Source organism: Panthera tigris, chromosome E2, assembly GCF_018350195.1.
Source record: "Panthera tigris isolate Pti1 chromosome E2, P.tigris_Pti1_mat1.1, whole genome shotgun sequence".
NCBI classification, from domain to species: domain Eukaryota; kingdom Metazoa; phylum Chordata; class Mammalia; order Carnivora; family Felidae; genus Panthera; species Panthera tigris.
In genome coordinates this window covers 3,998,789-4,067,784 of record NC_056674.1, presented here as the reverse complement: position 1 = coordinate 4,067,784, position 68,996 = coordinate 3,998,789, and the positions used below count along the sequence as shown (strand labels likewise).

The following is a 68,996-nucleotide window of genomic DNA, read 5'->3' as shown; positions in this document are numbered from 1 at the left end:
CTGAAGGAGGCTGAAAGTCACCATCTGTTAATCCAATCTGCATTACGGAGGAAAGGAAAATTGTCTCATGGGCTTGACTCTTCCTCTCCGGACCCCACTGAGGCTAATTCCTGAGGGTCTCCTGCGGGGCGGCCCCGTGACCTCAATAGGGAATCGAGGTTCTGGTTTGCCCATGACATTTCTTCTGGACCTAAGAAGCAGAGGCGGAATTTATAGGAAGGACCCTGCCTAAATCACATTATGCATGGGAAGTCTAGACAATCAGGCTTGGGAATTTGGTGGGAAGCCAAGAACAGACAGCAGAGAGCGTTCTTAAAGTCACATGTGTGACCGCAACCCGGCCGGGAAGCTGGGTCTACCAAGATCCCCGCTGGACACTCCCTTCTCTCATGCCGGACCAGTGACTGATGACCTCACCCTTCCCGCTGAACTCGACACTTCCCTCTGTCCTCGCCTCTTTCCTGCCTAATCAAAGTCCCAGGAGGAAGCAATTACCCATCCCATACCTTCCAGAGACTTCCATTAGACATCTGTGGCTCTCCAAGGCTCCTGCTCTGTGAAGGCCTGGGCCCCCTAGTCTTCTAAAAAGTCAGATACCAGCTCCCACCGCTGCACCCACCGTGGGGCACTGCCGCCGAAATAAGGTGGCTGTTTAGATACTGGGAGATCCCCAAATATCAGGCATTGTCTATAGTGTTTATAGATGCTGAAGTTCCGCAAAGAGCATTCTGGGATGCAGGGGCAGAAGACACGTGTCCTGAGATGGGAGACCAGGGATATCCCTTCACAGAGCAGGAGGCTTGGAGAGCCACAGATATCTAACTTCCTTCTTATTCAGGGTTGTTTTTAAAACAAAACAGGGGGCGCCTGGGTGGCTCAGTCGGTTGAGCGTCCGACTTCGGCTCAGGTCATGATCTCGTGGTCTGTGAGTTCAAACCCCGCGTCCGGCTCTGTGCTGACAGCTCGGAGCCTGCAGCCTGCTTCAAATTCTGTGTCTGCCCCTCCCCTGCTCACGCTCTGTCTCTCTCTCTCTCTCAAAAAGAAATAAACGTTAAAAATAAATAAATAAATAAATAAATAAATAAATAAATAAAAATGAAACGAAACAAAACAGCAATAGATATTCCATTTTGCCAAGCACTCTTTTTTGCATATATGGGATTGTCAGATGATTTTTTTTTCCTACCTGGCTCTGCTAATATGATAAATCTCATTAACAGTTTTGTGAATATTAGCCATTCTTCTTTTTCTCCGATAAACTCCATTTGGTCACAATGTATCTTTTTTTTTTTTTTTAATCTTTATTTATTTTTGAGAGACAGGGAGACAGAGCATGAGCAGGGAAAGAGCAGAGAGAGAAAGGGAGACTTAGAATGGGAAGCAGACTCCAGGCTCTGAGCTGTCACTAACCCAACGCAGGGCTCGAACTCACAAACTGTGAGATCATGACCTGCGCCAAAATCAAGAGTCAGACACTTAACCAACTGAGCCACCCAGGCTCCCCTAAATTTTTTTTAATGTTTATTTATTTTTTAGACAGACAGAACATGAGCAGGGGAGGGGCAGAAAGAGAGGGAGACATGGAATCTGAAGCAGCCTCCAGGCTCTGAGCTTTCAGTACAGAGCCTGATGTGGGGCTTGAACCCACAAGCCACGAGATCACAACCTGAGCTGAAGTCGGACACTTAACCAACTGAGCGACCCAAGCGCCCCACAATGTATCTTTTTCTTATATACTGCTGTAATCTGTTTGCTGGTTCAGGCTGGCACATTCCAAGAAAAAAAAAAAAAAAGCTTCATGGAAAAGGTTTATGAGTTCCAGCCCTGCACTGGGCTCTGTGCTGACAGCTCGGAGCCTGGAGCCTGCTTCGGATTCTCGGTCTCCTTCTCTCTCTGCTCCTGCCCCACTCGTGCTGTCTCTCTCTCTCTCTCTCAGAAAATAAATAAACATTACAAAAATAAATTTATTTTTTTATTTTTTATTTTTTTGAGTTCAGAATTTGTTTAAAAGTGTATTTATTGGGGCGCCTGGGTGGCTCAGTCGGTTGAGCCTCCGACTTCAGCTCAGGTCACAATCTCGTGATCTCGCGGTCCGTGAGTTCGAGCCCCGCGTCAGGCTCTGGGCTGATGGCTCAGAGCCTGGAGCCTGCTTGCGATTCTGTGTCTCCCCCTCTCTCTGCTCCTCCCCCATTCATGCTCTGTCTCTCTCTCTATCTCAAAAATAAATAAACGTTAAAAAAAAATTTTTTTTAATTAAAAAAAAAGTGTATTTATTTTGAGAGAGAGAGAGAGACAGAGAGACAGCAGGGGACAGGCAGAGAGAGAGGGAGAAAGAAAAAAATCCCAAGTAGGCTTTGCACTGTCAGGACAGAGCTTAAATTTTTTTTAAATAAATAAATTGCTAGAGGATCTCACAGAACTCAGGGGAACACTTAGGTTTAAATGCTATGAGGGGTGCCTGGCTCAGTTGGTTGAGTGTCTGACTTTGGCTTAGGTCGTGATCTCATGGTTCATGAGTTTGAGCCCCACATCGGGTCTGTGCTGTCAGCACAGAACCTGCTTCGGATCCTAGGTCCCTCTCTCTCTGCCCTTCCCCCACCTGTGTGCTCTCTCAAAAGTTAAAAAAAAATTTAATGATATGATAAGGGATATGAATTCACAGCTAGATGGGAGAGATGGCTAGGACCAGGTGTGGGGAAAGGTTTCCAGGCTACTCTCTCCCAGGGCCTCGTGTTCACCAACCCAGAAGCTCTCTGAATCTAGCCAGTTCTCCCTCGGGTTTTATGGAGGTTTCATGACATAGTCCTGGTTGACTAACTCCTGGCCATTGGCTGATTCCACCTCTGTGTCTCCCCTCCCCAGAAGCCAGGGAGAGTGAAAGTTCCAACCCTCTGAGCACTTAGTTGATCCTCCCAGAAGCCAGCCCCCACCCTTGGGTGGAGTCCAAAGAGTCACCTCCTTAACGTGACTTCTTAACAAAAGACACATTTATCATCCTTCTCACAGGAAATCCTGCGGGTGCGGGTTTCAAGAGCTGTGAACCAGAACCCATGAATCATGAGAAGTATATATTTGGTCATCTGAAGGACCAAGTACAGATTTATAGATCCCACCGCAATACTCAAACATTCCTTAAAAATATATATATATATCAGGAGGGGCGCCTGGGGGCTTAGTTGGTTAAGCGCCCAACTTCAGTTTAGGTCATGATCTCACACTCCGTGAGTTCGAGCCCCGCGTCGGGCTCTGTGCTGACAGCTCAGAGCCTGGAGCCTGCTTCAGATTCTGTGTCTCCCTCTCTCTCTGCACCTCTCCTGCTCATGCTCTGTCTCTCAAAAATAAATAAATGGTAAAAAATAAAATAAAATAAAACAAAAAGTCAGAGTACTTACTCTTCTATTTTTTTTTTTTTTCTGTTCCATTCTGAATGTTCCAGGGTGTTTCATTATTCTATTTGTCTGGCTTTGTGCCAAAACCACACTCACTCAATTACTTGGCATTGTAAGTAAGTCTTTTTTTTTTTTTTAATTTATTTTTTAAAGTAGTATCTACACCCAACATGGGCTCGAACTTAGGGCCCTGAGATCAAGAGTCACATTCTCAAGGCGCCTGGGTGGCTCAGTCAGTTGAGCATCCGACTTCAGCTCAGGTCATGATCTCACAGTTTGCAGGTTCAAGCCCCACATCGGGCTTACTGCTGTCAACACAGAGCCCACTCCAGATCCTCTGTCTCCCTCTCTCTCTCTGCTCCAACCCCACTCGTGCTGTCTCTCAAAAAAAGAAAGAACTTCTTAAAAAAAGATGTCCCATGTTCTAGCCACTGAGCCCGACAGGTACCCCTGTATTCCCATCGTCCTACAACATCACCAGATTTCCAGACACATCTCCAGAACCTTTCAGCAGCCCAAACTAAAACTCTGTATCCCTTAAACACTAACTCCCATTTCTCCCTGCCTCTAGCCCCTGGTGTTCTGTCCTTTAAAACACTAAGTTTTGGGGCACCTGGGTGGCTCGGTCAGGTAAGCATCCGACTTCAGCTCAGGTCATGATCTCATAATTCATGGGTTCAAGCCCCATGTCGGGCTCTGTGCTGACAACTCAGAGCCTGGAGCCTGCTTCTGATTCTGATAATGTGTGTGTGTCTTTCTCTTTCTGCCCCTCCCCTGCTCATGCTCTATCTGTCTGTCTGTCTGTCTGTCTGTCTCTCTCTCAAAATATGAATAAGCATTAAAAAAAATATTTAGGGTCACCTGAGTGGCTTAGTCAGTTCAGCGTCTGACTTCAGCTCAGGTCACAATCTCACAGTTTGTGAGTTTGAGCCCGTCATCAGGCTCACTGTTGTCAGCACAGAACCCCCTTTGGATCCTCTGTCTCCCTCTCTCTCTCTGACCCTCCCCCGCTTGCTCTCAAAATAAATAAAACATAAAAAAAAACTTATTACAAAATTTTTAATAAATTTTTTTTCTAAATAAGAAAAATCTTTAAACACCAAATTTTGGGGCAATTTATTACCCAGCAGTATGTGACTAATACAGAGATGTATAGAAATAGATGAATTTGGGGCACCTGGGTGGCTCAGACAGTTAAGCGGCCGACTTCGGCTCAGGTCATGATCTCGCGATCTGTGAGTTCAAGCCCCGCGTCGGGCTCTGTGCTGACAGCTCAGAGCCTGGAGCCTGCTTCAGATTCTGTGTCTCCCTCTCTCTGACCCTCCCCCATTCATGCTCTGTCTCTCTCTGTCTCAAAAATAAATAAACGTTAAAAAAAATAAAAAAAAATAGATGAATTTGAGAGGGAATACAGAAGGCAAAGTGACAGTGATGGGGTTTTGGAGTGTTGCGGGTTCAGAGCCCAGAGCCCAGAAAGAATTCTTGAAGACGTCTTCCGTGCAAAAATGGTGATGTTATTAAAGCACGGAGACAGGACCTGTGGGCAGAAAGAGCCACACCGGGGTTGTGCGGAATGACTGGTTATATACAATGGAGTTGGGGGAGGTAGAGTCAAGAGGAAGTTTCTGGGTTTTTTTTGTTTTTTTTTTTTAGTTTTTTAAGTTTATTTCTTTATTTTGAGACAGACAGCATGAGTGGGGGAGGGGGCAGGGAGAGAAGGAGAGAGAGAATCCCCAGGCTCTACACTGCCAGGGCAGAACCCGATGCTGGGCTTGAACTCAGGAAACCTCAAGATCATCACCTGATCTGAAACCAAGAAGTGGATGCTTAACTGACTGACTGATTCACCCAAGCACCCCACGAGTTTCTTGAAGGGATTTCCATATGCTAAAGAAGATTCACAGATGGTGAGTCTAGCGATTATCAAGGTAAGGTTGTTTTTCCCTCTAGCAAAGCATTAACTTTAAGACAGTAGGTAGTTCCTGGACATGAGGCTATTTGATAAGGTTGCCTTTTTCTTGTAATTCACTAAGGTATTTATAAACTGATGGAGATTCCTGTCCTGAAGGACTGTGATCTCTATCAGTTACCATTTGGTTTTCTTTCCTTTCCTTTGTCCTTGGGCAGTCAGGAGAGCCTGAGGAATATTGTGCAACTGGATGAAGGCTGCTGACATTCACTGCTGGTGTTTCTGGGAAGGACAAAATTTTGGAGGAAAGGTCGTCTGTTCATTTTAGATGTGTTCAGTTTGGAAAAAAAAAAAAAAAAAGGAGGCGCCTGGGTGGCTCAGTTGGTTAAGCGTCTGACTTCGGCTCAGGTCATGATCTCATGGTTCGTGAGTTTGAGCCCCGTGTTGGGTTCTGTGCTGGCATCTCAGAGCCTGCTTGGGATTCTCTCTCTCTCTCTCTCTCTCTCTCTCTCTCCCCCTGCCCCATCTCTCTCTGCCCCTCCCCCATGCTCTCTCCCTGTCTCTCTCTCAAAATAAATAAATACACTGAAAAAATTATTTTAAAAAGATTTATCTGCATATATGTTTCCCCAACTGAAGACTAGGTCCTCCCGGTATCCCTTACAGCTCTGCATGGCCAGGCACCTAAACTCCGTTCAATGGGATGTGTGCAGTTTCAGAATTATACCTTCAAAAAGAAGGAAGCATGAGAACCTGTCCCCCCTCCCCTCTTCCTGCTAGCTGTAATGCCGATGTAATGGTATGGTCTGGATCACGTGTTAGATCCCAGATAGAAGCGCTTGTTGAAGATGACTGACCAACAAGAGAGAATGACTCCTTGAGACCGTGGAGGCATCATGTCAACCTTGGATTGTGAACATCATGTCAACCTTGGAGAGAAATAAACCATCATCTTGTCTAGGCCTGCGTCGTCTAATATGGTAGCCATCAGCCACATGGGGCTATTGGACAGTGAAAGCGTGGCTGGTGTCACACACTGAAAATTTTGATATATTGGATTGAATAAAATATGCTGTTAAAAGGAACCCTTCCCTTTGACTTCATTGTAATGTGGCTACTAGAAAATTTAAAATTGCACATGTAGCTCACATTAATTTTTTATTGGTCATCGCTGGTTTAGGCCATTGATATTTTGCCTTTGTTATAGCAGCTGAATATCACTAGTAATGGGTCATGTACTCATTGGTGCCACTTGAAGTCACGTGTAGGGGGTCCCCTAGCAAGAGTAGGTCATGAGAAGAGCAGGGGCTCTGGAAGAGTTTTGAGGGACTCTAGTATTCAAAGGAGTATGAGCTTGCAAAAGAGTCAGAGAAGGAGCCCAGAGAAGCAATAGGAAAACCAGGAGAATGATGTGCCTTACAAGCTTAGAGAGCAGTGTTTCAGGTTGGAAGGAGGTACCAACTGCATCAGTTACTTGAGAGGTCAGAAAGATAAAAACTGGGGGACCTGGGTGGCTCAGTCAGTTGAGTGTCCAACATCAGCTCAGGTCATGATCTCACAGTTTGTGGGTTCGAGCCCCACCTTGGGCTCTGTGCTGACAGCTCAGAGCCTGGAGCCTGCTTTGGATTCTATGTCTCTGTCTCTCTCTGCCCCTCCCCCAGTCACAGTCCCTCCCCCCCCCCTCAAAAATAAATAAACATTAAAAAAAAGTTAAAAACTGAAAAGAACAAAAAGTTGTTCAGAGTGGTAGGGAACTATATTAGTTTGCTAGGCCACCACAAGAAAGTACGGTGGACTGGGTGATCCAGGAATTTATGGAAGTTACAGAAATAAACAGAAATTAATTTTCTCATAGTTGTGCAAGTTAGAAACCCCAGATCAAAGTATCATCAGGGTTGGCTTTTTTCTGAGGTCCCTCCCCTTGGCTTGTAGACTGCCATCTTTTCCCTGTGTCTTCACATGGTCACGGTGTGAATGCACTTAATTCCACTGAACTGTACAGTTAAAGATGGCTGAAGAGGTAAATGTTATGTTATATGTATTTTTACCACAATTAAAAATAACTATTATTTCTGAAAAAGTCAGTGAAAGAATCTACTCCCGAAACCATTGTTGCACTATAATGCTAACTTGGATGTAAGTTAAAAAATAAATAAATTATTAAAAATTAAAAAAAATTTTTAAGTCAGTGAAAGATTCTTTGAGTGGGAGATGCTGACCACCTAAAAAGAGGAAGAATAGTAATCACAATAGCCAAGGTATGAGAAGGACGTATTTAAAAATCAAAAAGCCGGGGCGCCTGGGTGGCGCAGTCGGTTAAGCGTCCGACTTCAGCCAGGTCACGATCTCGCGGTCCGGTCCGTGAGTTCGAGCCCCGCGTCAGGCTCTGGGCTGATGGCTCGGAGCCTGGAGCCTGTTTCCGATTCTGTGTCTCCCCCTCTCTCTGCCCCTCCCCCGTTCATGCTCTGTCTCCCTCTGTCCCAAAAATAAATAAAAAACGTTGAAAAAAAATAATAAAAATCAAAATCAAAAAGCCATGAAGGCTTGGCATGAGTTGAGAAGAACAGCTTTGCAATTGTTAGAGAAAGGTAGTCCCGGAAAGAGAGCCAAGTCTGTGGTTTTAGTAGAGGACATTGAGGGGCTTTCCAGAGGATGGTGAAGAACAACTTTGCAATTGTTAGAGGAAGGTAGTCCTGGAAAGAGAGTCAGGTGTGTGGTTTTAGTGTAGGACATTGAGGGGCTTTCCAGAGGATGGCTTCTATTATCTCTCAAATAAAGGGGGCAGATCGTAGGCTGCGAATGCATGGGGCTGGAGGCATAAAGCGTGTCAGAGATTGAAGAGGGTAAAAACATTACACTTGTCACCACGGAAATGACAATGAGTTGACCAGGTGATAGCAGTGGGACTGTGCGCAATGCCCAGAGCACGTGGAGTTGGGCCATCACGTATTCATGGTGGAACCACTCTGCCCTGTAACGTGACTTTCTCCAGTAACGCTCACTTGCTTTAGAGACAAGCTCAGGAAAACAAAACAGAACCTGACAGGTGGGCTTTTTCTTCTCCAAGACTGGGGCCTTACAAAGACAGAAGAGTGTGAGACAGCCAACACGGCAAGAGTATTATTGAAATGATGGACCGTGGAGTCGTATCCAAGGGAAAGAGAGGGTGTGCAGATGGGGGTTCCTATCAAGTTAAGAAAAGGTGATGGTGGGGTTGCTGAGAAAGTAAGGTGGCAGGTGGTTGATGTCAGAGGGATGTGGGAAAGTGAGAAGATGGTTGGGGTGGAGGGCACCATCAACGTTGCAGCTCTTAGTGTCTCCCAGATGGTTTCTCGTCATGGAGCAAATAGAAACATGATGATATTTTTGCAGCTCACGGAGCTAATTAGATAAGCCTGCCACAAACAGAGGCAGCCAGGCCACTCTGAGAGTCAAGGGAATCAATACCTCTAGCCCATCTATGACCTGTTCGTGGTACATCTGTGACTAGGAGGTCAGTAGATGACACAAAGGTGATAAGGCCAGAGAACAGCCTGGGGGGCGGGGCGGGGGGAGGGCGGGTAATTCATTTCAGGGAAGGTGAGAGAAGAAAGAATACCTAAAGAAGTGACTTTGGGGAGCCTGGCTGGCTCAGTTGGAAGAACATACAACTCTTTTTTTTTTTTTTAATGTTTATTTATTTTCGAGAGCGAGAGACAGAGCATGAGCAGGGGAGACGCACAGAAGAAAGGGAGACACATGTCCAAAGCAGGCTCCAGGCTCTAAGCTGTCAGCACAGAGCCCAATGTAGGGCTTGAGCTCACAGACTGTAAGATCATGACCTGAGCTTACAGGTCAGGCGCTTAACTGACTGAGCCACCCAGGCACCCCTTTTTAACATTTTTTTTTTTAATGTTTATTTACTTTTGAGAGAGAGAGAGACAGAGTGTGAACAGGGGAGAATCAGAGACAGAGAGGAAGACACAGAATCCAAAGCAGGCTCCAGGCTCTGAGCTCTCAGCTCAGAGCCCAACGCGGGACTCGAACGCACAAGCCGTGAGATCATGACCTGAGCCGAAGTCAGACGCTTAACTGATTGAGCCGCCCAGGCACCCCCAAGAGCATGCAACTCTTAATCTCAGGGTTGTGGGTTCAAGCCCCATGTTGGGCATTGTGCCTACTTAAGAGGAAGAGACAAGGAAAGAGAAGGAGAAGGAAACAGAATCCCAAGCAGGTTCAACGCTGTTAGCACAGAGTCAGACGTGGGGCTTGAACTCACGAACCGTGAGCTCATGACCTGAGCTGAAACCAAGAGTTGGACGCTTAACCAACTGAGCCACCCAGCTGCCCCTAAATCAAGGGTTTCTGAGGACTTGAGCAGGGAGGAGCTGGAGTAGGGTGGTGGTGACTGAGAGAGCCAGTATCTAAGATTCCCTCCTGTAGGGTCCAGGTCATGGGTTTCCATCATCTCAAGAAACCCCACCTCCCTGGGGAAAACTGAGATCTACTGCCTCAAGTTTGTCCCCATGTCCACAAGGCTCACTGCTGGAAAGACAGGACACCCAGCAGGGCAACTCCACTTTCAGCTGGTCTCCTTGATGGATGAAATCAACCCAGCCCTTGGTATCTAGAATGACCAATCCATGTATCCAGGTGGGCCCTAAAACCAATGGTAAATGTCCTAATACCCTGAGAAGAGAGGGGGGCAGATATTTGAGACAGACCAAAGAGGAGAAGACACACACACACACACACACACACACACAGAAGACAAGGTGACATAAAAGCAGGCGGTAGGGGTACCTGGGTGGCTCAGTCAGTTAAGCCACCAACTCTTGGTTTCTGCTCAGGCTATGACGGTTCATGAGTTCGAGCCCCTCATCGGGCTCTGTGCTGATGGCACAGAGCCTGCTTGGGATTTTTTCTCCCTCCCTCTCTCTCTGCTCCTACCTCTCTGCTCCTTGCTCTCTACATCTCTCTCAAAATAAAGACATAAACATTTAAAAAAAAAAACAAACCAGAGGGTAGATATTGGAGTGATGAGGCCACAGGACAAGGAAACCACAGTTCTAACAAGCTGGAAGAGGCAAGGCACTCATTTTCCCTTAGAGCTTTCAGAGTGAGTGAGGCCCGCTGATGACTCAGTTTCAGACCAAGATAATCATTCAATACCCCATGGATTCCACCGTGGCCAACTGCATGTATGACATAATGGTGATAATGTGTAAAAAGTGGGAAGGAGAAGATACATACACTGTATGTCTCATTAAGACACACACATGCCAGAGCATGGGAGATAAACCCCATGAAAACTGGGCAGCCTGTCACCTCAAGGAAGTTGCTGAGAATCCGGTAGTCTGAGGACAGTGGGAATATCCCATTCAGATGAAGTCACTACATCTAGAGAAAAATCCCCATTGGAGGAGGGCATTTGTGCTCACATAGGAGGCACTCATAAATCTTTGTTGATGAATGAGTGAGTTTCCAATGGACGTATAGAAATATCTGTGTGATGTTGATATAACAGAGCCCCTTAAAATCTTTGTAATTCCTGAGTGGTAGGAGATGAGAGGAGGATCTTTTTTATTCAATGTAAACCCCTTTCTTTTTAAAAAAAAATTTTTTTTAATGTTTATTTTATTATTTTTGAGACAGAGAGAGACAGAGCATGAACGGGGGAGGGGCAGAGAGAGAGGGAGACTCAGAATCGGAAACAGGCTCCAGGCTCTGAGCCATCAGCCCAGAGCCGACGCGGGGCTCGAACTCACGGACCGCGAGATCGTGACCTGGCTGAAGTCGGACGCTTAACCGACTGCGCCACCCAGGCGCCCCATGTAAACCCCTTTCAACCACACCTGAGTTTATGCTAATGAATGAGTCTTGGTGAGCCCCCAGCTGGGTGGCTCAGGATGGGGGCTGGATGCCTGAGAAACCAATCCTGGGATTGGATGGTTGGAATTTTCAGCGACCATCCTATATTATAGAACTTCCATAAATTATTTTTTTTTTATTTTTTTAATGTTTTTTTTTTTTTTTTTTGAGAGAGACAGAGTGTGAGTGGGGGATGGGCAGAGAGAGAGGGAGACACAGAATCCAAAGCAGGCTCCAGGCTCTGAGTTGTCAGCACTTGGGGCTTGAACCCATGAACTATGAGATCATGACGTGAGCTGATGTCAGATGCTTAACTGAGACACCCAGGCACCCCTCCTTTTTTTTTTTTAAGAGATGGGATTTTAATTTTTGTTATTTTTTAAAAAATATTTATTTATTTTTGAGACAGAGAGAGACAGAGCATGAACGGGGGAGGGTCAGAGAGAGGGAGACACAGAATCCAAAACAGGCTCCAGGCTCTGAGCTGTCAGCACAGAGCCCAACACGGGGCTTGAACTCATGGACTGCAAGATCATGACCTGAGCCAAAGTCAGACGCCAACCGACTGAGCCACCCAGGTGCCCCTTTATTTGTTATTTTTTAAGTTTATTTATTTATTTTGAAAGAGAGAGAGAGAGTGAATGTGAGCAGGGGAGGGGCAGAGAGAGAGAGAGAGAGAGAGAGAGAGAATCCCAAGTAGGCTCCGTGCTGTCAGAGCAGAGCCCAGTGTGGGGCTTTGACTGATGAATGGTGAGATCATGACCTGAGCTGAAATCAAGAGTCGGACACTTAATTGACTAGGCCACCCAGGTGCCCCCCCACCCCCCATAAAATTTCCTCAACAACGGGTTTCTTAGCTTCCTGGTTGGTAAACGCAGCAGGGTATGGGAAGTGGCATGCCCGCCATATTTTGCCCTATGTGTCTCCTATTTGGCTGTCCTTGAGTTGTATCCTTTGTTTTTTGTTTTGTTTTGTTTTAAAGCTTATTTATTTATTTTAACAAATTAAATTTTTTTTTAATGTTTATTTTTGAGACAGAGAGAGACAGAGCATGAACAGGGGAGGGGCAGAGAGAGAGGGAGTCACAGAATCCTAAAGAGGCTCCAGGCTCTGAGCTGTCAGCACAGAACCTGACGCGGGGCTCGAATTCACGGACCGTGAGATCATGACCTGAGCCGAAGTCTGACGCTTAACCGACCAAGCCACCCAGGTGCCCCTAAAACTTATTTATTTATTTTGAGAGAGAGAGGGCCCGTGTGTGCACGCAAGAGCCCATGCACAAGTGGGGGAGGGGCAGAGTGGGGGGTGGAGAGAGAATCCTAAGCAGGCTACTTAATGTCAGCACAGAGCCCGATGCAGGGGCTCGATCCCACCCCAGGAACCTTGAGATTATGACCTGAGCCAAGATCAAGACCCAGACGCTTACCGACTGAGCCACCCAGGCTCCCGAGATCCGTCCTTTGTAATAAATCAGTAATACTAAATAAAGAGCTTGCTTGAGTTCTGTGAGCCATTGTAGCAAATTATGGGCCCCCAAAAAGGGGTTGTAGGAACCCTTGATTTATAGTCAGTCGGTCACAAGTATGGCATGCCTGGGACTTGGACTGGAATCGGAAGGGAGGCAGGTATGGGGGGTCTTGTGGGACTGAGCCAGTACCTGTGGGTTCTGCATTACTTCCAGGTCATGAGGTACCTAGAATCAAATGGAATTAATTCCTTGGCCCCACAGGGGCACCTGGCTGGCTCAGTCGGTAAAGGGTACAACTCATGAGTTCGAGTCACGTGCTGGGTGTAGAGATTACTTAAAGATAAAATCTTTAGGGGCGCCTGGGTGGCTCAGTCGGTTAAGCGTCTGACTTTTGCTCAGGTCATGATCTCCTGGTTCGGTTCGAGCCCTGCATGGGGATCTGTGCTGACAGCTCAGAGCCTAAAGCCTGCTTTGCTTGTGTCTCCCTCTCTCTGCACCACCCCCGTCCGCTCGCATTCTGTCTCTCTCTCAAAAATAAATCAATATTTTTCTAATTAAAAAAAAAAGATAAAATCTTTAAAACAAATCATTGGACACTTGGTTTCAGAAGGGTTAGAGATTGGTCATCGGTATGAAAAAAAAAAACCCCATATATTTGGTGACAGATGCATCAGGAGTGAAAAGCAGCACATAATCTGTATCCAGGTGAACTCTTCCCAAAAAAACCTCTATTGCAGAGAAGGCTATTAAGCCATCTGGCAGATCAGATGACCTCACAGAGCTCAGCATCAGCCTCCCTGGTCCTGGCACAATGGAGTCATGAACAAAGTGGCCATGGAGGGCTAGGCATGGATTTGCCCCAGCAAAGCTCAGCCAGCTGTGGCACTGGTAACCCTCCCCCACCAACGTTGCACGCTTCCTAGGAAGACCAGCCAAATACCTGGTGGCCTGAGAATTACCTTGGACTCCTTCCATCATGAATGGAGCGATGACTTCTTCCTGCCTGGAATATTTAAATCTGGGTTGCTATTTGGTTGCCTTGCCTTATCCACTCCTGCCAACAGCCGCATCTATGTACCCGCTGAATGGCCCTATTCACCATCATGTTCACTGTCACACAATATTGCTTCTGATCAAGGAGCTCCGTTTATTAGGGAGTCGGTGGGTGGGTCCGTGCACCCGGTCACCCCTACCCAGCTAGCTTCACAGAACAGAGGTATGGCCTGTTTGGGGCTGGAATACAGCGCCAGGTTGGAGACAACATCCTCCAGGTGGAGGGAGGCTGTCCTACAGGATGGGTAAACACTCTGAACCAGGGGCGCCTCCATGATGCCAGATGACACACACCCAGGAGCCCTAAGGTATCACTTCTCAAGATCACACCCAGTGACTCATTCTTTAAACGTTGGCTTCCTCTTCCTGTCCAGCTGAACTCTGCTGTTTGGGGGAACTCTCTGTTTCCACCAGAGGACAACGTAGTGAATTGTGTGAGTGGAGGCCTCTCCTGAACTATTGGGGGGGACCTCAGGAGCGCCACTGTGGGATCAGGCAAAGATTGGGGCAGGGAGCAGGAAAGAGCTGCCTCTGCACGGGGGGGGGGGGGGGGGGGGGCAAGGAGATGTGTGAGTGGAGCCTGGGGACCACCCTGGAGGACCTCCAACTGGCACCGTGTCCTGACTCCTTAGGCAGGGCCTGATGCCAGGCTCACGGAGACCCCTTCCCCTATGCAGAGCACAGAAGGACAGAGAGGGTCTGTGCCTACCCCCTCCGCAGGGGCACAAAAGCGGGCATGCAAGCTCCACATCCCTCCCCCACCATCCCATGCGCCCCCCCCCCACTTCTGCCGCGCTCACGGCGTCCAGCGCGCCCCCCCCCAGTCCCTCCCACCTCCGTAGGGCACGCAGCCTGCTAGACAGGGCTCCCGGACCCCTCCCGACCACCCCACCCGGTCGCGACTCGCGCGGGCTGGGTCTCAAAGCCTCCTTGGTTGTCCGCCTGGAAGGCACCCAGCGGCAGCAGGGCCCCGTTAGCTCGGAGTCGCGCACCAACCGCAGCCACCACCCAGGCCCCGCCCAGGAGCAGCCGCGAGCAAGGCCGCGCCAGGGACGACTGCGGAGCGCGGTGAGTGAGCCGGGCCAGTAGGGAGGGTCCCAGGCGTCCCGGGCCCCGCCCCGCCCCTACCCCGGGCGGGCACCCCGACCTTCAGCTCCTGCTTGCTTCTGGACTCTGTGGCTCAGTTTCAGGGCCCCAGAGCCTCCCTGAGAAAGGACCCCGGGTCCCCTACTTGCGCCGGGCCTCGGGCACACCAGCTCCTCGGACCCCTCCCTTCTTGCGGGAATCATGAATCGGACGCCCCCAGCAGCATCCCTCTCCCTCCCCCCACCCCCCCCCCCCCAGCCCCCGGCCCGGTCCTCCTCGAGCTTCCCTGCCCCTCCCTCTCTCCGGGAGCCAGGAATGCAGGCCAAAAATATCTCTCAGCTCCAGACCTGGGAGGCTCGGCTTGCGAGCACATCTGAGCGGATGAAAACCCAGGAGTGTGAGCTTTGATTGCTTTTTGCGTCAGGAATCTGGGCCTCCAGCCTAGGCGTCATTTGGAACCTGGGAGTCCCGTGCTCCGACTCCCACCGCCCGAGATCCAGACATTTTGCTGTCAACATCCCTCCCCCCGCCCCCATCGACTGTGAGCTGGGACCCAGGAGTCCCGTCCACCAATGGGCGAGTCCCAGCTCAAATGAGGATTTGGGGACCCAGGAGTCGGGGACCTCAGCCCAGCTCTTAAAGCCTAGGGATCGGCTCTTTCAGGGACCCTGGCCCACAGACCCCATCAAACTGACAGGCCCGGTGCCCCCACCCACCGCGACCCAGATGTCCAAGATTGCATCCGGCCTGGAAGAGCCAGACTGCGGCAGGCGACGAGGGGAGGGGGCCGGAAGGGAGAGGGAGAATTGAGGGAGGTGATACCGGGGTGGGGACCTGGGCTGGGGGCTCCGTCCAAAACAGACGCCAAACAGACGGGTTGCCATGGCAACGGCCTTCCCGGGCCTCCCCTGGAGACTGCGCTAGGGCCGAGTCGGGGAGGGCAGCCCCCAGGAGCCCCCACACCGCCAGCTGTTGTATCTTCCTGTTTTGTCACCACGGCAACAGTGACCTCAGCCCTCCACCCCGCTCCCCGCCCCCCCCCCCCCCCCTCGCACTGGCGGGGCCGGAGAGCCCAGGTCCATTTTTCCCGGGGAGGGGCGTGGTCTTTTCTCGGCTCCGCCTCAGGGGCGGGCCTGGGATACCCCTGGCTCAGGGAGTCCCTTTCTCAGCCCTGGCCCCGCGCTCGCGCCGGGTCCCCGGCCCCGCCCCCGCCCCGGCCCCGCCCCCGCCCACCAACCCCACCCAGTTAGCAAACGCTTCCAGTCTGCAGCTGTCGCCTCTGTCTCAGCAGCAGCCGCCACAGCCCGAGAGGTGAGGCTGCGGGGACCCCCCCGGCGCGGACGCTGCGGTCAAGATTCCTGGGTGCAGAGGGAGGGAAGGGCTGGGGTTCCGAGTGTCTGAGTGTCTAGAAAGACTGGGTCATGGATCAGGACTCGGATTCTGGAGAGGACAGGGCTTCAGACCTGCACTCACATGTCATCTATCTGAGGGAGGAGGGGCTGGGGGCAGGACTCCTGGTCTGAGGGAGGAGGGGGCTGGGCGCCTGGACTCCCGGGTCTGAGGGATGAAGGGCTGGGGGCCTAGACTCCTGGGTCTGAGAGAGGAGGGGGCTGGGGGTCTGGACTTCTGGGTCTGAGGGAGGAGGAGCTGGGGGTCAGGACTCCTGGGTCTGAGAGCGGAGGGGGCTGGGGTTCAGGACTTCAGGGTCTGAGGGAGGAGGGGGCTGGGGGTCTGGACGCCTGGGTCTGAGGGAGGAGGGGCCTGGGGCCTGGACTCCTGGGTCTGAGCGGGGAGGGGCTGGGGTCTGAAATCCTGGGTCTGAGGGAGGAGGGGCCCGGGGTCTGGACTCCTGGGTCTGAGGGAGGAGTGGCCGGGGGTCTGGATTTCTGGGTCTGAGGGAGGAGGGGCCGGGGGTCTGGACTCCTGGGTCTGAGGGAGGCAGGGCTGGGGGTTTGGACTCCTGGGTCTGAGGGAGGAGGGGCTGGGGGTCTGGACTCCTGGGTCTGAGGAGGAGGGATGGGGACTCCTAAGTGCCCTGGTTGAAGGGGGCTAAAATCTAGCAAGAGGAGGTCCTCACGAGAGGAGGCGCTTGCAGCTGGGAGCTTGGGTTTGAGAAAGAGAGGGGTCTTCTCTGCTCCCCACCCCTCCATTCCGAAGACAGAATTCGAACTTCGGGCCAGACAGGCGGTGGGCCGAGGTCCAGCACCGTGCTCGCAAAGGCGAAGAGGAAGCTGGGAAGCTGGTGTCCTAGGCTGGGAGAAGCCAAGGCTGAGGCCAGAGGCCTTGGGTTGCTCAGAGTGGAGGCTGGGGTTCAGGGACGCGATTCTGTGCGGGTGATGGGGTGTGGTGTTTGGCGTGGAGGTGGAGAAAGCGTGGGGCGTGGCCGGGGGAGTCCTAAACTGCGCCCGGAAGGCCAAGGGGTGTTTCCTCTCCCTCCGCCTGTCTTCGGAGATGCATTCCTGAGTTCTGACCTCAGGCGGCGGCTGGAGGCGCGGAGGGTGGAGAAGGACCCCCCCCCCTCCCCTCCGGGTGGTCCCTGCACCACCCCCCTCCTTCCTTGGGGCACTTCTGGATTTGTGGCCCGCCCTGTTTCTCCTTCCCCGCTCGGGACCCGGCAGTACCCGCTTTCCAGGGCGCCCCAGCGCAGGCCAGCCCTGACTTCCTCCTAACGGGTTCCCGGAGGGCGTGGCGGGGAGCTGGAGGCGGCCGCCTCCCGCCCAGCACCTCCCAGGTGGCCCCGGAGGCCCAGCCCCCGCAGGGAGACCTGACTTCCGAGGGCCGGTGGGAGGTGTGGCTAGTAATCTCTGGACTGGATTCCAACAGTGCGGTTTCCAGCTTCGAGGTTGGGGTGGGGTGGGGGGGCGGGGTTCCCCTAGGCAAACCCGGGGGTCTCTTCTTGGGGTCCAGGCTCCCAGTCCATGCTCTAGGGACCCAGGACTCACATTTTGGAGGCCCCAGAAATTCAGGCTTCGGGCCTCCCTTCCTGGGACCTGGAGTCTGGACTCGCGCCCCACCCCCCTCCCCGGAATCCACAAGTGGGGCGGCGATCCCGGAGGCCGGCGCGGGGCGGAGGTCCCAGCACCGCCCCCTGGTCCCCGGCACATTCCAGATGGCTGGGCCGACTTGAAGCCCTTATAAGGCACGGAGACGCTGCGCCCGGCCAGGCCGCCCGCCCCCGCAGCCACCGCCCAGGGCCCTCCCGCCGGCCGGGCCCGCGACTTGCTTGGGCTGGGGCGAGGTTAAGATCACTCACACCCACGCCGGCCCGCGCGCGGGGCGTGCACTTTCACCGGGTTCCTTCCACTTCGCTTCTGCAGTTTGGGGACTTGGGGACGGGGCAGGGGCGGGGCTTCCCTGGGGTCACCGCCGGGACCTCTCCCGGCCCGAGGCCAAATCCCCGCCCTGGCTGGGAGGGCGCCGGGGCTGCGGAGGCTGGCGGCGCGTTCTGGGCGGGCTGGTCGCCTGGGTCCCGGGAGGGGCGGAGCGGGGGCTGGGTTGGGCGCGGACTCTCCCTCCCTCCCTCCAGTGCTCTGACTGGCCTTTTCCAGGTGTCTGACCTAATCCACCTCCAGAGCCGGATCTTTCTGCGTCTGGGTCCTCCGCAAAGACTGCTGGTGAGTGGGAGCCGGGACCCCCCGTGTCTGAGGGAGGAGGGGCTGGGGGCCCAGCCTCCTTGGGTCTGAGGGCAGAGGGGGCTTCCCGCCCAGACTTTTGTGTCAGAGGGAGGAGCATCTGGGGGCCTGGACTCCTGGGTCCGAGAGAAGGACCTGGGAGCTTGGTTTCCAAGGAACGAGACCCAGACACCTGCGTACCCGAGGGAGAAGTGTGCCCAGGAGCTGGGCTCCTGCGCCCTCGGGGCCTCTCCTAGGGACAGTTAGGTAAGGTTAAAGCCTGTTCTACTGCCTGACCCTGGAAGGAGGAAGTTTTATTTCCCTGTGGCTGAGAGAGGCCTTCTGAACTTTGTAGGGTGGAAGCTGAGAGACTAGAGGTTTTAGGACCTGGGGGAGGATTTGGACACCTGGTCTCCAGTAGGCTGGACCCTCTCTATTCCTGAGGGTCTGTAGGACAAGGAGACAGAAGGTTCTGGAGGGACAGAAGAAAGAAGTGGATTTCCCAAACCACAGGTGTCTGGTGTGCCCAAGGCTGAGGGCCCAGAGTCCTGGGGTCTGAAGCTGTGTAACAGGACGTGAGAGGTTTCCGTGGAAGGGGCTGGGTCGCGGCGAGCCAAGCTTCTTGGGCGCTCTGGGGAATTTGGAGGTTGGACTCCACGTGCGGGAGGGGCAGAGGGAGGCGGGAGGGGCAGAGGCAGGCGGGAGGGGCAGAGGCAGGCGGAAGCTCGGCGTCCCTGGGTGAAGTACTCCACACCCAAATCCCAGGTGGGATTCAGACTGAGGGCCCAGACTCTTGATCTCCGAGGTGAGAGGGCGTGTGTGCTCTGGAGATCTCAGGTCCAGTTCCAGAGACAGGTCGGGAGGGCAGAGGCTCTGATCACCCGTGATCACCTGTGAGTCCCAGAGAACGTTCTCACCCAGGGAGGCTGGAAATGCCTGCAGGGTGATAGAAGGAAGGTGGGCACTGGAGCCGGGGGAGTGGAGCCCTGGGTACCCAGAGGGAGGAGGTGGAGCCCAACTGAAGAGGTCAGAACCTCTTGTTCTGACGTGTGGTCGGGGAGGTTTTTGAGTGGCTGGGAGGCTGAGTCCCTGGGGGAAGGAGGGCAGTTTTGAGAGTCTGGGGTGGTTTCACGGTAGTTGGGTTGCAGAGAGAGGGAAGCAGAGACAGCGGCCCAGACTCCTGGGTTCTGCCACAGGATGTGGGAAACCCCAGTCAGGTCGGAGGAGGGGGCTGGCACTTGGGTGACCAACTCAGCCCCTTAGGCCTGCCGCGTCTCCCCCCTCCGCCAGCTTGAGTCCTTTGTCCCCAGGGGAGGAAGGGCTGAGGGCCTGGGTTCCCACATCTGGAACCTTCTTAGGACTCTTCCTTTCCCCTCTTCCCAGCCATGCCGGTGACCGTGACCCGCACGACCGTCACCACCACCATGTCGTCCTCCTCAGGCCTGGGCTCCCCAACCATCGTGGGGTCCCCTAGGGCGCTGACCCAGCCCCTGGGCCTCCTCCGCCTGCTGCAGCTGGTGTCCACCTGCGTGGCCTTCTCACTGGTGGCCAGTGTGGGTGCTTGGACGGGGTCCATGGGTAACTGGTCCATGTTCACGTGGTGCTTCTGCTTCTCCGTGACCCTCATCATCCTCATAGTCGAGTTGGGCGGGCTCCAGGCCCGCTTCCCCCTGTCCTGGCGAAACTTCCCCATCACCTACGCCTGCTACGCCGCCCTCTTCTGCCTGTCGGCCTCCATCATCTACCCCACCACCTACGTCCAGTTCTTGTCTCATGGCCGCTCCCGGGACCACGCCATCGCCGCCACCGCCTTCTCCTGCATCGCCTGCGTGGCTTATGCCACCGAAGTGGCCTGGACCCGGGCCCGGCCCGGGGAGATCACCGGATACATGGCCACCGTGCCAGGCCTGCTCAAGGTGCTGGAGACCTTCGTGGCCTGTGTCATCTTTGCCTTCATCAGCAGCCCGTACCTGTACCAGCACCAGCCGGCGCTGGAGTGGTGCGTGGCCGTGTACTCGATCTGCTTCATCCTGGCGGCCGTGGCCATCCTGCTGAACCTGGGTGACTGCACCAACGTGCTGCCCATCTCCTTCCCCAGCTTCCTGTCCGGGCTGGCCCTGCTGTCCGTCCTCCTGTATGCCACAGCCCTGGTTCTCTGGCCGCTCTACCAGTTCGATGAGAAGTACGGCGGCCAACCGCGGCGCTCAAGGGATGTGAACTGCGGCAACAGGCACACCTCCTACGTGTGCACCTGGGACCGCCGGCTGGCCGTGGCCATCCTGACGGCCATCAACCTGCTGGCTTACGTGGCTGACCTCGTGTACTCGGCCCGCCTGGTTTTTGTTCGGGTGTGAGGCTCCGGCCGGGGGCTCTTGACTCCCCCCTTGTGCCCAGGTTCTCATTTCCTCTTCTGGGCTCCCTCTCTTCCACCTTTCTCCTGTCCTTCCCAATTCCCCTTGCTCTTTTCCATTTCTTTCGCTTCTGGGCTCCTCTCTCCTTCCCTTCCTGTTTTGTTTGGTTGCCCGTATCCTGTTTGGCCCATTTGCCCTTCTGTTTTCATGGTCTTCTTTTCTGACCTGTTCTGCCTCTCCCGGCTCTTTTCTGGTCCTCTCATTTTCTCATCTGCCTGTGTCTTAGCCACCCCTTCCCATTTTCTTTCTTCCAATTTCCTTGGGAGCTCCAAGACTCCTTTCTTCTCTACCCCCACCTCCAAAGGTGCTGAGCTCCACCTGTCCCACACCTCTCTCTGCAGCTGTTAATACCCCTGGCCTCCCCGAGGGGCCTCATTGCCAAAGCATGCCTGCCCGCCCTGGCTGTGCCTTGTTGGTGTGTACGTGTGTGTTTGGGGGAGAGGGGGGGAGGGTAGCTAGGGATTGGGCTCCCTTTTTCCCAGGGGAGGGGGGTGTACCGTACAGGTCCCCTTTAAGTTAAAAAAAAAAAAATCTCTGGAGGCCAAAGATTTTCCAGTGGGTATGACACTTAACCCACAGACAGACCCCGGGTCCCTGGGTCCTGCTCGGCACCCAGCCTCGCCTGAGACTGGCTCCAGAATTTTTCCCAGGCTTACTAAGAATCCACTGCCTAGAGGCCATCTTAAAGGAAATCAAGGGTGAACGTTTTCCAGCCCGACTGCTCTCTGCGTTATCGAAAACCCGTCCGAAGTATTTGTGAGGGGCAGCGATGTGGCACTCCAGCCTTAGTGTTAAAAATAGCCCGTCCTGCCTTTGCTGGGAGAAAAAAAAATGGCCAATGCCTGCCTTAACGGCAATGCTAGCCTGGGTTTGTTTTTTTTCTTTTCCTCTTCCTGGTTACGAGGGTAAAACTTACATTGAGTGGCCCTATTCTAAAAGGGGAAGTTGCTTTTCAATTTCTTTTTCTTGGGGGGGGGGGGCGGGGTTGCTGTTGCCTTAGAGGGATTGCATTACTTGGAGTGTGGTGCACACACACATACACACACACACAGGTGTGTTTCTGTGTGTTAGTCGCTTCCTGTAGCTGCTTCCTTGCTTCTCTGGGACTCACATGCATAACGTCATATATATAAATGTATAAATATATATTTTATTTTTTTTTTTTAATTCCCTGGAGCTTCTGGTCCCCATGGGTCCCTTCTGTCGACCACAGAGGGAAGACTTGTCCGTCGCCCTATTCCCACATCCATAATTTTTTTTTTACATCAATATAAAGATAAAAGAAAAAAATTGTGCTTGCTTTATTACTGGGGAGGGCTCCAGGAGAGAGGGCAAGGACTAGATTCTTAGGACTGGTGGGAAAAGGGGACAACTTTAATGTTTATTCTTTTTGTTTTGTTTTGAGAGAGAGTGAGAGAAGGGGGGAGCAGGAGAAAGGCAGAAAGAGAGGAAGGCACGGAGTCCGAAGCAGGCTCCAGGCTTCGAGCTGTCAGCACAGAGCCTGACACGGGCCTCAAACCCACAAACCGTGAGATCATGACCTGAGCTGAAGTCGGACGCTTAACCAACTGAGCCACCCAGGTGCCCCAGAAGGGGACAACTTTATCTTTTGAATCTCCCAATTTACTCTCTCCAACCAGAACTAGTTAGGATCGAAACGGACAAGATTTATCCTTCCTCAGAGTCCAGGAGCACCTCAGAAATAGTGTCTCCATCTGAGTGCAATGTTTCTTCCAAAATCAACTCTTCAGGTTTCCAATCTCAGGAACAGGCTCCTACAGCTGAGAACCCAGGCACTGACTCTTCCCCGACTTCTGTCAGTGGCTCACCAGACACTGTCTGTCCTTCCTTCAACTGTCCCCTTCTCCAGGCTCCTGACCTAGCTCAGGTATTTTGTTTCTCCTGAACTAGCATCTCAGCCTCCCCCTTGACTAGCCCACCCCTAGCCCACCTTGGCCCCAGAGGGATGCTTGTAGCATCCAGGTCTGATACTGCCCTCCCCTGCTCAAATCCTTCCACATCCTACTACCCACTGCCTACAGGTAATACCAAAGCTCCAGTCTGGGCCTTCAGGATCTGACCCTGCCTGCGTTGCCATCATCAGCTCCTTCTTTCCTTTAGTTCTAAGCTCCCTGACAACCCTTCCACAGAAGACCTCGATAAAGAGCAAACGAATTACTCCGAGGGAGGGAGGGGGTCCCCCCCCCCCCCCTCCGGAAGGGCGGGAAAGGCTAACTGGAACAGACGCACCGATTTCCAGCCAGGAGAAGTCTCCTTTTGATCTGTGCAGCGTGCACCCCAGAATTCCGACCTACACCGATGCCTGCCTCCTGCAAGGGCGTCTCGCCCCCTCCCCACCCCATCCCATGCTTGAACCCACTCTGGAAGGCACCAGAGAGAGCAGCTCCAGACCCCGGGGGTGGTGTGCTGGTGATGGAGGAAAGCAGCCAAGCAGACCAAGGTGGGATTCTCAGGTCAGCTTCCAGGACCACTGCCGCCCCTACACTTGCCCTTGGGCAGGGCGCACGCCTGGAGGTGGCTGGCAAGGCCAGAACGCCCCCATATCTGGGGGGGGGGGGTTAGGAGGAGAGTCGGATTCCCTCACCTCCTCTTCGGCTTCGAGAAGCCCGACCCGAACCCCCAAAATTCCCAGAGAAGGTGTGGTGGGCTCCCCGGGTCCCCGCCCGTGGCGCCCCGCCCCCTATCGCGGGGCACGCCGGGAAACGAAGTTCTCGGCCGCGTCGCCGCAACAGGCGGTCCGCAGGCTCAGACTACAGGTCCCAGGATGCACTGCACTCCGCAGCCCGAGGAGGGCCGTGGTTGCCCTTGGCAACAGAGCGGGTCTCCGGGAGCCGGGACCCGGACGCGCACGGGAGTTGGGGGTAGGGGTGGGGGTGGCGGGGCCGGAGCGCGACCTGAGAGAGGCAAAGACGCGGGCAGAGCGACGGACGGGAGACAGGAGGAGACCGACAGAGCGGCACAGGGTTTTCCAGAGCCAGAGAGGGGGAGAGACGTGGAGGGAGGGGGAGACCCCCAGAGACGAAGAGAGAGGTTCATAGCCAGGGAGGGTGAGAAAGGTGGGGGGCGTTTGGGGGGGGTGGAGGGGGAGAAGGAGAGAGACCAATGAACTCATTCAGAGAGAGACCCCCAGCGACAGAGGGTGGGACTGAGCCCAAGAGTGGGTCAGCGAGGTTTGCAGAGACAGAGACAAAAGTACTTACAGAGACAGGGACACAGTGGGAGAGCGGGAGAGACAGCAAGGACTGAAGGGGTGGGGGAGACAGAGATTGCCTCTCAAAAGAGAAAGACGCAGAGGGAGGGAGACACAGAGGCCCACAGAGTCACAGACTGAGTCCCCGATTGAGAGAGAGAGAGAGAGAGAGTCACAGGGACAGAAAGACGTACAGAGTCAGGAAGAGGGAGAGCTTCTGGGAGACAGAGAAGCAGGAATTTAGGAGACCTGCAGGGAGAGGCCGAGGGACACTGATTCACAGTGAGACGGACACCTCTGAGAAAGAGAGAGACCCCGAGACCCAGCGAGGGTCACAGGACGAGCGACAGGCATAAAGGAGACACGCAGCAGAGACAGAGAGACCAAGAACAAGAGATCGTCCCAGAGGGAGACGTAGACCCAGGCCGGGAGACAGAAATCAAGGCCTGAGCAGCAGACGAGAGAGTGAGACACCAGGCCTCCCCGTTCAGCACTGGGTCCCCAGCACTGACGGCAAAGTTCGTGTCATGAGGCCGAGTGACACAGTCAGAAACCCCGAGATCCGGGTGGCGTCTCATAGGGCTAACCGGGCCCACCGAGGCCCCCGGTGGGGAGGAGGACCCGGCCAGGCAACAGGAGGAGGGGGTGGGGGGCGGGGAGGGCGCCTCTCAGAGGATGCCCCCCTCCCTCCAGCCAGCCCCCGGAGCGGGTGTGCGCACGTGTGTTGGGAGCGGGGAGGGCATTTGTCCCGAGCCTCCGGGAGTGGGGTGGGGGGGGGGGGGCGGAGGGACGCCTTTAAGCTGAAACCCCGCCCCTCGGTCGTCATGGCAACGCCTCCCCCCAGCCGGGGCTCCCACATTTCAGCAGGTGCTTGAGCTTGGAGCTCCCGCCGCCGCCGCCGCCGCCGCCCTTGCCTCGGGCTCCTCGGCGCCCCTGCCCTCGGCTCTCCGCCCTGCCCGCCCGCTCCCCCTGGCGGAGCGGGCGCGCCCCGGGGTGCCGCTCCCTGCCCTGCGCTCCGCGCCTGGAGGTGCCTCGCCCCTCTCCTTCCCTCCTCGCAGTCTCCCCGTGGCTCAGTGCTCTCCCGAGTCTCCGGCTCCTCGCCCTTCTACCTGTTTGCCCCTGCAAGGCGGGATCCTGGTCCCTGCTACGTTCCTGGGGCCATGGCAGGCCTGGGCCCCGGCGGAGGCGATTCAGAGGGGGGACCCCGGCCCCTGTTTTGCAGAAAGGGGGCTCTGAGGCAGAAGGTGGTCCACGAAGTCAAGAGCCACAAGTTCACCGCCCGCTTCTTCAAGCAGCCAACCTTCTGCAGCCACTGCACAGACTTCATCTGGTGAGGGAAGGGGCTGGGGGCCTGAGGGAGGAGGCAACGAGGGATAGAGACTCCTGTCACCCCAGACCCGGAGTGCTCGGGAAGGAGAGGGCTGCAACCCTGGCGCCTGGTCCTAGGGGAGGAGGGAGCTGGGGACCCGGACCCCTGGGTCTGAGGGAGGAGGGGCTGGGGCCCCGGACCCCAGGGTCTGAGGGAGGAGGGGCTGGGGACCCCGACCCCTGGGTCTGAGGGAGGAGGGGCCGGGGACCCGGACCCCAGGGTCTGAGGGAGGAGGGGCTGGGGACCCGGACCCCTGGGTCTGAGGGAGGAGGGGCTGGGGCCCCGGACCCCAGGGTCTGAGGGAGGAGGGGCTGGGGACCCGGACCCCTGGGTCTGAGGGAGGAGGGGCTGGGGACCCGGACCCCTGGGTCTGAGGGAGGAGGGGCTGGGGCCCCGGACCCCAGGGTCTGAGGGAGGAGGGGCTGGGGACCCCGACCCCTGGGTCTGAGGGAGGAGGGGCTGGGGCCCCGGACCCCAGGGTCTGACGGAGGAGGGGCTGGGGCCCCGGATTCCTGGTTCTGAGGGAGGAGGAGCTGGAGGCCTGGGCTCCTGGGTCTGAGAGAAGAAGGACTGGGGGCCTGGGTTCCTGGGTCTGAGAGAAGAAAGGCTGGAGGTCAGAATTTCTGGGTTCCAGTAAACGAGGCAGCTGGGGCTCGACTCCGGGGTCTTGCTACAGGAGGGAGTCAGACGCAGTGTGGCCGGCAGAGGTGGGAGGCCCAGGTACCCTTATCTGCACTGACCTCTGATCCTTGATCTTGCAGGGGCATTGGGAAACAAGGCCTGCAATGTCAAGGTAAGAGCTGGGGATCTGGACTCCTGGGACCTTCAGGAGGGTGGAGGCTGGGGACCCACGGCCCAGGAGGCTTGACACACGTGTTCTTTGGTCCCCAGAGAGGCGCGGGGGAGCCCGGGGCGGGGGGGTGTGGCAAAGACACAGCCTGCGGTGGGGAGGGAGCTCTGACGGCGGGGCCACCGCGGAGGTGGTGCTGGGGGCCCCTCCCTCGGCCGGCTCCAGGTGGGGACAGATATTTGGAGAATCCGTTGCCATGGGAACAGAGAGATTTGGAAAAGGGGAGCTGAAAGGGGGGGGGCTGGAGATGCGAAGTCAGAGCCCCCCCCCCCTTCAAGCTGCTGTCGCCATGACAACAGCAACAGTCCTAGGCAGGGGCAGGCCCGGGCGGGGTCACCAATGGGCGGGTGGGGGCCGGGCGGGGCTGGCAGTTCTGGGGGGCGGGAGAGGGGGGCGAGTCCTAAAGCACCAGCTGCCACTGCTGAGAACAGAGTGAGTCAGGGAGGGGGAGGCTGCAATGGCGCCCCCAGACTCACTTCTGCCCAAGTTGCTGCTCTCTCCCCGTTCTATGAGAGGACAGCTCTCCGTTTCTCCCTCCTCCTTGGCCTGCTCTTTTCTTGCTTTCTTGTCTCTGTCGACGGGATCCTATTTTCTCTGTGTCCCTGTCTCTCTGTCGTCCTCACTCCGTCTCTGCGTCTCTGTGTCTCCCTTTGGCTGTGTGTAGGCACTGGGTTCTCTCTGCTCTGTGATTCTCTCTTGCCTGTTTTGGGGTCCATCTCTTGAATTTCTGTCTCCTGGTTTTTCTCCCCCATTCCATGTCGGGGTCTCTCCTTTGATTTGCTCTCTATTGAACTCTATTTTGGGGCCCCCCCTCTGGTTTTCTTTCTGTTGGAGTCTCCTTCTCTCTGATTTTCTGTCCATTAGGCTCACTCTCTGTCTCTGTGTCTCTATGATTCTCACCTTCAGTTTGCAGCTTTGTGGTTCATCGACGATGCCACGAATTTGTGACCTTCGAGTGTCCAGGCGCTGGGAAGGGCCCCCAGACGGATGTGAGTGCCCGGACACCTGATTCTTCCTCCTTGGGCCGCACCCCCGCCCTCACCCCCTCGGCGTCCGTCCCAATTTCTCCTGCTATTTTTAAGGCTGGGAGGGGAGGGGGGCTGGAGAGATAGGGGGAGCTAGTCTGGCCCAGATTCCCTGCCCTTGGCCTGGAAAGGGGAAATGAGAGGGGCTGAGACAGGCTGGGGACATAGGTGGGGGACAGAGAGGAGGCAGGTGTGAGGGGACCAAAGACCAACACTGGAGAGGATGGGCTGTCATCCAGGGGTCAAGAGATTTAAAAAAACAGAGCGTTGAGGGACAGACAACTATTGATGCAGATACAGATAAGACAGAATCACAGAAATGCAGAAAAAGATAATGATAGAGACCCAGACAGAGAGACTGAGACGGACAGACAGACAGAGGATTGGAACAGAGACAGCAACGCAGGCGGAAGGAAAAGGCGAGACACAGGGACTGAGAGAGACAGACAGAGACAAGAAACTCAGAGAGACAGGGCTGCAGATACCCAGAGAGAGAAGCTAGAATAGAAAATGGTAGATATGGAGAATCGCTTAGAAGTTGCCCAGAGGGAGGCAGGCCCAGAGAGACCCTGCAATGCACATTCACACACATGTGCAAGTACAGATCTCTCATGCACACACACGCACACATGTGCATATGCATATGTGTGTGTGTGTGTGTGTGTGTGTGTGTGTGTGTGTATATATATATATATCTCCCCCATGAGCACACACATGTGCATTATAGGTCCCCCATGAACACACACAGATACACACACCTCTGTCTCCCTCCCTCCCCTTCACCCTTCACATCAGGGGGATGTTGGATCCACTTACAAGAACAGTGGATCCTATGTGCCCCTTCACTTTCTGTCTGGCTTGGGGGCTTTTCTCTTTGAGCCTCAATTTCCCCTCTATAAAATGGGGCTGAAGGTCTAGTGTTGACCAATAGAGCTTTGTGCAATGATGGAAATGTTCTCTATCTATGCCATCCAATATGGCAGCCACCAGCCCCGCATAGCTGGCTAGAGGAGCGCTTGAGAGGGGTCACTGTGACTGAGGAATGGAAATCTAAAATTCCATTTAATTTGAATTGATTTAAATTTATTTTTAAAATTTTTTTCATGTCTATTTATTTTGAAAGAGAGAACACATGCACATATGAGGAAAGGAGGGGAAGAGAGAGAGGGGGAGAGAGAATCCCAAGCAGGCCTGCACTCTTAGTGCAGAGCCCGACATGAGGCCCTGAACCCATGAACTGAGACCATAACCTGAGCTGAAATCAAGAGTCAGACCTTACTTAACCTAACCAACTGAGCCATCCTGGCGCCCCGGATTGATTTAAATTTATTTTATTTTTTTTTTTAAATTTTTTCAACATTTATTTATTTTTGAGACAGAGAGAGACAGAGCATGAACAGGGGAGAGGCAGAGACAGAGGGAGACACAGAATCTGAAACAGGCTGCAGGCTCTGAGCGGTCACCACAGAGCCCGACGCGGGGCTCGAACTCACGGGCCGTGAGATCATGACCTGAGCCGAAGTCCCAAAGTCGGATTCTTAACCGACCAAGCCACCCAGGCACCCCAGGATTGATTTAAATTTAAATAGCCACTTGTGGTTAGTGGCTATTGGGTGGGACAGCATTAATCTAGACATACCCAAGCTTGTGTTTTTTGGTTTTTAGTTTTTTTGTTTTTAATGTTCATTTATTTTTGAGAGAGAGAGAGAAAATGAGTGGGGGAGGGACAGAGAGAGGGAGAGAGAGAATCCAAAGCAGGCTCCAGATTCTGAGCTGTCAGCACAGAGCCCAACATGGGGCTCAAACCCACAAACCTGGAGATCATGACCAAGATCATGACCTGAACAGAAGTCAGGCACTCAACTGACTGAGCCACCCAGGCACCGCCCCCCACCGCCCCCAGGCTTGTTTTGATAGTTCAACGAAGCCGAGTGACTTCAGAGTCTAGCCCAGCTTTTGACAGAGGGGTGGAGATAGTTTTATGATTAGCAGATGGAGAAAGAGAATGAAAAATGGAGACAGAGAGAGACAGAAAGGGAGAGAGAAATCTACGGAAGTCCATGGGACATTTTGCCAGCTGGTTAGGCGAAGAAAATTGAAGTTTGCATAGAGAATGTGATTTCACAGAACATATATTGAGCACCCCTTCAGTTCCTCATCTATAGAAGGGGCTGATGATCATGCCTGCCTTACAGGATTGCTTTGAGGACTAAATGAGTCGAGTATTTGGGACGGTACCTGATATATGACAAGAGACAATATATCCGTTATCATCCTTGTAGAATTATGACTATATCCCATGAAGAAACAGAGGCAAAAACTGAGGAGGGGTCTTCCTCTATATCACTCCAGCTTTTTTTTCCTTCTTCTTCTTCTTAATGCTTTTGATCTTGTTGTAAGTAACGTGGATCAAGGGCTAAGGAAATGGTGAAGGCTTGGCAAGCATGATTTCCTTTAGACCCCTTTCAGGGAGGCCTCATGGACCCATCTTATAGGGAGGATGGCTGGTCTCTGCAAAGCGGCGGTGGGGGCGGGGGGGAGCCACAGAGCTGGATGGTGGGCAGAGTCAAAATGTGGACGCTAATCTATCTAATTGGAGCTGTGGTCCTGTCTCCTTTTTAGTAGTGATTTCACCTTGAGAATAATAAGGGCTTCTCTCTGTGGAGTGGTGGAGCCTGTGTGTCTGTGTCCGGTGTCCTGCTGAGGGCTGTTATGTAGACCATCACTTAGTGCAGCTGAGTTAGGGTCAGCTGAAGATCTTTAGAGGCCTAGAGGCCGGGAGCATCGAAAGAGATTACCGCACCTGAGTGTCATTCAAATTAGAGTCCCCACTAAGCTGCAAAGTAGGGGACACCTGAGTGGCTCAGTCAGTTAAGCATCTGGCTCCTGATCTCGGCTCAGGTCATGATCTCACAGTTTGCGAGTTCGAGCCCCACATTAGCCTCTGTACTGACAGTGTGGTGCCTGCTTGGGATTCTCTCTCCCCTCTCTCCTCTGCCCCTCCCCTGCTCACACACTCTCTCTTAAATAAACTTAAAAAAAAACTGTAAAATAAATAAAAGCCCAAGAATATCCTGAATTTTCACCTCGGATAACTCTTCTTTTTTTATGTTTATTTATTTTTAAGAGAGAGAGAGAGAGAGAGGTGAGCAGGGGAGGGGCAGAGAGAGAGGGAGACACAGAATCTGAAGCAGGCTCCAGGCTCTGAGCTGTCAGCACAGAGCCTGACGCGGGGCTCAAACCCATGAGCCGAAATCAGATGCTTAACTGACCTAGCCACTGAGGTGCCTCATCACCTATCATAACTTTTGCAATGCATTCCTAGAAAAAGACAAATACCAACTTATTTAACACTCAGACATGGCCAGGGGTGGAGAAGGAATGTCTTACTGGTGTCCTAAATTCATGCTTAATTGCACTCTGGACATTTAGCATTGCTTCAAGATTTAGATTATTTCCACTGGGTAGAGGAGGACACTGAGGCTCAAAATTGGGCACTAACTTGCCCCAAATCACACAGCTGGTAAATGGCCTCACCCTTATTTAAACCCAGGTCTATGTGAGGACCACAATAAAATCACTAATAGTAACCACAGCAGTAAGAATAACCGTACTTAACACATTTAACATGCCAGGCCCTGCTATGCAGTTTACATTTAATCTTTCTTCTTTTTAAATCATTATTATTTTAATTTTTAAAGTTCTATTTATCGAAGAGGGAGAGAGAATGAGTGGGGGAGGAGCAGAGGAGAGAGGGAGACAGAGGATCCCAAAAGGGTCCCATGCTAACAGCAGAGAGCCTAACGAGGTGCTTGAACGCACAAACTGTGAGATCACAACCTGAGACAAGGTCAGATGCTTCACTGACTGAGCCACCCAGGAGCCCCAAATTTATTATTTTTTAAAGTAATCTCTACACCCAATGTGGGACCCAGACTCACAACCCCCGAGATCAAGAGTCACATGTCTACCGACCCAGCCAGGCAGGCACCCCGACACTTGGTCTTTCATTAACTGAGGGGTCCTTTTAATGGAGAGGTTCTATTCCCCATTTCACAAGGGGCTCAGAGAAGGCAGGTCAAGAGTGGGCAGACATTGACAGAGGCTGACAGTGAGGGATCTGGCGTTCATTGTGGCCCACAAGTGCTCGAAAATAGCTTTGGGGAGGGGGGTGGAGCATAGGGACTATGGGACGATAGGAGCCGCCACCACCTTCAGGTTCTGTTCAAATCCCACCTTGTTAGCGAAGCCCACCCTGATCACTCTATGCAAATTTAAACGCCCCCACCCCTGGCTGACACTTGCCTGCTTCGTTTTTCTCCAGAGCACCTGTTACCATGCATCATACTCTTTCATTTATTCAGTGTTTATTTTCTGTCTCCCTTCCCTAGAAAGTAAACTCCATGTGGACAGCAGTTTTTGTTTCTTTGTTCACGGCTGGTCCTGGCACCAAGAACAGTGCCTGGCACACAGCAGGCACTCGATAAATACTGTAGCGTGAATGAGTGAGGAAGAGCAGGACTGGGAGAGCAAGGCGGAAGGAGGAAGCGTTCAAAGGGCTTCTCTCTCTCTCTCTCTCTCCCTCTCTCTCTCTCTCTCTCTCTCTCTCTCTCTCTCTCTCTCTCTCTCTGTCCTTACCCCCTCTGATGTCTCCCCTCGGCCCCCAGGACCCCCGGAACAAGCACAAGTTCCGTCTGCACAGCTACAGCAGCCCCACCTTCTGCGACCACTGTGGCTCCCTTCTTTATGGGCTGGTGCACCAGGGCATGAAATGCTCCTGTGAGTAGTCCACGCTTGCTGCTCCTGGCCGAACCTGGCGCTCCGGGGGGGGGGGGGGGGGGGGGGGGGTGTCAAAGCACAGTGTCTGGGTTCCGGGTAGGGCCGGGGGACGGAGTCTGGAGTTGGGGGGGCGGCCAGAAGTGCCACCTCCCGTTTTGTCCCCCCCTCCCCTCCCCCAGGCTGCGAAATGAACGTGCACCGCCGCTGTGTGCGCAGCGTGCCCTCTCTGTGCGGGGTGGACCACACGGAGCGCCGAGGGCGCCTGCAGCTGGAGATCCGAGCACCGACCGCGGATGAGATCCACGTCACAGGTGAGGCCCCGCCCCTCTGTCTGGTCCCTCCCCTTCTACCCCCGCCGGAAGGGCAGGGTGCACCTGAGCGGCCCACCCAGCCGAACCGGAAGGTCCCGCCCACAATCCTGACCCGCGTCTGCAAAGGCTGAGCGCCACCCAGCCACGCCCCTTCCAACCTGTAGCCTGGACTCTAGCCTTGACTTGTGACTTTCAGGGCCATTTTAAAAAATTAATTAATTTTATTTTTTTTTAAATTTTTTTAATGTTTATTTATTTTTGAGAGAGAGAGACAGAGCATGAGCGGAGGGGGAGGGGAAGAGAGAGAGGGAGACACAGAATCCAAAGCAGGCTCCAGGCTCTGAGCTGTCAGCACAGGGCCCCCTACACAGGGCTCAAATTCACCAACTGTGAGATCATGACCTGACCCAAAGTCGGATGTCCAACGGACTGAGCCACCCAGGTGCCCCTTTTTAAAAAATTTTTAAATGTTTATTTTTGAGAGACAGAGAGAGAGAAAGGGCAATCAGGGGAGAGACAGAGAGAGGGAGACACAGAATCCGAAGCAGGGTCCAGGCTCTGAGCTGTCAGCACAGAGCCCGATGTGAGGCTCGAACCCACAAACCCCATGATCATGACCTGAGCGAAAGTTGGATGCTTAACCAACTGAGCCACCCAGGTGCCCATTTCAGGGCCTCTTAATGGCCATTTTAGATCAAGGTCCTTGGAAGTGGGGGATGAGAAAAAACCTGGTTCCGAGGGAGGCTTGGGATTACTATGGGTGATGTGGCCAGGGTCCTCACTCTGGGGTCCTAAGGGAGGAGGGGGCTTTGGGTCCGATTTCTGGGTCCCTGGCTGGGGAAAGGGCTTTATGCCTCATCTTCTGGATGCCTGGGTCAGGAGAAAGGCTGGGCGCTTGGATTTGGGATTGCCACTGGGGAAAACTCCGGGGCCTCTTCCTGGATCTCTAACCCAGCCTACACCCCTTCACTTCCTCTCTCAGTTGGCGAGGCCCGTAACCTTATCCCAATGGACCCCAATGGTCTGTCTGACCCCTACGTGAAGCTGAAGCTCATCCCAGACCCTCGGAACTTGACAAAGCAAAAGACCCGGACCGTGAAAGCCACGCTAAACCCTGTGTGGAACGAGACCTTTGTGTTGTGAGCTTCGGGTGCAGGGGATGCTGTGATGACTGACAGAGAATGATCGGAGGGTCCTGGTGGCCCACAAGACCCCAGAGAGCAAAGTGTGGGAGGTGTTAGGATAGGGGGATCCCAAAAAAAGGCGGTGGGAGAGGGAAGAGAGTGGCTGAGGGAGAGGGCTGGAGTTAGAGAAGCAGAGAGACAGATATCTGTGCATTTAATCTCCATCAAAGCCCACTACTTTAGAGTGAAACAGAGATCGGAGGGGGGGGGATTCTCAGAAGAAGGCACAAACCCAAAGAGACAGAATGGGGAGTGGGTGTGAGCAGGGGAGGGTGGCAGGAATAGAAAGAGAAGCCAATCAACAGAAAGACAGAAGGACAGAGACCTAGAGGAAGGAGGGGGGCACAGAGACTCAGGAGAGAGATCTGGAGAGAAAAGACAGGACACAGGGATGGGAAGGAGCCAAGAGTGTGGGAGGACCGGAGAGAGACTGAGAGCTGTCTACATGTACTCAAGGTCCTGATATTGGGGGAGACCCCCTTCGTGGAGGATCAGAGACGACAGGACACTTTAGAGAGCAGGAACAGACCCCAGCTCGCCCCAGAAGGGCTTGCCTGCTCCACCAGCACCAGGGATGGGGAGCAGAGGCAGCGGGGAGCTGGACCCTCACTCCGCCGCCCCCTTCCCGCAGCAACCTGAAGCCAGGAGACGTGGAGCGCAGGCTTAGCGTGGAGGTGTGGGACTGGGACCGGACTTCCCGCAACGATTTCATGGGCGCCATGTCCTTCGGGGTCTCGGAGCTGCTCAAGGCACCTGTGGATGGCTGGTGAGGGCTGGGCGGGGGCGGAGGCTGTGCCTTGGCCTGTCCATCTCTGTGTGCAGTCTCCTCGGGCCACCCTCATTCTGCCTCCCTGCACTTCTCCCTCCCTTGTCCCCATCCCTCTCCCCTCCTCCTCCCTTCCTGTGTCCCCCACTCCGTGTCTCTCTCTCGTCTATCCCACTCTCTCCACTCCGTGTCTTTCTCTCTGTGTCTTTTTCCCCCCTCTGATACCTTTGCCTCTCCCACGGGTGCCCCCCTTCTGCCCAACTCCTGCCTGACTCTGGTCTCCTTCTGTATGTCAGGTACAAGTTACTGAACCAGGAGGAGGGCGAATATTACAATGTGCCGGTGGCTGATGCTGACAACTGCAGCCTCCTCCAGAAGTTTGAGGTACTCAGGCCCCACTTCTCCCAGGGGGAGCCCAGCCCTGCCACCCACAGTTCAGAGCTGCCCCCTCCCTGCACCCACTGGTTGCCCACTGGTCCTGGGACTACAATTCCCAGAAGACCCTGGCGCTCCCTTCCCCCTGCTTTTCTAGGGGACTCCTGCCCCAGGGTATGATGGGAATTAGAGTTCCTATCCATCCCCTTGGCTTGGGGGGTTGGAGTCCCCACCCCCTGCTCTAGGGCATCCTCCTACCTCTCTCGGGGCTCTGACTCTGGCTTTCTCTTCCACCCCCTCTCCCCGCAGGCCTGTAACTACCCCCTGGAACTGTACGAGGTGCGTGAAGCTCAGGCCTGGAATGGAGACATTTTCATCCCTTGTGGTCTACGTCTGTCTCCCCATGTCTTCTCCCTCCCCTGGTATCAGTTTTCACACCCACACACGCGGGATGAGCACAGGTTTGGAGGTGGTCTTGTGCTTGTTGAGTAAACCTAGGATTCCAGAGGTGAATCTGACCCTTAACCAAGTCCCCAAGGTGGAGACACAGTCACAGATACTTAAATTCCAGGATGATGTAGTGCATTAGAGGTAGAGCACCCCCCCCCCCCCTCCCCAGGAGCCTGGAGGAGACACTCATCCAGCCTGGGGGGAAGGTGCTGGGGGAGGGTGAATCCTTGAGGAGGTGACTGCTGAACTGAACTTTTGAGTTTTTCTATTTGTCACTGTGGCCTTTCTCTCCTCCATTCATTTTCTCACTCTCTCAACACCTATTTCCTGTTAGCCAAACCCTGTTCTGGGCATAGAATCAGTCCATTCCCTGGGGAGCTCCGATTTCAAAGTAGGAGAAAGTGACAGATGGAGACATTCTCTGGAAGGAAGATGTTTGGTAATAGAGGTAGTAGCCTCAGGCACTAGGGAGAATTGGAAGCACCTGGCTCAGCCTGGGAGCGCCAGAGAAAGCTTCCTAGGGAGGGGAGCCCCAGAGGAAGTGCAAGGAGAGGGAGACCATATTTCCAGGCTGAAGGCTAGAAATCCTTCCAGGCAGCAGGAAGAGCAGGCCTGTGGTGGGAGCGGGTGAGGCGTGTCTGTAGCACCAGGAAGACAGTGGGGCTGAAGGGGGGAGAGAGTGGGAAGAAGTAGGACATTAAGCCAGAGAGGGAAGGAGCGTGCCTTGTCCTTCACTGGAAGGATTTTATCTTAAACCGGTGGGCTGTGGGAGCATCGAAGGTGGCCTAGGATGGTTTAGGTCGGAACAAGACAAATGCTGTTTGTAGAGAATAGATGGTGGAGGCAAAGGGGGGAAGAGGGAGGAGGCTCTGTGGAGACTCAGGTGGGAGGAGTGGTAAAGGTGTTCAGGTGCTGGGTGATGTTGAAGATGCAAAAAGGGGGGAGACACAGTCTCTGGCTTTAATGGATTTTGATTTCTGGCTCTGCTGCTTATTTGCTGTGTGACTTTGGGCAAGTTATTTAGTGTCTCTGTGCCAACTTTCTCTTCTCTAAAATGGGGCATGGTGGTGATAACAGGGTTATCTAACAGCATAGAGTGATCTGTCTGAGTGTTAAATGATAAACCCTCCAGGTTATGGAAAATCAGCACAAGTTCTAAAGCCAAGGACGGGGGGGCAGAGACAGTTTTCCTTTTTCTCTCCCTCTCTTCTCATCCCTTTCGTTCTTGGCTGCTGTCTCTCTTAGAGACATCTCCTTGTCCCCATCTGGGGTCTGACTACCTTCGGATCTCTCTCCTTTCTCACAGCGGGTGCGGATGGGTCCCTCTTCCTCTCCCATCCCCTCCCCATCCCCTAGTCCCACGGACTCCAAACGCTGTTTCTTTGGGACAAGCCCTGGACGTCTGCACATCTCTGACTTCAGCTTCCTCATGGTTCTAGGAAAAGGCAGCTTTGGGAAGGTTGGATTCCTGGGGCTCTGGGGGAAGGGGAAGATGTCTGGGGAAAGATCAGATTTCTGGTCCTTAGGAAGGAGGTACATGGGGAGGGACACTAGACTACTGAGCCCCCCAGAGGGGGGTCAGTGGGACACCTGAGTGCCTCTGAGAGGACAGGCATAAAGATTCTGATGCTTTCCCTGAGGGAGTGGTCAGCAAAACCAGGGTGCCCAGTCCCTGAGAGAGAGGGGGAGGACCTGGGATTTCATTTCTTTGTGTCTCTGAAGGGGGAGGGCATGGGGGAGGCCCATGATGGACTGGGCCTTTTGGGGCCTCTGTCGCTAGGTGATGCTGGCTGAGCGCAGGGGCTCTGATGAGCTCTACGCCATCAAGATCCTGAAGAAAGACGTGATCGTCCAGGATGATGATGTGGACTGCACCCTGGTGGAGAAGCGCGTGCTGGCCCTGGGGGGCCGAGGCCCGGGAGGCCGGCCCCACTTTCTCACCCAGCTGCACTCCACCTTCCAGACCCCGGTGAGGAAGGAGGGGGCGGAGTCCGGCTCAGGTCGAGCGTCTGCTCTGGGATTCTGAGTTTACAGGCAAAAAGAATCTTCCCCGCCCCCGCACTCTGACTGGGCGTGGCCAGATGGGTGGGATCCTGACTAGGCGGGACCTGAGCCAGCTTGGTCTTGAGTGGGTGGTTTTTTTTTTTTTTGTTTTTTTTTTTGAGTGAAGGATTTTTGAGTAAAGGAGTACGTGAGTGGTGTGCCAATAGCTGCGCGCTAAGTAATGTGGTCGTCACTCTTGGATTCTGAGTAAATGTCTCATCAGAAACGGTGCGTGTCCCAAAGATTGAGGAATGGGATGACAAGTCAGAACCTTCAGAAGTTTTTGTTTGTTTTTAATTTTTTTTATGCTTATTTATTTCTGAGACAGAGACAGACAGAGCATGAGTGGGAGAGGGGCAGAGAGAGAGGGAGACAGAATCCAAAGCAAGCTCCAGGCTCTGAGCTGTCAGCACAGAGCCCGATGCGGGGCTCGAACTCACAAACTGTGAAATCATGACCTGAGCCAAAGTCAGACACTCAACCGACTGAGTCACCCAGGTGCCCCAGAAACCTTCAGAGGTTTGAGAAGGCATGAGTGCTTCAAAAAAGCTCTGGATGGGCACAGTTAGATTCCTGGATTAAAAAAAAAAAGAAAGAAAGAAATTAGTATCCATTGCAAATGAGGCCTGAAAAAAAATCTTTGGTTCCTAGCAGGTGGTCAGGATTGCTTTTGTGTGTGAGTAGCTATGGAAAGAGGTTTTGGTATCCTTAGGATTTCCAGGGAATGGTGGGCCTCAGCCTTCAATTCTAAGAGGGCGGGACCAGTTCGGAGTAATAGGGGATATGTCAGGTTGAGATTCTGAGCTGGCTGGGTTAGAATCATTGGGGCCTCCCAGTTCTGATTGGGTGGATCTGGAGCCTTCCAAGTTTGTCTCGAGTGGGCAGGAATGGACGTGTCCTACCCCCTCTAAGCACCAGCACCCCGCCTCTCTGGCAGGACCGTCTGTATTTTGTGATGGAGTATGTCACCGGGGGCGACCTGATGTACCACATCCAGCAATTGGGCAAGTTTAAGGAGCCCCATGCAGCGTGAGTCTCAGCTGAGAGAGGAGGGGTGGGGCCAGGGGGACCCCAGCCTTTGAGCTTCTAACTCCCACCTCCTTCTCTAGGTTCTACGCAGCAGAAATCGCCATCGGCCTCTTCTTCCTTCACAATCAGGGCATCATCTACCGGTGAGCAGTCTGGGCCTTTCAGTGGAGGCAGTCAGGCCCCTAGAGGGAAAGGGATCAAACTTACAGCTCTAGGGGCTCCTGGCTGGCTCAGTGCATAGAGCATGCGACTCTTGATCTCGGCATCCTGAGTTCAAGTCCCACGTTGGGCCTAGAGCTTACTTGAAAAACAAAACAAAGGGGTGCCTGGGTGGCTCACTCGGTTGAACATCTGACTCTTGATTTTGACTCAGGTCATGATCCCAGGGTTGTGGGATTGAGCCCTGAATTGGGCTCTGCGTTGATCGTGGAGCCTGCTTGGGGTTCTTTCTTTCTCTCTGCCTCTCTTCTCTGCTCACACATGTGCGTGCTCTCTCTCTAAAATAAACAAAAACAAAACAAAGATCAAAACCTTGTAACTCCAGCCCATTGAACGCTGCCCTTCCTTCAATGCCTATCCATCCAACCCCCTACCCCCAGGGACCTGAAATTAGACAACGTGATGCTGGATGCTGAAGGACACATCAAAATCACTGACTTTGGCATGTGTAAGGAGAACGTCTTCCCTGGGACCACCACCCGCACCTTCTGTGGGACCCCAGACTACATAGCTCCTGAGGTAACCCTCCCTTGGCTGTCCTTGGTGCTACACAAGTTCGCCGAGTGGGTATGGCCAGTTGTCTAACATTCAGAATGTCGGGGGGCTGACCCTGGGGTCTTTTTTTTTTAATGTTTATTTTTGAGAGACAGAGAGAGAAGAGAGAGAGGGCGAGTGGGGGAGGGGCAGAGAAAGAGGGAGACACAGAATCGGAAGTAGGCTCCAGGCTCTGAACTCTCAGCATAGAGCCTGACTCAGGGCTCTAACTTACAAACCATGAGATCATGACCTGAGCCGAAATCAGCTGCTTAACCAACTGAGCCACCCAGGTGCCCCCTAACCCTGGGGTCTTTGCATGAGTCATGGGTGATCTAACAGCAAACAGAGCAGAAAGGCCTGCGTGTTAGCATTCCAAGTGGGCAGAGCTGGGTGTCTAAACAGGCTAAGTGGGCAGAGAGTTGGGTGAGTGTTCTAAAAGAGTGGAACCCTCTCTAATGGTAACAATTCTCAGACAATAGCACCTGTTACAGGACTATTCTAAGAAGGTGTACTCTTGAGTGGGTGGGGCCTGTGTCTCTCCACCACCTTCCCCCCCCCCCCCCAGCCCTAAGCATTTCCTGAATATTTCAGGTGGGTGGAATATACTCGAACTTTTTGTTAAAGGGGTGGAGCTAATGATCTGACTGTATGTAAGTAGATAGAGTGTCCTGAGTTTTCTCAGTGGAAGGAGGAAGTGTCATCCTTAATCTTTCTGGGTGATTCAATGCTAATGCCCAAATAATGTCAATGGTTTCAAAACATGGCTGGGAATCAGAATCACCCGTGGACATTTTGAAATATACACACATATTACTGACTCTCACTCTGGTCTATTGAGGCTGGAATTCTTTAGGGCTAGGGAACAGCCCCCTAGGTGAATCTTAAATGCATCCAGATTTAAGAATCTCTGGTGTCTGAAAATTAGCCCTCATGCACCTGTTATTGTAAGGAGAGGGTCTAGTTACCAGAATATTTTGGCTGGGTGGAACTTTTGACTTGGTCCTTAGATAATCTTCATATTTGGGACCAAAGGAACATTCTAAGTAGGAAAATTTTGTTTCTGAATTTTCCAAAAAGATGGAACTGAAGGGTTCTGAGTGGGAAGAGTTTGTGTTGACAACACTTAGTGTGGGTAGGGTTCTCTGGGGGTGAGGCTAGAGGGGGTCTTAGGCTTCTTAAAGCACAAACCATGATACCTTGCCTTCCATCCTCTCTCACCAGATCATTGCCTACCAACCCTATGGAAAGTCTGTTGATTGGTGGTCCTTTGGGGTTCTGTTGTATGAGATGTTGGCAGGACAGGTAAGGGAAGCTGGGGACAGGCTGGCCTGCCTAAAGGCAACACAGCGGGGGATGCCACCTGTTACAAGGCCTTTATCTTAAAGGAGCAGGGTAGGAAGTGATGTCTGTCATCTAAGGAGGGGTGCTAAGCAGTTGGGAATATCACGCCTGGATAGCGCTGTCCTTGGTCCTGAAGCATTATTTTCCCATAGGCCTGGGGTTCTTTAAATTCGTTGTTTGTTTGTTTTTTAAATCTTTATTTTTGAGGGAGAGAGAGACAGAGTGCAAGCAGGGGAGGAACAGAGAGAAAGACACAGAATCCAAAGCAGGCTCCAGGCTCTGAGCTGTCAGCACAGAGCCCAACAGGGGGCTCGAACCCACGAACTGTGAGATTATGACCTAAGCCAAAGTCGGATGCTTAACCGACTAAGCCACCCAGGCACCCCAGGCCTGGGGTTCTTTAAACGTTTTTTGTTTTTTGTATTTTTTTTGGTGACAAGGACCCCATCTCAGAACAACGTGTTTAATTTTTTTTTAATGTTTGTTTATTTTTGAGAGAGAGAAACAGAGCACGAGTGGGGGAGGGGCAGAGAGCAAGGGAGACACAAAATCTGAAGCAGGGGCTTTGAACTCACGAACTGCGAGATTATGACCTGAGCCAAAGTTGGATGCTCAATTGACTGAGCCACCCAGACACCCCAGAATAATGTGTTTAAATCTATGAAATAAAATAATAGGATTACAAAGGAAATCAGTCATATTGAAATATGGTTATCAAAACTTTAAAATTTTGATTTAACTTAGTTCAGCCAACTAAATACATTTAATTTAAATGTATACAGTTGCCTAAATATTACACATAGGGATGTGGATGTATATGTGATTTCCTATTCATGAATTAAATAGTGATATCTCATGGTGATGGGAAGTAAATAGGCAAGTCTACCAGTAATCTTGAAGTTGAGATGACTAATATTTTGAGATACCTGCAACTCTAATGTGATAAGAAATTATTTGTGATTCCTGTTGGTGATGAAGTTATAAGTACTTCATAACTGTTTGTGGTTTTTGCCCACCATTCATAACTGAAGGGAATGAGAAATTGCAGTTAGTGATTTTTAAACATAAAGATATGCTTTTTTTCCTATTCAAGCTCACAGGCCCCTTCAGTTGCACAAACAGACTTCCTAGAGCCCACATTAAGAATCCTTGCCTTGCTTTTGTGTCTCCTAATTCCAGAAGACTGGAGGCCACTCATCCAACCAGGAGAATGTTTTTACAGTTTTCCTGCACTTTTTCCTGTCTTCTATTTAAATGACATATTGTCTAATTAACACCCTGCTGATTTTGCACAGCAGAGAAAGACAGAACAGCAAAGAGGTGCAGAGAGCTGAGATAGGAAACAAGGTCCATTTGAGATAGGAAACAAGAGTCTGAGAGGAAGGGAGAGAATGCTTTGGTGGTTTGGTCAAAATTTTCCTCAGGATGTTGGAGGGGGGTGTTCATGTTCACGGTGGGTGCTGAGGGTTTGCAAGGTGGGGAAAGGCAGTCTGTCAAGTCCTGACACGTTCTCCTCTCTCTTCCCTCAGCCCCCTTTCGATGGGGAGGATGAGGAAGAGCTGTTTCAGGCTATCATGGAACAAACCGTCACTTACCCCAAGTCACTTTCCCGGGAAGCTGTGGCCATCTGCAAGGGGGTAAGAACCCTCTGACCCCCAGATTCTCCACACAACCCATTTGCCCCACCGCCGCCATCCAGGGTTGCCTGGGCAGTGTCCCTGTGCACATTAGAAAAGTGTAATACAGAGCTTTTGTTAGAACATTAATTACTGACTGCCGTGCTGTCACCTCCTGTCCCATGATGGCCTCTGTCTCCTTCTCTGCTGCACCCACCCCTCAGCTCACTGCAGGGAGTGCTGGAAGGCCAGGGCCTGCCTCTGCAAGGGGGTGGATCAGGTCAACCTAACTCCTGCCACTTTCCCTCCGGGGATCTTGGGCAAGCCACTGACACTCTGGGAGCCTGTCTCCTCTCTTGGGGTTATGGAGCTAATGCAGGATAAGGAGCCTAGCCTATGGCAGCTTTTCCAAGAGCATTAGCACACTTGTGTTTCTGGCTCCTGTCTCCATTCTCTCTGACTCTCACTCTCTGGGTTCTGTCTCTTATCTCTGCCTCCATCTACGTTTGATGGGGCCTCCTGTGTCACTACCATTTCTCTGTGTCCCTTGGGCTCTCTGTCAACCCCTTGTATCTGTGTCCCCCTCTCTCTGGGCATCTGTTACCCACTTACCCCCGACTCCCATACACACACACACACACACACACACACACACACACACACACACACACTGGGTCCTTCTCTCTCTGGAACTCTCCTCCTCTCTGAGTCTCTACCTTCATATTGTGTCTTTATCCTCTCTGGGGTTTTGTCTCGTGGATCTCCACCCTTCTCTCTTTCCGCATCTCTGCCCCCCCCCCCATCTGCTTTATCTCCCACCTTCTCTGGGTCTCTGCACTCCCCCTGGGTCTCTATCTCTCCCCCCTCTCTCTATGCTGTGTCTCTGTTCTGCTGTTTTTGCTTTTCTGCCTTTCTCGTTCTCTGTGCCTCCCTGTCCGGGACCCTGTCTGTCTGTCTGTCTCTGTGTTTTCCACAGTTCCTAACTAAGCACCCAGCGAAACGCCTGGGCTCAGGGCCGGACGGGGAGCCCGCCATCCGTGCTCATGGCTTTTTCCGCTGGATGGACTGGGAGCGGCTGGAACGACTGGAGATCGCGCCTCCGTTCAGACCCCGTCCGGTTAGCCACCTTGCGGGAACCCTGGTCCCTGGGGATGGGGGACCCAGGAGCTCCCATTCCCATATGTAGAGGTGGGGTGGGGCTCCCTCTGCGGAGACGCCCCAACGGGAGATGCAGAGCCCACGGAGGATGCGCTGATTCCAGAGGAGACAGGACATGGTCACAGGGGACACAGAGGGACACCAAGGAGCAGACGGAATTTCATCTTTCCCTCCCCGTGCTCCCCACAGTGTGGACGCAGCGGCGAGAACTTCGACAAGTTCTTTACGCGGGCGGCGCCAGCGTTGACCCCCCCAGACCGCCTTGTTCTGGCCAGCATCGACCAGGCCGATTTCCAAGGCTTCACCTACGTGAACCCGGATTTCGTGCACCCCGACGCCCGCAGCCCCGTCAGCCCGCCGCCGGTGCCAGTCATGTAATCTCACCTGCCACCACTAGGTGTCCCCATTGCTCCCTCCCCGCACCAGTCTTACACCTTCCCCCCAACCCCCACCTCCACCCCCTTTCCGATTTAGATCTTGCTCCCCAGCATTCTGGCCTCTGCCCCGTGGGTGCTAGATGCCCCTCCCAAGCGTTCCTGGCATTCTAAGCTCCATACAGTCTCTGGAGCCTCACTGTGTTCTAGACTCTGCTGTGCTGAGCCCAGGATTCTCACCCACCTTGGTGTTCTGGACTCTGCGCTACCAGAACCTTCACCACGGTCCCAACTCCGTGGGGTTCTAGACTCCGTGTTGGTAGAATCTCTGTCTCCCCCCCCCCTTTTTTTTTTCTTCTCCTTTCTTTCTGGGAAATAGTCTCATGGGGTGGGCTGTTCTAGACTTGGATTCTAGAACAACCCTTCACCTCTGACCTGCCCCCCACCCCCCCCACCCACGACGTCCACCCCATTCTGGAGTGAGTGGGAGGCTGTGCCCCCACGCTCCCGTGCGCCTCGTCCACACTCTAGGGATTCCTGGGATGGATGAAGGATCCCTACCCCAGCTGTTCTCAATCAGCTTTTGTTCTAGACGCCCCTACCCCGAACCCGTCACTGCTCGCCTGCCAGGTGCATGGCTCCAGTCCTGCTCGGAACCTCCTCCACCTCCCCTCCCTCTTCCCCTTCCCCCCCTTCCCGTGCCTGCCACTCTGGGGGGGGGGGGCTCTGTCCTCCTCCCCCTGCCCACTGCCCTCTTCTTTGGCTCTCTCGCCCGGCCACAGCTGCTGGAGAATAAATTTGGGATGCTGATGCTGGGTGTTGGGATGTTTTCTTCTAAAGCTTGAAGAAGGAAGGGGGGCGGGGTGTGGAGGTGGGACAACGTACACGGAAACGCGCGCGCGCGCGCTCACACACACATACAGGCTGGGGGTGGGGCGGCAGAGAGACAGAGGGAAAGCAGAGAGACCCATAAAGTGGGCAGAACAGACCCACAGCGGGAGAGGGAAAGAGCAGAGACAGGGGGTGGGGGTTGAGGGGCGCGAGGGCCCAAAGTGGGCACATGCACAAGGAGGTAGGAATGGACACGCAGACCACTGGGGATGCCCGGTGGAGCCCGCCCCCCGCCCCAGCACAGACACATTCACATACTCACCCAGAGCAACACATACGCTCACAGACACACTGAAACCCAGAGTCTGGCGCGGGGCGGGGGACGGGGGTGGGGGTGGGGGGAAGCAGTCCTGAGCGGGGAGATGACAGGCCAGCCTCCCGTTGAGGGGTCTGGAGACTTGATCGCTGGGAGACCCCACGACAGAGCAGGCAGACACCCAGAACCTGTGAGGTTAAGACTCAGCCACGGAGGCCGAAGACCGGCGGACGCGCCCTCCGGGCCTCTTTGCCTTGACCCACTTGCGGAGAAGGGGGGTGGGGGTGGGGGGCGGTGGAAAGAAGTCCCAGCCGACTACAGTTCCCAGCAGACACCGCGGCGGCCCCTTCCCCCAAGTGCGGCCCCTCTCCGCCGGGGCTGATGGAAAATGTAGTCCCAGACCCGGGGCAGGCCGGTTGAATGGCGTGCCTGTGTCTGTGTGTTTGGAGGGGACTGAGCCCCAGAGCTTCGCAGGCTCCCTCGGGGAGCCCCGGCGTCTCCTCGTCTCTGCAGACTCTTGGGTTCCGGGGACTCGGTTCAGTTGGATGCTGGGGACCCCCTTGGCTCCCCCAGCACCGTGGGGGTACCCCCATGCTCTGCCGCGGCCCCCAGCCCCGCTCCGACCCTCGGCGGGCGGCCTGCCCCTTTAAGAGTGGCCCCGCTGACATCACGGCGGGGGGGGGGGGTGGGCTGGCCCGGCTCCCGGCTCCGCGGCGGCTGCAGGACCCGGCTCCGCTCTGCGCCCGCCTGCTGCTCTGGGGACCCCGGCCCGGGACGCCCCCTCCCGCCTCCTGCAGCCGCCCAGACCCCAGGCTCCGCCCCAGGCCTGGCCAGAGCCCCAGTCCTCCTCAGGGAGCCCCAGGATTGCCCCCGCGCTCTCTCCTTCTCAGGGTCTCTCTCTCTCTCTCCCCCCTGTCTCTCTGTCTCTCTCTCTCTGCCTCTTTCCCTAGCTCAAGGTCTCTGGGTCTCAGCATCTCTCAGCCCAGGGCCTCTGAGCGTCTTCCTGTCTCTTTCTGTCTCTGTCTCTCTGGCCTCTCCACTTCCAGAGCCCCGGAATCTCTGAGCCTGAGGGCAGAGGGGGTCTTAGAGCTGATCCTGTCTCTCCTTTCCTCTCTCTCTCTCTCTGTCTCTTCTAGGCCATCTCTGTGTCTCCCCTGGTCCCCAGACCTGCGAGTCTCAGCATCTCTCAGCCTCGAGGTCTCCGTGTGTCCCGGACCCTCGGCCCCGTCTCTCTGCCTCTCTGTGCGCCCCTGCCCCTCTCGGGCTCTCTGCCTCTGTTTCTATTCTCTCTCCCTCCCTGCCTCCCCCATTCTCGAGGCCCAGCTCCCTCCCTCCCTGCACCTCCCCCTCCCTTCCCGCCCCTCCCCTCCTCCGCAGTAGCCAATGAGCGGCCGCCGGTCCCAGCTCCCGGCGCCGTCCGCCGAGTGAGGCCGCGGGCGCGGGGGGTGGGGGGTGGGAGGCCGGGAGGGGGCCGGGACGCCGGGCTCCGGGGCGGGGGCGGGGGGCGCGGGCACCGGCGACCCCGGTGGCGGCGGCGGCGGCCGGGGGAAGCCGCGGGGCCGGTCATGCGGCTGCGGGGCCCGCGGCCCGGAGCGTCCGCCCAGCCCTGAGCGAGGTGAGCGCGAGGGGAGGGTCCTGGAAGGAGTGGGGGGTCCCCTTGAGGTGGCTGGGAGCTAGGGGTTGGGGCTAAAAGGGCCCTGAAGGGACCTGGGGTGTGGGATTCTGGCGGGCCGGACGCCCGAGTTCGGGAGGCAATGAGGGGTGGGGGAACATCGGGCCTAGGGAATCCGGGAGGACAGGGTCCGAGGGTCCTGGAGTGGGGCAACTGTACTCTTAATGTCCGAGTCTTAGAGACCGTGGGCCCTGAGGAGGGTGCAGGCCAGGTCCTTGAGGGAGGCCGTCCTGGATGAGGGGGGAGGGCCCGGGCCCGGTGAGAGCAGGATGTGAGTCTGAGAAGGGGTCCCCAGGAACGGGGAATACGTTCCTCAAGAGATTGGAGGGAGACGGAGTTTGGACTTGGGGCTTGGAGAATGGGACCCCTGGGATCCGAAGAATCCTGAATCCAGAAGAGGCTGCGATACAGAAGGATAAGAAGGTGGCTCCAGGCCTGGGGGAGGGTCCCAAAGGAAAAAGGGCTAGAGGAGAATGAGATCTGGGCAGGCCACTTGGAGTCCGGAGGAATCAGAGCACAGCAGGAGGGGGTTTCTGAGGCGAAGTGAGAAAGGTGTCAGTGGGCAAGGTCCCAGCTGAGAGTCCAAGGAGTCATGGCGGGTGCGGGGAGCTGAGGTCAGCTACCTGGGACTCAGGCAGCCAGGGTGACTGGGGTTTGACGCTTGTTTCTGAGCTGAGTGGACTGGAAGGGGAGCAAGTAGCTGGCGGTTAAGCCCCGGAGCGTCGGGATGGGGGATGGGAGGAAAAGCTGGACAGAGCTCTGCCAGACTTGCATCCCTGACTCCTCCAGGAGGCTGGGGGTGGGTGAGGGCTCTGGGTGCTGAGATGGGGGGTGGGCGGTGATGAAAGTTGTCTGATTCCAAGATCCTTATTGGCATGGGGCAGAGTTTCAAGGCTCCAAGAATTCTGATTAAAGAAAGCGGGGTCTCAAGTCTTGGCTGCATTGAACGGGGCGGGGGGGGTGGGCAGAGAGAGAGGGAGACACAAAATCCGAAGCAGGCTCCAGGCTCTGAGCCTTCAGCCCAGAGCCTGACGCGGGGCTCGAACTCATGGACCGCGAGATCGTGACCTGAGTTGAAGTAGGACGCTTGACTGAGCCACCCAGGCGCCCCTTCACCTTCCTAGTTTAAAAAGATGGTGGGGATCCCGGGTATTCAGGGACGCAGAGATCCCTGGATGAAATAGGATGGGAATCCCAAGTTGAGTCCCCCCAAATCATGGGATTGTGTGGTGCAGGGGAAAGTTCTTGGCTGGGGGATGGGGGGACAAGAGTGGAAAGTATGGGATTATGAGCTCCCTAGCTCGAAACTCCAGCTCCCCGACTGGAATTTGGAAGGCCACAGCTATGAACTGGAGATCTCTCGTGTTTTGAGGCTCCAGCATTAGAGGGATCAGAATTTCAGGTTGGATGTGTAATTGGAAGACCTAACATTGGAAGTTAGAATCTGGAATCTCTGGTAGGGAATTTGGGGACCTTGTGATGGCACATGAAGGGGGAATCATGGACTTCCTGATTTGGGGGTTTAGGGTTCAGAGCACTGATCCCTAGTTTGAAAGATGGTCTAGGGTACTCTGGCTAGGGTGCTGAATTGAGGCGGTGGGCGGGTCCCAGCTCATGGTTTTGACATTCTGGAATCTCTAGCCAAAATCCAGGCTCCAGGTCTCTGAGTCCCAGTGTTCTGGGATCCAGCAGCTTGAGATGGAGCCCCAGCATCCCAGGTGAACCTGCCTGGATCTGGGATGGGGGGGATTAGGGTTCTGGAATCTTACCTCTGAGTCATGGGCCACGATCTCAGATTGAGGTATCAGATTGAGTTATCAAATTGAGGTCAAGGCACAGGAACAGAGTCAGAAGGTCATGGGGTCAAGGTCCTGGTGTCAGAATTGGGTATTAAATGTCAAGAGAAGAGTCCAAGTGTTTTAACTTGGGCAGGAGCCTCTGCTCAAGGTCTTGGTTGGTGGGTCCTTGGTTAGTGGGACCCTTACTTAGGGTTCTTCTTGTTAGTGACCCACTTGGGGGGTTTCTGGTAACTATTCAGAAACAGACTCCAAGAGAAAAGGGTTAAGGTACCACGAGTCAGGATTGGGGAGATATGCCGGGTTCTTATGTTGGAATGCCTGGTCAGTGTAAGTTTGAGTCATGGGACCAGGCTCAAGGTTAAGGATTCTGGTGGGGGGCTCGGGAAAGGGCCTAAGGTTAGGGTTGGAGGGCCTGGTTCTGGCATTGAGAATATGGGAGTTGAGCTTCTAGTCAGAGTCATGATATTTGGGACCCGGGTCCAGACACATGGTTGGAGCTAAGGTCCAATCTCTGGATCTGGGCTGAAGGGTTACAGTTGAAAATCTTATTCTGGGGCTGGCGATCTGGTGTGGGGCCTCTCATCAGGATCCAGAACACAAGTGTCACGTGTGGGAAGGCCAGGCCTGGGGTTGAAGGTCAACAGTTGATGTCACTGGTTCCCATCCAGAAATGGGGTCATGGATTAGGGCACAGAGGTCAGAGCCTGGGTCCAGTGTCCAGGTGTTTGCTTGGGGTTGGGGAATCTAGTCAGCCCCACCAGGGCTCTCCAGGACACCAGCTTTCTGTCTCTCACTCAGGCCCCGCAGGGCGCCCCCCGCCGCTGACGATGAGTCATTGCAGCAGCCGCGCCCTGACCCTGCTGAGCAGCGTGTTCGGTGCGTGTGGCCTGCTGCTCGTGGGCATCGCGGTCAGCACTGATTACTGGCTGTACATGGAAGAGGGAACGGTGCTGCCACAAAACCAGACCACGGAGGTCAAGATGGCCCTGCACGCAGGCCTCTGGCGGGTCTGCTTCTTTGCAGGTACGGACCTCACCTGCCGTCCATTCAACTGCCCCTGCCTTGCCTGGGACCCAAGAGCCCTTACCTGTACTTCTATCCCTTGGGTTCCAGAAGTCCAGAAACTGGTCCTGTTTTTCTCCTGGAGACCCGACCTCTAGCCCTTTATGTCCTGGATCTGAGAGCCCCATGCTCACACAATTCCAGGGTCCCTAATCCCTGGAGAGTCCATCAGTCCTTGTCTCCCGGACAGTTCCAGTGTTGAATGGGCAGAATAAAAACCCTGCCTCTCCGGAACTCAGGAGCCTCTCATCCAGCCTTACCTTCTTGTCTTCCCCCCCACCCCCCAGGCCGGGAGAAGGGTCGCTGTGTGGCCTCGGAGTATTTCCTTGAACCGGAGATCAACTTGGTGACGGAAAACACGGAGAATATTCTGAGTGAGGGGAAGCGGGGGCGGGGGGCAGGCAAAGGGGGGCAGGATCACAGGGAGAGTCCTGGGAGAAAGGGCAGCACCAGGGAAGGGGTGGGGTGGAAGGGAAGGAGTGGAAGCTTGAAAGAAGGCAGAGGCTGGATGAAGAGAACCGTCCAGGTTGATGGGGCGGGGCCTGAGCAGTGGGTGGAGTCAACAGGAATGGGGTGGGGCCAAACCAAAAGGGGTGGGGCCTGGGCTAAGGAATGGGGCCAGCAGTGGAGGTATGGGAAAGGGGAGGAGCCACAAAGGGGGTGGGGATGGTGGGAGTGGAGAGTTAGAGGGAATGGGAAGGTGTCACCCCCCCCAGAGTCTCCCCTCACCCCCTGTCTCTCCCTTTACCCCTCTCTCAGAGACGGTGCGCACAGCCACCCCCTTCCCCATGGTCAGTCTCTTCCTAGTGTTCACGGCCTTCGTCATCAGTAACATCGGCCACATCCGCCCACAGAGGACCATTCTGGCCTTCGTTTCTGGTATCTTCTTCATCCTCTCGGGTGAGCCCAAGGAAAGGACTTAGGGGCTGGGGGACTGTTGCTGGTTCCAGGAACCTGTGGTCTCTCTTCCACTAAGAAAGCCGCTTCCTTGCTGTGTGATCTGGAGGGGTTGCAGAACCTCTCTGAGCCCCCACTTTCCTTCTCTGTGAAATGGAAATCACAGCACCCATTTCACAGCTTGTTGGGAGGAGCAAATCATAGCGAATGTTTATGGGGTGCTAATTAGGTATGGGGCTCTGTTCTGATGCTCTCCACAACCCTGTGAGGTAAATGCTATCAACAGCCCCATTTTACAGATGCAGAAACAAATGATCAGAGAGATGAAGTAATTTGCTCAGGCCCATACAACCAGTGACACAGAGCTGGGACTCAGCCTCACACCTTTCGCCTCCAGAGGCTGTGTTTTTTAACCACTCCTGATATTTTAGCAGTTAACATATCATAAGGCTCTTTATTTTCTGTGCAACATTGTATTCGAAAATTTTTCAAATAGAAAAGTGGAAAGGATTTTGGAATGAACACCCATGGACGGACCCACCACTCAGAGTCAACTGTTACCCTATTACTAGACTTGCTTTGCCCCGTATCTGTCCATCTATCTATATTTCTATCCATCCATGAATCTACCTTTATTTCTTTATGCAGTTCAAAGAAAAGTGTCCATAAATCTCACCCAAAGTATTTCACCATGCACATCATTAGCTACATTTCAATATTTGTTTGTTTCTTCTTTTGAGACATGAGGATCTTTTGCACAAGTGATCTCACACCTTTTCCATAACATCTTTGCCAGGGAGTGTTATTATTAGCACTCACTTGATAAAATGGGGGCACTGAGGCCCACAGTTGTGCAGGGAGTTGCCCAAGACGCATAAACTGGTGCTGGGGGACCGAGTGTCCTGAGCTCCCCTGCAGAGTTCTGTCTTAGGTGTTACCCTCCTCCAATGTCAGCACTGCATGGTCCATTTCAGTCCATCTCAGCTCAGTTCAGCCCAGGTCAACTCAGCCCTAACACATTTAACTCATCAATCTGGTCCAACTAACCCCAGTGTATTTTGACTCAGTTCTTCAACTTGGCTCAGATTCATTCAACATAATTTAGTTACACTCCATTCGGGTCCTTCTAATTCAGTTGATATTTTATGAACAAAGCCTGCATACGTCTCATTTCCATTCTGTCCCCTGGGTCCTGCACTTGGATCCCTCTGTAGTGTTGGCTCCACAGATAGTTGAAGATGGATGTTTGGGTACCCCCAATCTCCTCCCTGCTCCTCAGCCAGCTTTCTCCAGGCCAAACCTCCCCCCTGCCTCCAACCTAACCTGAAGAGACGTTTTCCAAAGAAACCAGGGTGCAACCTGCCTGTAAACTTGAATCGCAGCATGTGGAGCCAGACACTGAGCTAAAATAAGGCACATAGAATATCACCATCCCAGAGCGTCAGAGCTGAAAGGGCTCATCGTTTTTTGTATGGAAAAATAGTGTCCTAGAGAGAGAGAGGAAGTGGGGCGAGGGTAGTCGCTTTTATTCAATCTACCCAAAACACTAGAAGGAAAATCCCATTGTTTGCTGTTCACAGAAGGGGTAGTGTAGCCCAGTGACAGAGTAGTCGGTTAGCATAGAGGGTGTTCTCCTCCCAAAACCCAGGCTCATGCTCCTGTGGTGCCCCAGGACCTGACTTCCCAAGATCAGGCTGAGGATCGATGGTGCTGTCATGGCTGGAGGTCAGGCCTCTGATGTACCAACAGAGCAATTTGGGGAGATTGAAGCCTGCTTCCTAAAGCCCTTTCTTGAGTTCATTTCACAAAATACGGCCTATGGTCATGTGCTTTCAAGGTTTTGGGGTGTAGTGACTGACAGTTCATACTGCTGTGAACCTAGAAAACCCTGCATTCAAATTCTTCCCCTTAACTTCATGGGCTACAGTATGGAATTGCTGAGAGGAAATATCTTTTTTTTTAATGTTTTTATTTTTATTTTTGAAGGAGAAAGAGACAGAGTGTGAGCAGGGGAGAGGCAGAGAGAGTGGGAGACAAAGAATCCAAAGCAGGCTCCAGGTTCTGAGCTGTCAGCACAGAGCCTGACATGGGCTGGAACCCACAAGCTGTGAGATCATGACCTGAGCTGAAGTCAGACACTTAACTGACTGAGCCACCCAGGCACCCCTTTAAAAAAATGTGGTTTTTTTTTTTTAATTTTTTTTAACGTTTATTTATTTTTGAGACAGAGAGAGACAGAGCATGAACGGGGGAGGGGCAGAGAGAGAGGGAGACACAGAATCGGAAGCAGGCTCCAGGCTCTGGGCCATCAGCCCAGAGCCCGCCGCAGGGCTCGAACTCACGGACCGCGAGATCGTGACCTGAGCTGAAGTTGGACGCTTAACCGACTGAGCCACCCAGGCGCCCCTAAAAAAATGTTTTAAGTTGATTTATTTTGAGAGAGAGAGAGAGAGAGACAGAGAGAGAGAGAGAGAGAGAACGCAAGTGGGGGAAGGGCAGAGAGAAAGAATCCCAAGCAGGCTCCACACTGTCAGCCCATGGGGCTCGAACTCATGAAACCATGAGATCATGACCTGAGCTAAAACCAAGAGTCAGACGCTTAACCGACTGAGCCACCCAGGTGTCTGGAGAAGACAAATCTTAGGGAATACCAAACCCATGTAGGGCCAAATGGTACCTATTTCAGGCTTTGTGAGCCATAGGGTTGTGGTGTCAAAACAACCAGAGGTGTAGCGGTGGGCATGGCTGTGTCCCAGCGATACTATTTATAGATCTTGACATTTGAGTTCCATGTAATTTTCACGAGCCATGAAATATTATTCTTGTTTTGTTTTGTTTTTCTCACCATTTAACAATGGAGAAACCATGCTTAGCTCACAAACCATACAAAAACAAGTGTTGGAGCAAACGGTAGTTTGCTGACCCCTGGTCCAGATCATAGATGTGAAGGGCAACCATACATATATACATACATGGTACTAATCACAGCAACAGCCAAAATAATAAGCACTTCATGGAGTGCCATGGTTTGGGGAAGTCTTAAGTGCTTTATGCAGGTTATTTCGTTTTCTTTACCTCGTAAGGCAGATGCCACTGTGATTCTCATTCTCCAAGTGAGGAAACAGAAGCACTCACCCATGACCTTGCTCCATAGTGGAAGCAGGATCCCCCACCCAAGCTTTCACTATGGCACTGTATTGCCCCACCAAAATGAAAAATCACACACAAAAAATGGGGCACCTGGTTGGCTCAGTCAGTAGAGCATGGGACCCTTGATCTTGGGGTGAGTTTGAGCCCCATGTTGGGTGTAGAGATTACTCAAAAAAATAAGAAAATAAAAAATAAAAAGCTTTTTAAAAAATCATAAAAATTAAAGAGATTTAAAAGTAGAGGAAAGGATGGAAACAGTACCAGCTTCTTAGATCCTAGAACAGAATAATCTAGTCTATCTGCCTCATGTTCCCAGTGAGGAAACCAAGACTTGGAGAGAGAGACAGGAGTTAGTTGCCCAAGGGCTGGTAAATGGTGGGTTTGGCATTCAATTCTGGATAAAGTGGTGGGAGATTTGGGGCAGGGGAGGGATTGGGTCACACCTGGGTGCTAAGCATCTTTCAGGGAGCATGTTGGGAATGGACTAGTAGGGGGGAAAGAAAAGAAATTGGCAAACCAAGGAGGAAGCTTATGCAGTGGTTTGGGCAAGAGCAGCTGGGGCCTGAGCTGGGCTAGGGATGGAAAGCTAAAGGCAACAGGATGACTTTGACAGAGAAGTAGATCGACAGAAGAATCAATGGAACCAGATGACTGACTCGATATGGTTGGTGAGAGAAGCAGGGAGGAGGATGGAATGTCATTGATTTTCTTTTTCCAGGTCATAAGAAGCATGCTTCCCATGCAAAGCCCATATTAACCCCTGACCCGCAACATGCATCTACTCATTCATTTGCTCATCAAACATTTACCCAGACATCCTACATGCCAGGCCCTGAACAGAGCACTGAAGATGTGGCTGAATCCTAAGTGAGAGCTCACATGCAGTCAGTTACAAAACAGCCCCAATTACCCAGCAAATCAAAACTACACACTTGCTTAAATCCCTTCAATGCTCAGTGGATTCCCATCGCACTTAGAATACATCCAAACTCCCCATGCTAGCCTACAAGGTTTTCCATGATTTGGCTACTGCTCAGATCTCTGACCTCCTTTCCTAACCCACTAACACTCTCTTCATTGCTTACAACCTCAGCCACACTGGCCTCCTTCTATTCCTTGAAAATGCTCATCTCAGTCCCATATGAGGACTTTGCACTCATTATCCCTTCATGCTTGGAAGTCTCTTCCTCCTGGTACTCAAAGGGCTTGAACTTTCTCCCTTCAGAGTTTGTCTCCCTGACAACAGTATGTAATATTGCCTCACCCCCACTATACTATGTACCACATTGCAAACTTTATATTTGTTTCATCACACTTATTGCTATTGTCATCTTATTTGCTTCCTGCCTCCTACCAGAATGTACCCTCCAAAATACATGGACACTTACAAACATTCTCTCATTTGTGTCTGCAAAGCCTAGATGAGTTTCTGGTACAAACTACACATTGAAATATTTGTATGAAGGATGAATGATAAGGACAGCTTAAGGCATTCTGGGAAAGGGGAAGATGTATTAACTTGGTACAGTAGGGTGGTGGAGGGTGGTGGTGGAGTGACCTGGGAGGGCTTCCAAGAGGAGGTGACATCTGAGTAGATGAAGCTGAAAGGGCGAGGGGGAATTTTTCAAATGAAGAAAGAATAGTGCCTTGTACGGTGGTGGAATTCACAGCAGGTGTTAATGCCCTAGAAAGCATCTAAGGCAGAGGTAGACTCATGTGCAGCTCTCCATGGTCCTGAAACCGTATTGTTCTAAGGCCGGGTTGTTTCTATTCAGCTTGGAATGTAGGTGATTCTTGCCTAGGGTGATATTCTGAACCAGATGTGGGGCGAGGTGGGCGGGGGGGATGTAGTGGGAGTTGGATCACAGAGAAAGGAAGTGGGGAGGGAAGGAGGGAGAAAGAAGAAAGGAGAAAAAAAGGGGAAAGATTATTTTTGGAGAACCAGAGCCACTACAAAATATCCAGGAAGTAGAAAGAATGATGAGAATAACTTTTGCTATTGTTTTTACATGATTTTTAATTACTAAAAACAAAAAAAAAAGCAAAAAAAAAGCCACAAAAAATTCTCTCTCTTTGGAAATATTTATTTGTTTCCTTATCAACCTTTGTTCCTGACTTGCCTTATGCAGAATGTCTGTTGTTTAGAACTGTAATCTAAAACGGAATCAAGGTGGTTAGCAGGAGTCAGATCGCAGAATCTGGGATGTCAGGCTGAGGAATGAAAAACTGTGCACAACAGGGAGCCAAGGAAGAATTTTGACAAGAGAAGGCTAGAGTTTGTATGGGTTTTAGAAAGAACCAGTACCTAAAGCAGGGAGATAGGGATTTAAGGGCAATGGTATAAGCATTGACAATAAACCTTAACTGGGCCAGAGGATTTGTGGTTACAAGAAGGTTTTTTTTGTTTGTTTGTTGTTTTGAGAGAGAGAGAGAGAGAGAGAGAGAGAGAGAGAGAGAGAGCAGGGGAAAGGGGCAGAGGGAGAGAGAGAGAATCTCAAGCAGGTTCCACACTAAGCACACAGCCCAACACAGGGCTCTATCCCATGACCCCGGGGCCATGACCTGAGCTGAAATCAAGAATATGGGGCCCCTGGGGGCCCCTGGGTGGTTCAGTCGGTTAAGCAGCTGACTTCGACTCAGGTCATGATCTCGTGGTCCGTGAGTTCAAGCCCCGCGTCGGGCTCTATGCTGACAGCTCCGAGCCTGGAGCCTGTTTTGGATTCTGTGTCTCCCTCTCTCTGACCCTCCTCCATTCATGCTCTGTCTCCCTCTGTCTCAAAAATAAATAAACGTTAAAAAAAAAAAGAATATGGGGCACCTGGGTGGCTCAGTCGGTCAAGCATCCGACTTCAGCTCAGGCCATGATCTCACTTTTGTGAGTCCGGACCCCACACTGGGCTCTGTGCTGACAGCTCAGAGCCTGGAGCCAGCTTTGGATTCTGTGTCTCCCTCTCTCTCTGCCCATCCACTGCTCTCTCTCTCTCTCTTTTAAAAATAAATAAATGTAAAAAAAAAAAAAAAAGAATTGGATGCTCAACCAACTGAGACACCCAGTTACCCCACAAGAAGGGGTTTTGATTTATGAGAGATTCAGGAAGTAAAATGGACATAACTTGATGACTGAGAATCTTTGGTGGATGAGAGAGAGAGAGAGAGAGAGAGAGAGAGAGAGAGAGAGAGAGTAAAATCAGGATGACTCCCCTGGTACCTGACTAGGGTACTAGGGACATGGGTACTTGAGTGAGTGTGGATTGTAGGATTCCTTTGCTATTTCTTTTCTTTAAGCCTGGTCATCTTTCTGGATCTATCTCGGATGCTTTTCCACCACACTTTGTGGGCCCACTCTTCTTGAATACCAAAATTATGGAATTCTAGAAATTGAAAGTGCTATGGATGTTCAGAGCAAGGAAAAGTTAATTCCTAGAGGAAATGGAGAAATGGGGGGATTTAGCATGCATTCAAAAAAAGAAAGCAACTAATGAGCTTTGCTAGAAGCTCGAGTTGCTTGGCAAGTATACTCATCCATTCAACTGGTATTTATTATTGTGCTACATGATAGCGATGCAAACAGGAACAAGGTAGTCTAGTTCCAAGCATCCCAGTGGGGGAGATGTATGGTGGAAACAATTACAGATACAAATTACATGTTAGGTAGTAATCAGAGTGACAAAAAAATAGGACAGGGGAAGGAGAGTAATGGGGGGCATTATCTCAATCACTCCAATCTTTTTTAGATGTTATTTTTTGAGAGAAAGAGAGAGAGAGAGAGCGCGCATGAGCGGGGGAGGTGCAGACAGAGAGGGAGACATAGAATCTGAAGCAGGCTCCAGGCTCTGAGTTATCAGAATGGAGCCCAATGAGGGGCTTGAACCCACCAGCCATGAGATCATGACCTGAGCTGAAGTTGGACGCTTAACCAACTGAGCCACCTAGGCGCCTCACTCCAATTTTTTTTAGTTTATGCATTTATTTTGAGAGGGCAGGGGCAGAGAGAGAAGGAGAGGGAGAATCCCAAGCAGGCTCCCCACTGTCAGCCCAGAGCCTGATGTGGGGCTCAATCCCACAACCGTCAGATCATGACCTAAGCCAAAATTAAGAGTCCAATGCTTAACTTACTGAGCCACCCAGTTGCCCCAATCCGTCCAATTTTTTAATGAAAACTTTGAAATCAATAGAAGAGTGCAATGAGCATTGTATACTTTCCTCCACCTGAATCCTGCACTTTTCTGATGTTTTGCCATATTCTTTCTCTTTTTTTCCACCCTCCTCTTTTTCTCCCCTCTCCCCATGCTTTTCTGGGACGTTACCATTTATTTATTTTTTTTAACGTTTATTTATTTTTGAGACAGAAAGAGACAGAGCATGAATGGGGGAGGGGCAGAGAGAGAGGGAGACACAGAATCGGAAGCAGCCTCCAGTCTCCGAGCCATCAGCCCAGAGCCCGACGCGGGGCTCGAACTCACGGACCTCGAGATTGTGACCTGAGCTGAAGTCGGACGCTTAACCGACTGAGCCACCCAGGCGCCCCGACATTACCATTTAAAATTAAGTTATGGACATCACAATAGTTCATCTCTAAACACTGTAGGATGCATCTCTTAAGAGGAAGGGCATTCTACTACACCACCATTATCATACCAAGAAATCTTCCAGTAATGCCATAATATAATTTATTCCATTCGCAGACTGTCCCATTGTTTCAAGAATGCCTTTTATAGCTCCCCTCCCCAAACCAGGATTCAAGCTTGGTTCACACACAGCATTTAGTTCACATCTCTTTTACTCTAGACTAGTTCCCTCACTATTTTTTTTTACAACACTGACTTCTAAAATGTACTTCATTATAAAAATACAGAAAGAATAGTATAAATAAGTGAAATCCCGTGTATCCTTCCCTCAGCTTCAAAAAGTTACCAACATATGGCGAATCTTTTTTTAGTCCCACGGCCGTATCTCCCTTCTGCACTTCGCTACGTTATTTTAAGGCCAGCCTCTGCCATTAAATCGTTTTTACCCACAAATATTTCAGTATATCTCAGAGAAGTAAGTACTTTGTTATTTAACATAGCCATCATGCCCAAACAATTAAGAATAGCTGCTTAATATCATTTAATATCTAGTCAGGGTTCTCCTTCCCCACGTGTCTCATAAATAAGAGCCTTTTTATAGTTAGTTTGTCGCAAATCAGGATTCAAATTCCACCTGTGCATTTAGCTGATAGATCTCTGAAGCGTCTTTTAATCTATAATAGTCTCTCTCCTATTTTTTCCTTGCTACTTATTTGTTGCTGAAATCTGGTCATGTGTCTTGTAGATTTCCCACCTCCAGGATATTTCCCGTTGCCCTCTCATGTTGCGTAATATGCTCATTCATCCCTGTGTTTACCTATAAAACTGTTGATCCAATCCAGGTTTATGGGTTTCTGGTGTGTGTGTGTGTGTGTGTGTGTGTGTGTGTGTTTGGCAAAAAAATACTTCAAAGATAGGTGGTGCTGTTTATATCCTACCGCACTGCATCCAGAGACACAATGCCTGGTTGTCTGTCTTTGGGGGGTGTTAAGAATGATCACTGGATGCAGTGTTACTGGCTTGACCCATATCACTGTCCTTTGGAAGCCTGCTGACCAAGGTGTCAGTTACTATAGAAGGTCCCCGTCTTAGATCTGTTTGATTGTTTTTCCATGGCGTCGTTTGATTTGTTCCTTGTTGCTTGCTTTCTCTGTAAACTGGGAGTCATGTCTACACTAGAGGCTTTATTAGATCCAGGTTAAAAATGTTTGGCAAGCAGATACAGAGGAGTGCTGCGTTCGTATGTCCCATCACTTCGGGTGGTGAATAATGTCAGGTCGTTCCCCGTGACGGGAACAAAGTTTGAAACTTTGGTAAAGGTAATAGTCATCAGGGCTGTTCATTGAAAAGGGAGTTTCCTCTTTCTAATGAATAAGTGATTTCCAGGGTGATACTTTGGTACCTTGGGGAGGAAAAATCCTGTTTTGGAATACCTAGTTTGTTGAATTTCTTTTTGTTGTTCTGGAAAAAAATTTCAACCTACGGAAAAATTAGCCAAAAATAATGCAGTAAACTCACATATACCCTTCCGGTGGACCAAATTTTAATGTTTTGCCATGTTCTCTCTCTCTTTCTATCCATATTGTATCTGAGATATATATATATATATATATATATATATATATATATAAACCTAAATATATGTATACACTTGAACATAAGTAGCAAACACCTCACCCCTAAATACTTCAGCAAGTATCTCCTAAAAACAAGTGTATCCATTCCCTTTTCTTTCATTTTTAATGTTTTTATTTATTTTTGAAAGAGAGAGAGAGAGAGAGAGAGAGACAGATCATGAGCAGTGGAGGGGCAGAGGGAGAGGGAGACACAGAATCCAAAGCAGGTTCTAGGCTCTGAGCTGTCAGCTCAGACCCTGACGCGGGGCTCGAACCCACAAACCGTGAGATCATGACCTGAGCTGAATTGGACGCTTAACCGACTGAGCCACCCAGGCGCCCCTCCATTCCCTTTTCTAACCACAGTACAATAATCAAATTCAGGAAGTTTAACATTTATACAATATTATAGCTAAAACACCATCCATATTCAAATTTCACCAATGGTCCCAATGCTGTCTTTTGTAGTCATTTCTGCCCCCTCTCATCCCAATTCAGTTTGCAATCTAGGAGCATACGTTGTATATCCCCATCCTGTCTCTTTCGTTGCCTTTCATCTTTTATATAGTTCCTGTGCCTTTTTAAAGAAGAAATATCTTTCATGTTGACTTTTTTGAAGAGCTCAGCCAGTTGTCTAGTGGAATGGCCACAGTTTCCTTAGGAGTGGATTCAGGTTACACATTTCCAGCGGGAAGGCCACGTAAATGGAGTTGTGGCACGCCCACATCAGGAGGTAATGGTGTCAGTCAACTCCACTATTGGTGATGTTCGTTTTGGTCACTTGCTTGAGATGGTATGTTAAGTTCCTTTATGATAAAGGAAGCTTTTATTTTTATTCATTTATTTATTTATTTTTGAGAGAGAGAGAGAGAGAGAGAGAGAGAGACAGAGAGAGAGAGAGAGAGAGAGAGATATGAGTGGGAGAGGGGCAGAGAGAGAAGGAGACACAGAATCCAAAGCAGGCTCCAGGCTCTGAGCTGTCCGATGCGGAACACGAATCCACGAACCTCGAGATCATGACCTGAGCCAATCTCACAATCCCTCAGTCATGAGATCATGGTCCATGAGTTCAAGCCCTGCGTGGGGCTCCGTGGTGACAGCTCAGAGCCTGGAGCTTGCTTTGGATTCTGTGTCTCCCTCTCTCTCTGCCCCTCCCCCCCCAAAAAAAATAAACATTAACTTTTTTAATGTTAATTTATTTTTGAGAGAGAGACAGAGTGCTAGCAGGGGAGGGGCAGAGAGAGAGGGAGACACAGAATCCAAAGCAGCTGTCAACACAAAGCCTGACACAGGGCTCAAACCCATAAACTGTGAGATCGTGTCCTGAGCTGAAGTCAAATGCTCAACTGACTGAGCCACCCAGATGCCCCAAGAACCCTCTTCATTTTTAAAAATATTTATTTATTCTAGAGAGAGAGAGAGCACTAATGGGAGAGAAGCAGAGAGAGGAGGAACAGAGGATCCAAAGTGAGCTTGGCACTGACAGCAAAGAGCCCAATGTGGGGCTCGAACTTACAAAGCATGAGATCATGACCTGAGCCAAAGTCAGACATGTAACCACCCAGGTGCCCCAGGAACTCTCTTCAGACTAGTCCCTGCATCCTTTTCTGATATGTCCCCATTTTTTTTTTTTTTTTGCATATTTCTTTGCTTTATGGCACAATTACACTTTTATTGCCTCTCCCCCAGGCTTCAAATTAGCTACTTCTTCTGGAAGCCCTAGCTTATTATTTAGTGAGGGATGATATTAGAGACCAAACTCTGGGTGCTTGCTGTGCTCATTGCTGCTGGGGTGTCACTGCTGCTAGGATGCTTCAGGGCACAAAGTGGGGAATCATGTGCTTGTAAAACAGGAGTTTTATACTGACGCCCCAGGGTTCTTCCTTACCTCACCCCATTCTTATCTGTGTCTTCCTTTCTTCCAAATGAAAAATTCCAGCTCCCTAAATATCAGTATATTTGAACATTTGCTCAACCCTACACTGCTTAAGAACTGCTACCTCTAGACCACTGCCCCCCAAACCCACTAAGGTTCAAGATTTCTCTGCAGATCTTTTGTCTTTAGAGTGAAATATATAATCAAAGTACCGTATTCAAAAGTCACTTGGAATAATACTTTTACTCCTTCCTGTGGTTGTGCTACTCGTTTGATATAAACTTAGCTTCATTTATTTTTGTTTGTATTCAATTTTAGGTTTTTCTCCATCCTTGTTGGTTTCATCTTTTGAACATATAAAACATTAGCATTGTTCCAAGGGTCCAGATCATGCAAAAATCAGCAACGCCACTTTTCTCTCATCCCTTCCTTCCTCTTCTCCCTTATCTCCTGTAGGCGATCAGCCTCGTTTTTTGTTTTCCTTACCATGTCTCTTTTTGCAAAAATAAACAGATGCACATATGCATTTTATATACTTTTTTTTTCCTTAAAAGCTAGCATTCTGTATACTCGTAGATTCTTCTGCGCATTACTCTTTCTTGTTGTTGTTGTTGTTAAGCTGAGTGACAGTGTCTGGAATTCTCACTGAATGGCACACCAGTTCATAGAGACCATCCTCATTCTCATTTCACAGTGGCACAGTCGTCTGCTCTGGGGTGTGTTACAATGTATCCCACTCATCCTCTCTGTAAGTTCATCTAGGTCATTTCCATTGTTTTGCAGTTATGAGTAATGTGGTGAATTAACATGTGCATATGTGCTTTCGTGTGGTTGGACAGATAGCTTCAGGGTAAATTCTTATGCGTGAGATGGCTGAGTTAAAGGACAGATACATGTGTGGTTTTGTTAGATTTGGCCAGATTCCCCTCCACAGGGCCTGGGCCATTTTACACTCCCACTAGCAACACATAAGAGCTGCCGTTTCCCCAGCTTCACCAAAAGAACATGTTGTGAAGGTTATTAACTTTTGGTGACCTGATGGTTGAGAAACAGTATCTCTTCACAGTTCCCATTTCTTCTATTCTGAGTAAAGGAGCATTTTTAAAAATGTTTATTTATTTTGAGAGAGAGAGAGACAGAGAGAGAGAGCAGGGGAGGGGCAGAGAGAGAGAGAGAGAGAGAGAGAGAGAGAATCCCAAGTGGCCTCCACGCTGTCAGCACAGAGCCCAACGCGGGGCTTAAACTCAAGAACCGCGACATCATTACCTGAACTGACACTGAGAGTCCAACGCTTAACCGACTGAGCCCCCCAGGCCGCCCCTGAAATGCATATACTTTTTGAACTGAGGTATTCTAATTCAGAAAACATAAAGTTGGTATGATTCAGTGGTTTTCGTATATTTGCAAGGTGGTATAATTATCCCTATCACCCGATCTCACAACATTTCATTACTCCAGAAAGAAACCTCTTACCCTTTAACAACAGTCGGAATCTCCCCTCCACCCCATTCCTTGGCAGCCGCTAATCTACTCTCTGTGTCTACGGATTTGCCTATTTTCAACATCACATATAAATGGAACCCTACAGCACGCATCTGTCTTCCTTCTCTTGAGCTTATTTTCTAAGTTCATCCACGTGGCCGTATATATCAGTATGCCGTTCCTTTTTTTGGCTGAATAATATTCCTTTATACGGCTATACCACATTTTGTTTATCCACTTAGTTGATAGACATTTGGGTTGTTTCCGCTTTTCGGCTATTAAGAATGCTGCTACAAACATTCATGCAAAGTTTTTGTGTGAACATATGTTTCCTATTCTCTTGGGTGGAGATCCCCAGTGGAGGAATCGCTGGGTCATGTGGTAATTCTATCTTTAACACTTTTAGGAACTGCCAACTGAAATTCGCATACTTTTTACATGCCACAAAATATCATTCTTCTTTTGATTTTTTTCCCAACAATTTAATTCTATGAAAGCCATGCTTAGCTAGAAGGGCCATACAAAAACAGGATGTGGGTGGGATTTAGCCCATGGCGCATAGTTGCTTGTTGTTGTTATTATTATTCATACAGTCTCAACCCAGGCCTCATCCTTAAGGCTCAGACAAAGACCATTCTTCCAGGAAGCTTTCCTTGGCTTCCCCTGCCCCTGCCTCTGTCCCTGCCCCTCACCTATGTGGGCTGGTGCCTCTTCTGGACCTAGAGAACTCTGTGTTACTACTTCCCTTACTGTGCATATCACCGTGTATGCCACGACTGACCAATGCCCACATCTCCCTTCCCCAATTGCTCTGTGAGCTCCTGGACAGCAGATTAGGGGAGGAGTGAGGAGAGGAAGTTCATTCATCTCTGCGATCCCTGCACCCAGCCAAGGCCCAGCACAAGGAGCTTCAGGAAAAAAAAAAGGAATTTAGTTCAGGACCCAGCAGGGAAGAGAGGGGAGGGGGCAGGAAGGGGCGGCAGTGATATGGGGGAGGGGCTGGGGCTGGAGCAAGGGATTCACTGCTAACGGCCCAAGGGCCCCCTCTGCTCCCCCAGGCCTCTCCTTGGTGGTGGGCTTGGTCCTTTACATTTCCAGCATCAATGACGAGGTCATGAATCGGCCCAGCAGCTCTGAGCAGTATTTCCACTATCGCTACGGGTGGTCTTTTGCCTTCGCCGCTTCCTCCTTCCTACTGAAAGAGGTGATGTCTGCGGGCCCCAGACTTGAATGGAGAGGGCTCTGGGGGGCCCTCATTCCTGGGTCCAGGAGGAAGAGGAAGCTGGGGGTGTAGACTTTGGATTTAAGAGGGAGGTGGCAGCTGAGGGCCTAACCTCTGGGTCCTGGAGGAGGGGTCTGGGAGCTCCCAACTTCTGGGGTCCTGGGGGAGGAGGGGCTGGGAGGCTGGACTCCTGGGTCTGAGCGAGATGGGGGTGGGGGGTCTGGAGTCTTGGGGTCATCGGGAGCTCGGGGTGGGGGGGCCAGCCTCTGGGACTCTGATCATGCGTTGCCACAGGGGGCTGGCGTGATGTCCGTGTACTTGTTCACCAAGCGCTACGCGGAGGAGGAGATGTACCGTCCGCACCCGGCCTTCTACCGCCCGCGACTCAGCGACTGCTCGGACTACTCCGGCCAGTTTCTGCAGCCCGAGGCGTGGCGCCGCGGCCGCAGCCCCTCCGACATCTCCAGCGACGTCTCCATCCAGATGACTCAGAACTACCCTCCAGCCATCAAGTACCCGGACCACCTGCACATCTCCACCTCGCCGTGCTGAGGCCTGCCCCTCGGAGTCCCCCTCTCCTCCTCTCCCTCCTCCTCCTCTTCCTCCTTCTCAGGGGTCTCCAGCCCCACAGCTCCGCACCCTCCCTCCGGGCTTCGGGATGCGTCCCGGAGGACTGCGTGCACGCTACAGCCGCGTCCGCTTCCCGGTGGCCCCGCCCCGCCGCCCTAGCCCCTCCCACTCGCCAAGGGCTCCTCCCCCTATCGGTCCCGTCCACTTGCAGACGGCCCCGCCTCCTCTCCCTGGGGCCCGCCCCTTTCCTCGGGCCCCGCCCCGCCCTCCAGTCTCCTCCCCACCGCTTTCCCTACTGTGCGCACCCAGCGCGCACTCAAAGCGCAGGGCCCGCGGTGCCCAGCGCCCACCCACCCTGAGCCCCGCAACCCGCCGCCGCCTCGCCGCAGGGGCGCTGGGCTGGAGAGTAGGTTCGGCAGCCGCCTGGAATGCCAACCATTCTCTTCTCCCCTGGGCCCCCGACTTCTCTCTTCGCCCGCCCACTCTCATCTCCCGACCTTCCCGGTCCTTGGATGCGGTGGGCGGCCTTCCTGCTGTGCCCGCGGCTGCGGGGTGGAGCGGGGCGCTGGACGCCGGGGCGCGGTTAACCTGGCGTTCCCTCCCACCCCGCCCCCCCACAGTTCTCCGCTCCCCTGGGAGGCCCCGTTCTTCCTCACCGGCTGGGCTCTTCTTGACCTCTTGAAGGTCGCCTGCCTTTTAGGGGGCGCCGTCTAATGGATCTCCTTGCTTTCTCAGCTGCCCTGGGCTTCTTTTTCTTCCTGCTCTTCTTCCTCTTCCTCCACTCTGTCTCCCTCCTTTCTGCCCGCGCATCCAAAGCCCCTAGGTGCATCTAGCCCCGCACACCACAGGACAGGGATGGAGACCCTAGGGTTCGAGGGAATTCCTCTGTGCCACTTCCACACCTGTGCCCGCCTCTTCCCCCTCGAGGCCCCGTCGGGGGAGGGAGAGGCAGTAGCGGGGGTCGAAACCCCCCAAACCTCGAAGTCTTCCATTTTCTGGCACTCCCCCCCTCATTGAAGTCCCCCTTCCCATCTCAGACCGCCCCCCCCAACTCTGGCCTCTTTCAAGGGTCCGTCCGCCCCCTTGGACAGATTTGGGGGGAAGGTCACCAGAAACTCGCCCTCCACCCTTATTGGGGGGGAGAGGGCGAGGTAGCACAGTGTTGTACAAGGAACCAGAAAGGCCCCCGGGGTGGGGGGAGGGGGGCAGGGGGAGGGACGGGGGCTTTTAGTTTGCATCTTAAGTGGGAGGGGGGAGGGGGGAGTGCAGCAGTTAACCTGTCTTTACGCAGCGATTTTTAACGAGGCTGGGGGGAGGGGGGCTTTGGGGTGGGGGAAGGGGTGGGGTGGGGGGCCTGGCTCTGTTATTTGCCGTGTATCATATGTAAATACCAAGAGAAACTTCAATAAACTTTATTTCAAACACGTCTCCGCCTGCCCAGGGGGAGGGCATTGGATACAGGGTCTGGGGTCCAGGTCTCTATAACCCCCAGGGGTCGGGGCCTCGAGTCCTGCAGAATAAGGTTAGATTGGTTTCTGTTTAAGTTGCTTCATCATCGTTATTAACAGCAACTCTTTATAATTCGGTGCGTGTAAAGCATGTAGGACAGCAAATGACACCCACCAGGACCAATAAAAAGTAACTCTTGGTGTTAACCGTGACCACTTAGAGTACTGTTACTATTACTTGCCTCCCTTCTACATTCATTGCTTCATTTAGTTTTCTCCCCAAGCCTTCACGTTGAGTTTGCTGAAGTCATTTTGCAGGTAGGGCCACGGAGGTGAAATGACTCACCTGGGGTCACAGGTGGAAACCCGGCAGAGGCAAAGCTGAAAGGAGATTCATCTGGTTCCAAAGCTTGAGCTTCCTTCCCCCTGCACTGGGAAGCAGTGGGTCTTCTTAAGGCTTGATTCTGTGACTGTGCTGAGAAATCAATGCCACCACGTAGGGCGCCTCTACTGTGAGCTGCACACTCCCCTCCTGTACTGGATCTCACCAGATGCTCCCAACAGCCCTGTATCAGAGGCTGCAAAGCGAGTCCTGAGATCTGTGATCTCGCCTGCTCCACTGAGGGACTGAAAACAGCCTGGATGCTTAACGAGCTGCTTCTTGGAGTGTCTTCCAGAGGAGACACAGTGCTAGCTAGCCCTTTGGCTCTTTGCCTTGTCCGGGCTTAGCCTCTTGGGTACAAACAGGACAGCTCTGGCCGTCACCAACACACTTACCAAGCTACCATTAGGTGCCAGACACTGCTGCACGCTTTCCATGGGCTCTCCCAAACCTCCTGGGAACGAGGCTTTGCAGACGGCCCCACTTTGCAGATGAACCGGCACTGGGCACTCCCCTCGGGGAACTGAGATCACCCAGCCGGTAAGGAGCAAAGACTTTCCACCCAGGCCTGTCCGATCCCAGAACCTACTCTCTCTCTCTCTCAGCCACTATGTTTCACTACCACGACTTTGATGCAAACTCATTCTGTGACCTTGAGAAGTCTTTTAAACTCTGGGGCTTCAGTTACTTTTTTTCTGTAAAAAGGAAGGGGGATGGGCTAGAAGGACTCCAAATCCCTCTGGCACAGGGAGAGTGGCAGGGGCAGGTTAGCAGGAAAGTAAGATTCAGCAGGATCAGACTCCCTGAGGGAAATACTCTGAGTCATTTCCAATGATTTCAGGAATTTCTGGAGGTCATGCTTGAGAGCTGGGGTGGAAAGATGTTTCAGCTTCTTTGTCAAGACGAATCGATTCCTAGTGGCAGGCTGGAGCTCCGTGTTGAGAAAGGTTCTGCATATCTGCTCAGTGGGAAAGGATCTCCCATTGATTGGTGCTGTCTTGCCCACAGGAAGGGTAGTTTCAGCGCAAGTGCTGGGTATTTGCAAATTTTGTCCAGAATTTGACAACCTAGCTTCCTAAACGTATACCTTCCTTTTTTATTTTTTTTTTTAAAGAACCAAGCTAGCTTTTCATTTTCTTTTGTTTTGTGTTTTTTACATTTTGAAAATGGAATGGGATCTTAAAGATTAAAGATTTGCTTATCTTTAAAAAAAAAATGTTGTGAGGGGCACCTGGGTGGCTCAGTCGGTTAAGCGTCAGACTTCGGCTCAGGTCATGATCTCATGGTTCGTGAGTTCGAGCCCCGCGTCGGGCTCTGTGCTGACAGCTCAGAGCCTGGAGCCTGTTTCAGATTCTGTGTCTCCCTCTCTCTCTCTGACCCTCCCCCGTTCATGCTCTGTCTCTCTCTGTCTCAAAAATAAAAATAAACATTAAAAAAAAATTATAAAAAAAAAATGTTGTGAGAGGCGCTTGGGTGGCTCAGTCAGCTGAGGGTCTGACTTGGATTCAGGTCATGATCTCTCGGTTTGTGAGTTCAAGCCCCTTGTCAGGCTCTGTGCTGACAGCTCAGAGCCTGGAGCCTGCTTCAGAGTGTCTCCCTCTCTCTCTCTACCTGCTCCCTGCTCACGCGCTCTCTCTCTCTTTCAAAAATAGCTAAACATTATAAATAAATAAATAAATAAATAAATAAATACATGCTGTGAAAAGTCAGTCCTACTTCTGACTTCTTGAACTCCAGAAGTCCCCCTTGCCCTGAATTATCTTCTTACCATGTATAATTTCAACATTACTATATGCATAGGGAGGTATTTACACATGTGTTTCAATCCGCCCAGGTATGGAGCCCATATATATTTATTTGACACAGCATTTATCATTTTATACACATAGTTCTGCACCTTCCAATTGCACATGGCAAAGTATTGTGGAGAATCAGTAAGAGTTATGTAACTCTACCTTATTGTTTTTCAAGGATGCTTAATAAGGATAGTTTGCATAAATTAATTGCATAATTTATTGAGTGTTTTCTACATGCCAACCACTTTGCATTCAATAACCCAAGGAAGTTGCTGCCTTTTATTTTCATCCCCATTTTATAAATGAGATCCTGGAGGCACCGAGAGATAAATTAACCTGCTCCTGGTCACACAGCTGGTAAGTGATCGAGCTAAGGTTTGAATCCTGGGAGTGTCTTAGCTTAACCACTAAGCTGTATAGCTGAGTATGCTGGAGCCACATAATTCCATCTATTTGCTTAACTTTTTTGTTTGTTCATTTTTAATTGTTTCTTTTTTTAATTTATTTTTGAGACAGAGACAGAAAGAGCACAAGCAGGGGAGGGGCAGAAGGAGAGGGAGAGAGAGAATCCCAAGTAGGCTCCATGCTGTCAGTGCAGAGCCTGACGTGGGGCTCAAACTCACGAACCCTGAAATCATGACCTGAGCCGAAGTCGGACGCTTAACCGACTGAGCCACCCAGGTGCACCAGATTTTCAAAAATATAAGCCAGGTGCCCGGGTGGTTCAGTCAGCGAAGGCTCCAACTTTGGCTTAGCTCATGATCTCTCAGTCTGTGAGTTGGAGCCCCGCATCAGGCTCTCTGCTGTCAGCACAGACCCTGCTTCAGATCCTCTGTCCCCTTCTCTGCTGCCCCTCCCCCATTCTCTCACTGTCTCAAAAATAAATTAAAACATT

At 52.2% G+C, this 68,996-nt stretch overlaps 3 protein-coding genes across 5 annotated transcripts; all 3 read left to right on the top strand.

The window, feature by feature from the left end:
• Positions 1–14,029: 14,029 nt before the first annotated feature.
• MYADM (myeloid associated differentiation marker) lies at positions 14,030–21,721 on the top strand. Of its 3 annotated transcripts, XM_042969486.1 has the most exons (4): positions 14,030–14,103; positions 14,619–14,737; positions 18,304–18,369; positions 19,750–21,721. In XM_042969486.1, the coding sequence occupies exon 4, from the start codon at positions 19,752–19,754 to the stop codon at positions 20,718–20,720; it is 969 nt and encodes a 322-aa protein (XP_042825420.1). In that variant the 5' UTR covers positions 14,030–14,103; positions 14,619–14,737; positions 18,304–18,369; positions 19,750–19,751; the 3' UTR covers positions 20,721–21,721. The 3 variants fall into 3 exon arrangements, with proteins under 3 accessions (XP_042825420.1, XP_042825421.1, XP_042825419.1); XM_042969487.1 differs by lacking the exon at positions 14,030–14,103 and having other exon boundaries at positions 14,532–14,737; XM_042969485.1 differs by lacking the exons at positions 14,030–14,103; positions 14,619–14,737 and adding an exon at positions 15,977–16,066.
• A 601-nt stretch (positions 21,722–22,322) lies between these two features.
• PRKCG (protein kinase C gamma) lies at positions 22,323–44,204 on the top strand. The gene is made up of 20 exons (XM_042969553.1): positions 22,323–22,665; positions 22,820–23,251; positions 25,211–25,318; positions 26,119–26,150; positions 27,114–27,196; positions 31,900–32,011; positions 32,191–32,322; positions 33,305–33,461; positions 34,138–34,272; positions 34,569–34,656; positions 34,957–34,986; positions 36,404–36,556; positions 36,878–37,066; positions 38,078–38,169; positions 38,250–38,312; positions 38,769–38,907; positions 40,147–40,227; positions 41,796–41,903; positions 42,859–42,999; positions 43,230–44,204. Exons 2-20 carry the CDS (start codon positions 23,097–23,099, stop codon positions 43,416–43,418), a joined length of 2,187 nt encoding a protein of 728 aa, XP_042825487.1. The 5' UTR covers positions 22,323–22,665; positions 22,820–23,096; the 3' UTR covers positions 43,419–44,204.
• Positions 44,205–46,134: 1,930 nt separating this feature from the next.
• CACNG7 (calcium voltage-gated channel auxiliary subunit gamma 7) lies at positions 46,135–64,549 on the top strand. Its single transcript, XM_007087131.3, has 6 exons — positions 46,135–46,176; positions 48,831–49,055; positions 49,382–49,468; positions 49,854–49,994; positions 63,742–63,887; positions 64,200–64,549. Exons 2-6 carry the CDS (start codon positions 48,860–48,862, stop codon positions 64,455–64,457), a joined length of 828 nt encoding a protein of 275 aa, XP_007087193.1. The 5' UTR covers positions 46,135–46,176; positions 48,831–48,859; the 3' UTR covers positions 64,458–64,549.
• The last annotated feature ends 4,447 nt before the right edge of the window (positions 64,550–68,996 follow it).

Excerpts from the sequence above, each read along its gene's own strand:
- MYADM (XM_042969486.1), top strand. The coding sequence starts at position 19,752 with ATGCCGGTGACCGTGACCCGCACGACCGTCACCACCACCATGTCGTCC.
- PRKCG (XM_042969553.1), top strand. The coding sequence starts at position 23,097 with ATGCCTGCCTCCTGCAAGGGCGTCTCGCCCCCTCCCCACCCCATCCCA. Across the intron at positions 40,228-41,795 it reads ATGAGATGTTGGCAGGACAG|CCCCCTTTCGATGGGGAGGA; the intron begins GTAAGGGAAGCT and ends CTCTTCCCTCAG. Across the intron at positions 41,904-42,858 it reads CTGTGGCCATCTGCAAGGGG|TTCCTAACTAAGCACCCAGC; the intron begins GTAAGAACCCTC and ends TGTTTTCCACAG.
- CACNG7 (XM_007087131.3), top strand. The coding sequence starts at position 48,860 with ATGAGTCATTGCAGCAGCCGCGCCCTGACCCTGCTGAGCAGCGTGTTC. Across the intron at positions 49,995-63,741 it reads TATCTTCTTCATCCTCTCGG|GCCTCTCCTTGGTGGTGGGC; the intron begins GTGAGCCCAAGG and ends CTGCTCCCCCAG. Across the intron at positions 63,888-64,199 it reads CCTCCTTCCTACTGAAAGAG|GGGGCTGGCGTGATGTCCGT; the intron begins GTGATGTCTGCG and ends GCGTTGCCACAG.